The following is a 64,131-nucleotide window of genomic DNA, read 5'->3' as shown; positions in this document are numbered from 1 at the left end:
CATTCAATTTTGAACAAGGGGTGTTTTAGGCGTTCAAAACCAGTCACGAGCATTTATTTTTGAACAAACTACCGTCATGTCGATCAAATTTTAACTCAAGCACTCATTTTTGAACAACTTATACATTACCATTCAAAAATGAATCTTTATCCCATTCAATTTCAATTTTGAATAACCGCCTTGGGCTAATGAAGCGTTCAGATATGGTCGTTTGGCGTTCTAATAGGATTGTATTAGTATTAGTATTAAAACAAGAGCGTTATAGGTATTCAAATATGAACTTTTTGACTTTCAAACGAGTGCATTATGGGCGTTCAAACGAGAGCGATATTGGCGTTCACACGAGAACTAAATTGTTCAATCGCAAAAGGTGAGCAAAACAAAATTAATTCTGCCCTAAATTTACTTGATTCCGCTGCTGTAAATTTGTACTACAAACAAAGCTTTCATTAAAAATAAAATAACTTCTCATCAATTTACTATAATTTACTTATTTACCTTGAAATAAATATATATTTGCCTGTATAAACATCATTATACAATAATATCAAAGGAAATGTTACGGATTATTGCGTATTTCACCTTTCCCTTAGGCCTTCAAATATTTTGATAATTGCTACAACGTTATAATCGGAAAGAACTTGATAATGAACTCTTTCCTTAAGTGCAGACTTTCTTCATACAACTGAATTATTATTTAACACAACGATTATAGTTTATGTGTTTCAAATTCACCCGCCCTCAGAAGATGTACAAGCTTTAAACACATTAGATTTCTTTCTTATCAGTGTGTTTACTATATTTAATATAGTATGCCCTACCATAAGGCATTCAGCGATGAAATTTTAAATCAAATTTCTCTAGGCTATTCAAAATTCAACGTCAAATTTCAATGCTTCATCAAACGCTTTGTCCACCATGTATTGTTAAATGGTGAACTGCTTAATTTTGAACGTAAGCAATTGAATATGAACGCTTGATCAAACTCTCCGATGTTGCTCAATAATGAATGCATAAAGATACAATATTAAACGTTTAATTTTCCAATTTAATTTGAGCGGTTTCGTGCTTAAATTTACACGATATACTAACCTCTTACGCACCGTTCAAATATGAATGCGTGAGCGTTTAATTTTGAACAATAGTGTTCTGTTCAAATTTGAACGCAAAGAAGTTACTCAAATTTGAACGCAAAGAAGTGATTCAAATTTGAACGCAAATAATTTATTCAAATTTGAATGTTAAAGCGTACCACCACAGTGTCGGGGCTATGCACGCCTAAGCAATCAAAGATGAACCTCACTTTTTTACAGTGCAGTCAAGCTATATTCGAGTATACTTTTGTTAGGATCAGCATTTTATGATATTTTATAGTAATATTTGTTCATTTGAACCAGGAAATCATAATAACCCCCCTTCGGGGGGGAAGTACGAAACTGGTTAAAAAGCCCGTAACAACAAAGTTTTGCCGTAAAGCTCAGCTGATTTATACACCGCTTAACTCCCAAAGAAATAGTTACCCCAATGTTTAGCGCCCACGCGCATTAATTTCCCATATTCCGGGCTAGCACTATTTTTATCTTGTGATTTTGGGAGCGAAAATGGCTCGCGAGTCGCGTTTCACGTCTGTCGGCACGGCGCGCGGGCAGCAGCGGTGTACATTAAGCCTTGGCTAAGAAGTTGGCTTTGCGATGGTTTCTAGTTTTCAACAAAACATTTAAACGATAGTCATTATTGTTTTCTTGTGATATGTGTGAGAATTCCGTGGTTAAATTAAAACGGTATGGACAAATTGATTCCCAGTATCTTTAATATAAGAATTCCATCTTGTTTCTACGTCCACATGCTCGCCATTTTTCTTTTAACGACGGAGATCCCTGCCAAGTTTTGGAACGAAAACCAAGGAGTATAGATACTACTACAATCTACTGTAAAGTTGTATGTCCATCAACAGGCTAGTCCTTTATATGCGCAACGACAAAATCTTGTTGTTCGCGATTTTTACCATTAGCTCTATGGCAAGTTTCGTACTTCCTCCCCGAAGGGGGGTTATTATGAACTCCTGTTTGAACTAATTACCAGCTACCAAGTTGTGTAAAAACTGCCGTATTTCTTCTTTTTTGATACTAAAATGTACTATTGTTCTAACCCAGTAACTCAATAACCAATTCAAAACACGAGTACACCGAGAACATCATCGTAGTTTAGTTTTCAATAAACTACGTAAACCTTATCTCAATTAAAACTGGTTCTTTAATATAACATAAGCATACATGGAGAGACCTTAAAATCATACAACATTACGGGAAGGGTGAGTAGAAAGGGCCTACTGAACCTATATAAATCATGCCCTAAATGAACACAATATCCTAAAGATACACCAAATAATAACAATACAAAACATGAGTACCGTAGAACCGAGCCATAGCTTAATTTTCAATAAACTACGTAAACCTTATCTCAATTAAAACTGTTTCTTTAGTATAACATAAGCATCCATGAAGAGACCTCAAAATCATACAGAGAATAGCATTACAGGAAAGGGTGTGTGTAGAAAGGGTCTACTGAACCTATAGAATTACCAATAAATCATATCCTAAATGTGCACAATATCCTAAAGATACACCTAATAATAACAACACAACAGGGTCTACTGAACCTATAGAATTACCAATAAATCATCCCCTAAATGTACACAATATCCTAAAGATACACCAAAATAATAACACTATGGAACCTGAATGCCTTCAACACCAATAAATTACGTGACGTCATACCAATACACGAAAAAAACCCCTGTAAATTCAAATTTCCCTCCAACAACATCACGTGACGTCATCAATTCCACCCAACACCCACCCCCTCAGGCACGATCACCAGGGGGCATGACACTGGTTATGCACCCTCCCCTCCCCACCCGCTAAACGTAACCTCCACCCCTCAGGCACGGCACTACCTAGAGGAAAGAGATAGATAGAAAAGGGAGGGGCACCAAATGGGGCTACGTAAAGGCAGCCAGTATACCGAATTAATTCACTTTTGACCACGGAACCGAGAGGTTACTAAGATGTATCTCAGAGTTTCTATTTATGTAAATAAACTTTAGTTTTTATGTTATGTTATCTGAAGAGAACTTTTATTTTGTGCGCGACAGGCTTAAAACGTCCCTAAATTTAAAGGTCTAGTAATCCCGCGCTACAAAATTGGTGGAGGCGCGGGGCAAAGCTTTTTGATGATTCAGTAGGAAAGCTTGCCCATGAACCCAATTAATCATAGTTAAAAAAAATTATCGCCGCTTAACCGAATTCAAAACTACGAACGAGCCACCATCGAGACGAAAAACGGACAAAAACCATCCTTGGAAATCCAGCAATCCTGACGAATTAACCCCAAGAAGATCAGCCTTTTGTACCTAAAATCCTCGTGGACCGCATCCCGTAGACGAACCAGACAACTATCCGACGAACAATACACAAAGGACAAAAGAAGCCTTCAAGCCCTTCCTGAAGTTCATCCAGTGAAGTGAAGATGAACCTTTTCTCGTTAAAACGAACTTTTGAACTATTAATCCGGATAACTCAAGACTACTGGAATCTGAAGAAATTTACTTAAGTACCCAAATTTAAATTTTACTTAAATATTAAGTGCATTTGTTAAATATTCAGAGGTTAAGTTACATATGATGTGGCTAGACGTGTTTTAAATGGTTTAAACCCGCATTTAATTAAGAACATGCACGTACCGAACGAACCTACTCTATCGGACGTTCAGGCAGCCGCCCAAGAGGCGCAGTACCTCCAAGAACAATGTGAGGATTACGACAATAGTTTCAAACCTCAAAACAGTGTGACTTCTCAATGGCCCAGTACAAAGCCGAGGAACGAACGAATGCCTTTTCAAAAAGGAAATAATTCTAATCCGCGTCAAAATGATATTAATAACTCAAATAAGCCAAAACTTAAGCCTGAAATCCGTTGCGGTCATTGTAATAAGTCTAACCATACAACCGAACAATGCCGGAAACGGAAAGCTCGCGAAGCTAGACGTGAGGGTACTGATAAAAGGGATTCCAAGACTAACCCGAACATATCGGAAATTAGCAGCACCCCAACTAATCCAATAAGTGCTGACCCCCAAAATACTGAAAATGTTTCGGAGTTAAACACGTGGCGTGAACTCCCTACGTGCGAACCCGAAATCATCCCTCTGAGTGAGAAAAACTTAGCTACTCAAGGAAAACCGCCCATTAGTCGTTGTAAGGAGCAAAGCCACGCTCGACCGATAGTCCCCATTAAAGTAGGAACATGGCACGGATCCGCGTATATTGACACGTGTTCCGATGTAACCGTAATGGCCAAGGACGTATTCGAGAAAGTGAAGACGCTATATTTAGTTTTAGAACCGATAGAGGAATTAGAGCTAAAGGCAGGAAACCAATCTAAGTTCAAAGCACAAGGAAGGGCTACATTCTTAGTTAAAATCCAAGATATGCGTAGGTGTATTTTGTGGACGATCCCCTATGCCGTTATATAGATGTTGTTGCATTTGTCTTTGCAGCTCCATCATTTGCTTCATGCTCTCAGCCAGTGTTTTAACCTGACCTTCTAACGATTCCTCCTCATATTGGTCGGCCATCGTTAGGATTTAATAATTAATTTATACTAGGGTTTAAAGCTAGTCTTTCCTTTGGGTTTTAGGAGATATGGATTCTGGCCTACTCTATCACAATACTATAAAGTTTTACAGCAGAAATAGTATTTTAAAAATTATTTAGCGTTAACTTAACCTCTGAATATTTAACAAATGCACTTAATATTTAAGTAAAATTTAAATTTGGGTACTTCAGTAAATTTCTTCAGATTCCAGTAGTCTTGAGTTATCCGGATTAATAGTTCAAAAGTTCATTTTAACGAGAAAAGGTTGATCTTCACTTCACTGGATGAACTTCAGGAAGAGCTTGAAGGCTTCTTTTGTCTTTTGTGTATTGTTCGTCGGATAGTTGCCTGGTTCGTCTACGCGATGCGGTCCACGAGGATTTTAGGTACAAAACGCTGATCTTCTTGGGGTTAATTCGTCAGGATTGCTAGATTTCCAAGGATGGTTTTTGTCCGTTTTTCGTCTCGATGGTGGCTCGTTCGTAGTTTTGAATTCGGTTAAGCGGCGATAATTTTTTTAACTATGATTAATTGGGTTCATGGGCAAGCTTTCCTACTGAATCATCAAAAAGCTTTGCCCCGCGCCTCCACATATTTTGTAGCGCGGGATTACTAGGCCTTTAAATTTAGGGACGTTTTAAGCCTGTCGCGCACAAAATAAAAGTTCTCTTCAGATAACATAACATAAAAACTAAAGTTTATTTACATAAAGAGAAACTCTGAGATACTTCTTTGTAACCTCTCGGTTCCGTGGTCAAAAGTGATCTACCTTTCCTCGGCCCTCTCTTTTGGGGGCTCTACAGGGTGTTACAAAATGATTTGTCACAAATTCAGGGGCGCATTCTACGGGTCAAAACAAGACTAAGTCACCAAAGAACTATGGTCCAAAACTGAACACCCGCGGAGATACGGGCCATCAAAGTATCACGTAAAATGCGATGAATTTTCCCTTCAAGTGAAGCGACGAATATGGCTTGACCATATTTTTTTAAATTAATTGGTCATAATTGAAAAAGATTCGATATTTAAGAAACGGTCGATTCTGGGGGCAGAGCTAAAAGCATTTTAGACCAAAAAATTAAACATTAATTTGGCCTAAAGTTACAATGGCGTTTTCAGATCGCTGTAGTTGCTGAGTGGCTTGGTTTTTCATTCATTAAACGATGGCCCATTCAACTTCTTTGTCAAGCCAACGAGTAAAGCGCTTTTACGTGTAAGCAAGAGCGCCTAGTTATTGGAAATATGTCGTGACAACGGCATGAACCTAGTAAAACCGGCGTTTTTAACCAGACCATGGTATTATTACCCAATCTCGCATGTCTGTTATCGAACCCCTGTGGAAGTTACGTTTGCCATCGAACACTCGTCATCGGACATTCTTCTAAGACAGATTCACTATCGGCCACGTATGCAATAAATGACGCATTTGGCGACAAACGACCAATGCTATTTCTCACGTGATTGTAATACTGTATGACGCGTAATCCTTCGAAAAGTAGTCGCTTAAGTACATTGCTGTTAGTAATGATTGATAACTACACCTGCTAGATCAAATGTCAACTAGTACATTACAATGTTTTTTAAAGGGTGTGTAGAATAATTTTATGTTAAGTTATAATTTTAGTTGGACAAAAAAATGAATATGATTTTTTTGTATATGATATCGACATTAGTTTTTTATGCTTCCCTTTTAATGATATATAAAGAAACTGTAAATGCAATAAGTTAACCACACTCTAGTAACAACCTCGAATGTAACATTTGTTTGACGCGCTAATAAAGCAAACTCTTTTAATTTAAACCACGACTTTAAGATTATTATATGGTGCCGAAACCCGGGAGATAATTTGAGAGTATCGGAGACGAAGTTAAAAGTTTAAATACACGGTTTAGAGTTTAAATTACGCGAAAAGTAATCGGGATGGCGGACAAATTAGAAAAGTTACGGAGAAAACGCGGTAACGTGAAAGCGCAAGCGACGCAAGTCATGAAGGCAATAGAGTCGGAGTTGATGGCTACAGTTACTGACACCGAGCATTTGTCAGTACTTATCCGACAGCTGAGCAAAAAGGAAGAAATCCTGCTGAAGCTCAACGACGAAGTATTCAACGAAATTACTGATGTTAAAGAATTAGACAAGGAGGATCAATTAACGGGAGATTATCACGATGCACTAACCGAATGGGCAGAGAAGGCTACTTATCGTATATCTCAAATGGGAGCCGGAGGTCAGACAGCAGCAAGCAATACGCCAACGGGGTCAGTAAACTCTTTAAATCTGGGAGGAAATATAAATCAAGGTCAAGCAACAGTGAAATTACCCAAATACGTAATCAAGAATTTCAAGGGAGACATTACTCTTTGGAGGACATTTTGGAGCCAGTACAGCAATGCAGTACACGATAACCCTGACATGCCAAAGGTAGCCAAGTTTACCTACCTAAAATCATATCTGGAAGGTTTAGCAGCACAAGCGATCGCAGGATTGGCGGTCACGGACGAAAATTACGATGAAGCCATCGATATTTTGGTGAAAAGATTTGGGAATACGGAGGCAATCACACACACGCACATCAGGAAGTTGATGAGCATACCTGAAGTCAAACGGTCTACGGATACAACAGGTCTACGGGAACTCCACGATGCATGCGAAGTAGAAGTACGGAGCCTCAAGGCGTTGAACCTTGATACAGACGACTACAGCAAATTCCTCTGTCCAGTAATTCTTGGAAGACTGCCTCATGAATTATCATTGGAGTTCACACGCACAACTAAACAAGAAGATTGGAAGGTCTCAGAATTATTGCAGTTTCTTTGTCAAGAAGTCCGAAGTCGAGAACGTATGTCTGCCATAAATTCAGTGGAACCGTCTAGCGCAAGTGGAAGTCGGACATCGGAGGATCGAGAAATTACAAGGCAACATTACAACGGAGCAAAGAACTACGGTAATACGTCACGGAAAAGACCGGTATCAGCCTCAGCATTGGGGGTCGGAGCAGAACCAGTCACTTGCGTATTCTGCAAGACCGCAGATCACGAGTCAGAAGGTTGCCAATCTCTATCAGTCAAGGAAAAACGGGATGTCATCCACAGAGAAGGACGATGTTTCCTCTGCACAAAGCCTTACCATAACGCTCGAGTCTGTAGAAGTCGAAATAAACTTTCATGTAAACACTGCGGGAGGAAACACCATTCAGCCTTATGCGAATCAGAGTCGAAGACACTGGTACAAGGGAAGACTATGGAAGACAAGGAACATACCAAAAAGGATCAAGGAACTTCAGCAATATTAACAGCTACAGCCATCACGCCAAGTCCTAGTGGGAAGACTATATTACTACAAACGGCACAAGTACACGTTTCTAATGGCGGAAGTAGCACCAAACGAGTCCGTTGCATAATGGATAGCGGATCCCATCGAACGTTCATATGTGAAGATCTTTCGAGAGAACTTGAACTACATGAAATTGGATACGAAAATCTGGATATCTTCGCCTTCAATAATGCAAACCCGAAGAGAGTGAAGGTTATTTTGGAAAATCCCATGGTACTTGGTAAGAAGATAGAAATAGAAGCCCTAGAAACTAAGAGCATCTGTAGTGCCATGATATCGGTTCCTGGAGAGGAAGTTACTAAAACGTTACGCCAGAGAGGATTGCAAATAGCAGACGATCAACAAGACCCGGAAGCTGTAAAGGGGCCTCCAGGAATCCTTCTTGGTTCTGACTACTATTGGACGGTGGTGATTGGGAAAACCGTGAGATTGGGAGCTTCTCTCGTTGCACTAGAAACCAAATTCGGCTGGGCTCTACAAGGACCAACTAACGTATCTTCACTATCCATTGGAGTAAACATGATTGCCACAAACACAAATCCAGACATGGAGAAGGAAATAGCGGAGACGATAAAGGCATTCTGGAGTCTTGATTCTATGGGGATTACGGAGAACCAAGGAAGGTCGGCGACAGATCAAGAAACGCTTGAAGAATTCCGGAAGTCAATCACCTACAAGGATAACCGTTACGAAGTAGCGCTGCCATGGACAGAAGATAAACACGCACTCGGATCAAATTACAACTTGGCAAGATGTCGCACTGAAAACCTAAGAAAGAGGTTTTGCAAGGATCCTTTTTTGTTTGCCCAGTTCCGAGAGGTCATTCAAGAGCAAGAGAGACTTGGGATCATAGAAGAAGTTCCAGAGTTAGAAGAAGATTATGGAAACCCTAAGTACTACTTACCTTACCATGGAGTCTTCCGATCGCAAGCCACAACAACAAAACTCCGAATTGTCAACGATGCCTCAAGTCACGAAAATGGAGTACCGTCATTGAATGATTGTTTAAGACAAGGTCCGAACTTAAACCCTGAGGTCTTGGATGTCCTAATTCGCTTCCGGACACATACGATTGCCTTTACATCAGACATCGAGAAGGCGTTTCTACAGATATCACTAAAGCCTGCCGATCGAGACTGCGTACGCTTTCTTTGGTGCAACGATCCCAATCCGACTGAAAAACTGAAGACCTACAGAATCACAAGAGTACCCTTTGGGGTTAAGTCCAGTCCTTTCCTGCTATCGGCCACAATTGGATATCACCTTGATCAGCATAAGGAGGAGCATGAAGATATCTGCGCACGTCTACGAAGAGATATCTACGTTGATGATTTTGTGTCTGGAGGCGACGGAAGAGCTCAGGTGGAGACCATCTACCATGATTCAAATGCAATACTCAAGTCAGCCGGAATGAAGCTAAGAAAATGGAGGACTAACGACATGGAGCTCCAAACTCAATGGAATCACGAGCAAGACATTCATGACGATAGCAAACTAATCCAATGCAAAGACACCATTTCTCATGAAAAGGTTCTTGGCCTGATCTGGAACTCTGAAACTGACAGCTGGGTCTTCGACTTGACAAGCCTCTTGCCATACCTTGCGAACTGCACAACGACCAAACGGAGTGTACTTCAAGCTGTCGCACGGATATTCGATCCCATTGGATTTCTAACGCCTTTCATAATTACCGTAAAAATGCTCTTTCAACGAATATGGGAGCTTGGATTAAACTGGGATGATGCCTTACCCGAAGCCTTGGCCAATCAATTCGAACAATGGCGAGACGAGTTACCAAGCCTGAATCTGATTTCAATTTCACGTCATTATTTCGGAGGTCACCCAGAGACTGAATTGGATAAAGTAGATCTGCACATCTTCTGCGACGCTAGCGAGAAGGCCTATGCCACCGTAGCATATGTCCGTTATACCACCACAGAAGGGAAAATTGGAGTATCTCTGGTGGCTTCCAAATCAAAGGTCGCACCCCTAAAAAGACTAACACTTCCACGACTGGAATTGATGGGTGCAATCCTGGCGGCACGATTGGTCACTTACCTCAAACCGAATTTCCTAAAGAAACTCAATGACATCAGATTATGGACAGACTCTTCTATTGCCTTGCACTGGATCAAGGGTTCTGCCGTGCAGTGGAAACCATTCATCTCAAATAGAGTGACGGAAGTGCAATCGCTTACGGAACCAAGAATGTGGGGCCACGTTAGAGGAAGAGAAAATCCCGCTGACCTTCCAACACGAGGAGCGAATATTGATACCTTGGCAAGCAGCAGTATTTGGTGGCATGGACCGGATTGGCTCAGACAAGAAGAAAAATTATGGCCGAAGCCGACTGTTGAAACTCCTTGCAACATCACAATCAAGACAGAAAAACGAACGAAATACCAGGACGTAGCACAAGGATCCTGTATCGTATCGCCAAGAGAAACCCTACTAGATCTAAAAACGTGTAGCTCCTACCGAAGGATTTTAAGGATATCAGCATGGGTCTGGAGATTCGTTACAAACTGTCGAAAGGCGAAAACTGACAGAATTCAAGGAGCTCTCTCGGCCGAGGAACTCAACAAAGCGGAGATGACCTGGGTACAACAAGCCCAAAGCGAAGACTTCGGCAAGGAAATTCAGCTGCTGAAGAATGGACAATCACTACAAGAGAACTCTAAAATACGTGACCTCAATCCACTACTAGACGAAAATGGACTTATATGCGTAGGAGGAAGGTTGGACAAAGGGGCATTCACGTATCGAGAAAAACATCCCTGGGTGTTGTCAAAGGATAATCACTTAACGAAGTTATTAGTGATGCATTATCATGAACGGAACGGACACGCGGGACTCAGTTTAACTATCTCGGACATCAGAGAACGATTTTGGATACCTCGTGGACGCCAGGAAGTCAAATCAATAATTAAGAGATGTGTTTTTTGTAAACAATTCAACGTCCAGGCAGGCCAAATGCAAGCAGCACCACTTCCAGCCGACAGGATAACCGAGACTCCACCATTTGAAACCTCTGGCGTTGATTTCGCCGGACCTTTATACGTTCGAAACGGAAAGAAACTGGAGAAGACATACATCACCCTTTTCACATGTGCTGTTACGAGGGCCCTACATCTAGAGCTGGTCACCAACCTTTCCACGGAGAAGTTTCTACTTGCGTTCAGTAGATTCATAGCAAGACGCGGTATACCCAAAATTATGTACTCCGATAATGCACGTACTTTCAAGCGAGCTGACCGAGATGTCCAGGAATTATGGCAAAAACTAAGAAGCCCGGAAGTGAAGGAGTTCATTGGCAACAAGGGTATTACTTGGAAATACATAACAGAAAGAGCGGCATGGCACGGAGGCTTCTGGGAACGTTTAGTACGCACAACGAAAGGCTGCTTGAAAAGAATCCTGGGGCGAGCCACTTTGGGATACGAAGAGCTGGAGACAACACTCATGGAAGTAGAGGCGATCGTCAATTCCAGGCCTATTTCCTTCGTATATAACGAGCCTGGTGAACCATCTCCCTTGACCCCTGGACACTTTCTCATTGGACAGAGACTCATGGCCTTACCCTCCAGAACGTTCCCGATCTCAGAGCCGATTCCTACTACTAGACAACACTTGATGAAAAGACTGCGTTATCGCCAAAATCTCCTCGACCGCTATTGGGCAAGATGGAAATCGGAGTATTTGTTCGAACTTCGCTCAGCGCACCATGTGAACCAGCCAAAGAGGGAAACTATCCTAAAGATCGGAGACGTAGTCCTCGTACATGAGGACAAAACCCCAAGATTATCCTGGAAAATGGGAGTAATCGAAGAAACATTCAAGGGGAGAGACAACAACATTCGATCATGTATGGTTAGAGTAAATGGTGGTCAACGCCTGCGTCGCCCTCTTCAACTACTCTATCCCTTGGAGATAAATTAGTCATATGTAAATAACAAAAATAGTTAGAATATGGATGAGCTTCACTCATCGGCGGGCAGTGTAGAATAATTTTATGTTAAGTTATAATTTTAGTTGGCCAAAAAAATGAATATGATTTTTTTGTATATGATATCGACATTAGTTTTTTATGCTTCCCTTTTAATGATATATAAAGAAACTGTAAATGCAATAAGTTAACCACACTCTAGTAACAACCTCGAATGTAACATTTGTTTGACGCGCTAATAAAGCAAACTCTTTTAATTTAAACCACGACTTTAAGATTATTATAGGGTGCAATGAGCATCGAGATAGTATTTTATTAATTAAATTTAAAATTTGTTAAAAATGTGGTCCTTGATTTCTTACGCAAGCTTCGGCCCTCTTAACGGAAGACCCACGAACTCGTTCAAAGATTCCTGGTGTATTTCTGATGGTTTCGCATGCCTCAATGGTCCGTCGACGTAACTCTTCGATGTTTGGAACTTCCGTTTGGTAAACCATGTCCTTCCATTGACCCAAAAGAAAGAAATCCAAAGGGTTGAGGTCGGGCGAACGAGCTGGCCAAGCCAGGATAGGTGGCGTCCAAATGTGCCCGAACGTTGCGCCTGAAATGAGCGGGAGCGCCATCGTGCATAAACCACATGTCGCGCCACTGAGCCAAGGGCACATCTTCTAAGAGTTCCGGTAGCGTTTCAGTTAGAAATTGGAGATAATGTTGATCGTCAAGTTTTTGTGGGAGGAAGTGCGGTCCGATTAAAAGATTACCAACAATACCGCACCAAACTAAATTTGACTTGATGACTTGCTACCACGATGGCGTGCGGGTTCTCTTGGCTCCATTGATGCATGTTGTGAGAGTTGATGATTCCGTCCTGGGCAAATGTGGCCTCGTCGGTCACTAAGACCATGCCTGGAAATTGGGGGTTCGCAACACATTGGTGGATAAACCAGTTTGAAAACTGTAGCCTCCTTGGATAGTCATATGGATTTAAAGCCTGAACCTTCTGGTAGTGGTACGGGTGAAATCCGTGATTGTTTATGATTCTCCAAACCTTTAGATGATTTACATCAAGTTGATCTGCCACTTTGCGGGTACTGGTTCCGTGATCATTTTGTAAGATTTGCAGGACTTGGTTTTCTATTTTTTCGGGTACATTTTGCGGTCTTCCAGCTCCACCCCTTCGCCGTAGTTGCCCTGTCTCCCGCAAACGTCGATCTACCGCCTCGAAAGTTTGACGACACGGCAATCGTCGTTGAGGAAACATCTCTTGGTAAAGGCGCCTGGCTTCCAGAGCATTCCCGAATGCTCGTCCATACATAAGGTGCATATCGGCTAGCTCCTTGTTTGAATAATTTTCCATAACTCTTAGGACTGTAAGTTTTTTCTGAAGAGATTGAAACTAGCACAGTCCCTTCTTATGGCAAAACAAATGTTTTTTAATTGGTCTACTTTAAGACCCTTTAAAAACATTGTAATGTACTGGTTGACATTCGATTTAGCAGGTGTAGTTATCAATCATTACTAGCAGCAATGCACTTAAGCGACTACTTTTCGAAGGATTACGCGTCATACAGTATTACAATCACGTGAGAAATAGCATTGGTCGTTTGTCGCCGTATATGTCATTTATTGCATACGTGGCCGATAGTGAATCTGTCTTAGAAGAATGTCCGACGACTAGTGTTCGGTGGCAAACGTAACTTCCACAGGGGTTCGATAACAGACATGCGAGATTGGGTAATTATACCACAGTCTGGTTAAAAACGCCGGTTTTACTCGTAAAAGTGCTTTACTCGTTGGCTTGACAAAGAAGTTGAATGGGCCATCGTTTAATGAATGAAAAACCGAGCAACTCAGCAACTACAGCGATCTGAAAACGCCGTTGTAACTTTAGGCAAAATTAAAACACACTTTACCAAATTAAATGTTTAATTTTTTGGTCTAAAATGCTTTGAGCTCTGCCCCCAGAATTGATCGTTTCTTATATATCGAATCTTTTTCAATTATGACCAATTAATTGAAAACAATATGGTCAAGCCATATTCGTCGCTTCACTTGAAGGGAAAATTCATCGCATTTTACGTGATACTTTGATGGCCCGTATCTCCGCGGGTGGTCAGTTTTGGACCATAGTTCTTTGGTGACTTAGTCTTTTTTTGACCCGTAGAATACGCCCCTGAATTTGTGACACATCTTTTTGTAACACCCTGTAGAAAGGATTAACAAAGGCATGTTTACGTTGAAACGTGGAGCCAATCCCCTACTGGGGTTTATTTACAAAACCCAAAGAATACTCTTCGCTCTCCTTTTTGGGTTTATTTTATAAACCCAAAAACACTCAAATTCTGGGCGTTACAGCTGTCAGCTGTATAAGGGGATAAAAACTCCAGTGAAATTTCTTGAGAGTATGAAATGAGGATTTAAAATGGTCTAAAATATACTGTTATCATTCTTACTGATAAAAATTACATGCTAAACAATTTCGCAATTTTTGGACAGATGTATTTGGGAAAACTGATTTTGGGGGAAATGGGGGAAAGTCATATGCAAGGAAATAAGTGGGTAGTGTAGTCTTGTGCGTTGGCAGAGGAAACATTCAGGTTTGTAAACAATTTTTCGCCTAATTGATAATGTCTTGTTAGAACAAAGGCTCAGAAAGTATCGAAGTATTGAACCACTATGTGTGTACCTTGTACTTAAGGGACCATGATGTTAATTGCTTTTAAACAGGCCAATTGATTGTTACTAACTCTGTTAATTGAGTCGTTGGCTAAGAAAAAACACATTAACTTGAAAGTGTAAAAAAAATGTTATATTTATTAAACAAGTATATATTCAGCATTATTTTCAATATTCTCGAATCCTGTGACGGGTTACATAATAGTTTTAAAATAGATTTTGAGACTAAATAAGGTATCTGATCGAATATTTTAATTTTTATACCGTGGTTATAACACTGTAAGGTTAAAGTTACTTATTAGTTGTATACACCACTGATTTTACAATTCAAATCTGTAAAGCTTCAAAATTATCTGATTCCGAAGTGAAAGCCAGAAAGCCCTTTTCACTCAAGCTGAGCTAGTTTGTAGGTTACAGTGGAAATGATTAGAGTGTGACACAGTATAATTGACAAACCTTGATGCTTTGTGTTTGAAAGTTACTTTTAAAATTGTTTAGGAGAATTAAACAGTTTAGTATGGTCACAATGAATTGCTTTTCCATCACAAACCTCTAGAGAAACCAGTTGAACATACATTGCGAAACTTCTCAGTGTTTCGTATAACAATAATTTGTTTATTAATTTATTATAAAAGTACGGTTAAAAAAGAAGTGGTGTTTTATTTAACTGTAAATCGTTACTTTTGACCGTCAGTAGTCAAGTGCTTTAGTTTGCTCTGAAATATCAACAGACAGCCGTGTTTCGGATCAAAAAGAGTAAAAAAACTATTATGACGTGCGTTAAGTGAGCACTGCCGAAGCATTTTTAGTTAACGTCACCTAATTTTAACCGTTATCACTGGTTAGAAATGGAGTGATTCCCCGAATACTAATACACGAGTATAACTTGACAATCCTTTGGGTTCTAGATCGAGACTTATTGGTTTAATTTATATACTTATGCTGTTGTTTTCAAGCGTTTCTGTCAAGTTACGTCATTTTTCATCCATTTCTTCTGGAAAATTGTTCCGCCGCAACTTCCCCGATAAATACCAATAAAGCCATTATCTGCATGATTACTAGCAGCATAAAAGCACCCGATAGGTTGTTTAATGTCAATGGAACAGCGTCGTTGTGGTCGGGTTTAAGGAAACACTTCCACAAATTACGGCTCAGTTCGTCCCACCATTTCGCTATCAAGTGACTTTCAACCATCCAACGAATCCTATAGAGAACAATAAAAACATTTGTGAAAACCAACTTATATAAGGTTCCAATGTCTTCCATTATTCTATCATTCTCAAGCGACACAAAAAATGTATTTGACCGAGTAATGAAAGGCTGTCCTGGAAGATATTAGTTAGAAGAATATTTTATAAGCCTACTGTTTTATTGCGAATCATTAAAATTTGATTTTTTGAATTTTGAAGTTGTTAAGGCCCGTTTTCAATCAAGCTTTTTAAGAAGGTTTTGCTTCAAATAATTAGGAGTATTAGGTAACAGCAAAGGACGTCTTTGTTCGGTGACCGCCATTTTTAACTGGCCTAAATTTTGAACAGAAGACAACCGATATAAACACGGGTGCTGACGAGCGTGGAGAAGTGAATTTGAAAACGGATAAAGACTTTCACTTTTACTATACCATTTGAATCGCGTTTTTTATCGGGAAAATCGCGATTTAGTGTTGAAGCGATTTAATGAAGCGAATCTCCAATAAAAGCAACTAGAAAAGCTTGATTGAAAACGGGCCCTTATCGCAGCAAACAATAATAATCAAAGCTTTGTCTACATCACGCCTAAGGCTTATTTACAAGTGGAATCCTTTACACTCTATTGCGAGGCGGTGACTAGCTCCTAAGCCACAGTTAATCGACAGCGCTCGATTCTAACCATAAAATTAGCCTAAGTAAGTTTGAATGTAAAGGAGAAATCGGATAGCATGGCGGTGGAAAATCTTCTAACTAGTGGCGGAAGAACTGGCAAACTCAACTTCCGTTTCGCAATTTGCGCTTTGTGGACCTTTTACTACGTCTTGTTAACATATACTGGATTATTTTTCAATTTCTTATTTGATAATAGTGTTGAGTTAGAGCTGATATTAAGAATATTCACCATCTTACCGCTTATACATCATCTGATATAATTGATCATCAAATTCTGGGGCTGTTAGCATACCGACAAGGAAAGTTCCACAGAGTCCATCAAAGTAATAGATGGTACGAGATCCAGTCAATCTTTGACATACGTTAGCAAAGTTCAAAGTAATAACAGTCGAGCCAGATATGACTACTGTGCCACCATCTTTGATTCTTTGAAAGAGGTCAGGTTTGCCTAGTTCTGGAATATTGAAAACCGACTTATGTACACCTTTCTTCAAGATTGTCTTCCATATCTTTTTTTCCGAATTCAAAGAGGAATTCTGAAAAATCGAGAGAATAGAGAGTATTTTACTTTTTCTTAAATAGCTTTCCTCTAACCTTAAAGCATTCGTGAAAGGAATAGTAGTCTGGATACAACAGAAGTAAGTCTGGTGTTTTCGCCAGGTCATCGCTGTTAGCGAGCTTCTCTCCCTCAGTCTTGATCATTAGTAGAGCTTTGAATTGTCCAGAAAAAGAATTGAGCAGGACGATCACGGCCAATAACCAAAAACCGAACAACAAGCGGTTTCTAAATGACTTGGGTTCCCGCGGTGTTCCTGTTAAAACCAGAGAGGAGTAGAAAAGGAACAGTATTGTGGGGTGAACTCTTGTTCTGCACCGCGAGCCTAACTAATAAGTAGGAGGTTAATCTGGCTCCTTCTAGTCGCGTTGGTTACTGATTCTGAAATGAGTTACTATTTTGCGTCTTGTTAAAACACCTCCCTGTTAAACTTTTTCATTTCCTTCACGTTTCTTTGTTTTAGGTCAAATTTATGCCGAACAAGTTGGGAAACCAAAATAACCCTCTCCGAGTCGAGACGCAATTAAGAGGTGTCTCTTAAATAATTTATTAATATTAATTATTGTAATCGTTATTAATTTACCTTAATTCTAGTTTATAGTCGTTTTAAGAAACTTTATTTCTAAAATAATTTTTAGCATAAATATTTTTGACGTTTGAATTCAAGCGTATGCTTCTTGAACAACTTTTGGAAATTTCGGGTATATAAGGCGATTGATTCAAGAATAAATGGTCAGAAAACCCGCAATTACGTAAACCTTTGGTGGAAACCCTGCCATTGGGAGACTAGACGTTTCTCGTAACCCTAGCCGGTCGCCGCGTACTTCCTAATCCTAACGATGAGAGTAGAAGCAAACAAGTTGGGAAACCAAAATAAACCTCTCCGAGTCGAGACTTGGGCTATCTACCTTGATGCCAGTCGGAACAGACAGGTGTCTGTGTTGAATGTCTGTGTTGAACAGACAAAGCCCACAAGTTGGTGCTGTTAGATAGACAGTGGAATAATGGCTAGAATAAGTGGAATACAATTTTTCCAAATTTCCGGGAACTGTGAATGCGGTCCGGAAGTTGAGAATACGATTTGCTCAGATTTGCGAAAGCGGTCCCCTGGGGTGTAACAACAGACAGACAGGTCGACAGTAGAACCTTTCCGTGAAATACGTCCTTGGGAGAGGTAAAAAGTACAAATAGACAAATCCCTCGGTCATTTTTTATAATCGGTGAAAATAGTACACTCATTTTAGCCCAAAAATAGAGGGAACCCGGAACAAATTGAAACAAAGCTGAAAATTTCAGACCTTATAGAATTTAGGGCGCTCTTTAACGTGGTTTGCTCTCCCACACTCTGCCATTGGTGGAATTTCCGCCTTATTGGAAAATGGCAGACAAAATCGAGAAAACGTTTAATAACTCTGGTTCTACTTACCCTATTAACACGTATTTGTAGAGTACCTTCAAACACATAATTTATCTCTTAAGATATTTTGCCCTACAACTAACCAGAAGTTCACAATCTGACCCTGAAGATTAGCCTCATATAAAAAATGGGGATTTAAAGCATTTTATGGTTTCTATTTTTTAATACATTTCCAAAATAAAGCATATAGTTCCCATTACTGGCAAATTTGGTTTCTTTTATGACCGGACCTGTAATGTATGGTACGGGAGAGGGTAAAATAGCCTTTGTACCATTTGACCATAAATTCAAATTTTGAATGAGCTTCTCTTCCATTAACAAGTGCGGCAGAAAAGTAGCATTCATATAGAGTTTATCAAAAAGTTAAAAAGTGACTTGGAAGCAGCCTAAATGCTAGAGAATGGGGTTGGAGGCAACTAGGATCTGAACTCAAACCAATCGTTACCACTCTACAACCTGCTCCAGATGAGCTTCTACAGATACTTTCTTATAAATGCATGGAAGTCTTTGACTTGAAATATGAGTCGCATAAAACTGGTTCATTCTGTTACTATACTTGTAAAACTGAGCTATAGATGGCGGACTTGGATGTCTTGGAAAAAAGCGCTGTTTACAAAAGCATAACCTACGTCCAGTACTTATAGGGAGCTGTAATACGATCCACTTAGGCATGTAATTATTATTACGTAATCTCCTTTCTCTTTCGGGTGTTCGATCCATGACCTGTCGCACGACAGTCCGATACTCTTCCACTGCGCCACTGTGAGACAAATGCTCCTGTCGCTAAATTAACTTTTGACGATGTATTATATAGCACTATAAGTAATAATAATATTCCCAATAAAAAAAAAATCCCAATAGGCAGAAACCGCGCAAACGGCGGGATTTGAAATCATTTGGGAATTTGGTCGAATGGTATTCGATCGAATGGATGGACTCCTGCTGGACCATCAAAAACCCCCAATTGGAAAGTTAGCGAAAAACTGATATTTTCTTTATTATTACGGAACGGTGTCGGTTGTTATCTAATAGGCCCTAGATTGATTTACTCAGTGTTGCAATTCTACAGGGCCGGTGATAGTTGGCAGGCACTATTTTCTAATCACATAAAGAATTAGCATTATTTAATATATTTACCTTCTAGGAAAAATGAGGCGACGTAAGCCCAAAAATGTGTTGAAAAACTTTCTTGCAGGGATGACTTGTTTATCATTACGTCGCTTAGCGTCGAAACTATCATCAACGTTAACATGGTTATTCCGATCCAATACCATATCTGTTTGCCATAAGTGACATTTTTAAATACCGAAAAAGTCGTACTTTTAACATGCGGGTAGTTCTCGCAATCTTGTGACCCACATATTTTAGAGATTATATTTTCCAACAAATTCTTATCTTAATGGAAAAAAGTCAGGTAACGTTACATTAAACCTTAAAAGAACGGCCTTATTCTAAATATAAAAGGAATTAAATTTTTAAAAAATAAATTATCTCTTATCACAAAATAATTACCATAAAATTAGTCTTAAAAATGAGGACTACTGCGCCGACGTTGCTTTTTTAGTAGTGTCTGCTAAATCGAACCACTAAACCCTACGGGAGTAATGGGATTGGTTGATTTCTCACAGGCAAGTATAGGTAAGAGGTTCGATTTAGCAGACGCCACCAATGGCGAAAGGCGCTGTAGTCCTCGTTTTTAAGAATAATTAAATGCCAATTATTCTAAGAGTGCGGTAAATATTATTCTTTGTACATTTAGAAAAAAACCTGTTCTTTTAAAATAGAATGTTATGTTTCTTGAACTATTCCTTTAAAGCGTAAAAGATAAAACCAGTTATTAAATTTAACAAACGATATAAATTTAAGACATACTTAAGAAATAATTTATATTATTGAAAATTTTACACGCGAATCGAAAGCTTTATCTTTTTGTGAAACTGTAGAGAATAAGCGTTTGCTGTGTTAGGTGACAGTAAACGCGCATCTTTATACAAATGCATAAATCGTAAAATTTTATTTAAAAATCCCATTTTCTGTTATAAATAGTTCCTACTCATTAATGTATAAAGTGCATTTTCATCTGAACATGTAAACCATAACTCTTGAAGAGACCCGGAGGAGGTTTTCAAATTCCGAGAACTTTATGGGGGAAAACAAATGGACTAGGCCTAGCTCTGCCTCTGATAAAAATTGCAGAACTGTGTCATTCTTAAACTTTATCTACAAATCGAAAAGCATCTGAATACTCTCTTCTCAAACAGGGGCCACAGTATCGACTGCTTATATGAGACGGAATATCTCTCGGTATAATCATAAGTTTATAAGATATGTTCCATAAGTATGACACTACCTATACTTTGTAATGCTAGAGAGGCACTGAGAACGACAAGCGAGAATTGACTACACTTGGTTTGCAGTCCATCTTCATATTTAGTCTGTACTAAGCCTTTGGCAGCGCATCACCAGGCGTCGCTTTACGAAAATCTATGACTTTCCCGCAAGGCCACTTCATGACAAGCTCTCAAAACCAGTGACAAAACTTATGAAACATTTCTTATGAAATTATGGTATCATATAGGTCACTTGACCTCAGTTTTATTCATTAAAAGTAGTTTAAGCAAAGGCTTAAGTAAGAATAACTGATTTTTTCAAATCCTTCAGAATATGGTTCTTAATTTTGATGTTAATAAGATAGTCTCGGATTCTAAACATCTTTCTTATTGAGTGCCTAATATCAAGAAGGGATTTACTATAAGAAGCCTAAAATAGCGTCCGGTGCTCGCGTGATAGTCGACAATCCCCCTTCATGGTGGGGGGAGGGTGAAAAAGGAGGCCTGACTAAGGCTGACTTAATATTTTATCTTACTCTTCGTTTTCTACCATCTATCTCTTTTACCTTTTCGTTAAGCCTTGGTTTGGTTTTTGGAACTCAGGAAATGATATGTAATTGATTCGATTTAGAAAGAATTATAGAACGAACGATTTTCACGTAGAGACAAATATTCAAAATCCATCAAGTTAGGTTCAAAACCTTTAACTAACTTGTTAACAGCAATTAAAAACCATTTGCGAACCGTTTCATGCACCGCTGGCAGCCTCCATTTTCTGTTTACTTTGCTCGAGGTTTTTTCTCTAGTCGGAATACGTCATTCGCGTCTGTATGACCTATCCCCATGGGATCCAATGGGAAAGCGCAGAGCACTGACGGATATGAAAGGGGTGGGGCTTACATGTCCACTTACACCGGCGTAAGAATAGAAGCGCAAAATCTCGTAACTTCTGCCTTCTTATAGTAAATTCCTTCTTGCTACTATAGAAGTACCGCACCTTCAAAGATGGACCATTTGTTTTCACCTGGTATGAGAGTTTACATGAATGTTTTACTTCAACACTGAAGGTCATCAAAAATGCGAAGAAGTTGTTTGGCTTTTCATTGCTTGTAGAAGCAAGAGTATAGTAGTGGCCATGATGATATATAGGCAATATACGAAAATCATCCAAATGTGATTCAGTTATAATAACAGGACCTGCTGCACCATTGAGTTTCTAGTGGAAAAAAGTTCTAGTAAACGTGCTGATAAAATTACAACATTCGAATTGGCGTTAGGTCAGATTTTTTTCAAATTTTGCCTACTATTAAATCGCGAGGTTTGAAAATATATTGTGCAAAAATGGTAATGTGATAGCTGAGAATTTGTCGCCTTTTTGGGATTAGTGTCATTACTCATTAGTCACTTTCAGTTGGTCTAACGAAACCATTGACTTATAACACAAGTTCATAAGACATGCTCCATAAGTTTGTCACTAGTTACTAAGAGCTTATCATGAAATGACGTATTGACGTTTCAAGCAACGCCTTTTGTGGCGCTGTCAAACGCTTAGCACAGACTAAATGGGAAGAAGTACTGCAAAATCGCTTGTAGTCAATTCTGGCGTCGTTCTCGAACTAGCTTTCAGTAAGTCTCTAGCATTTCGAAGTATAGGAAATGTCCGACTTATGGAAAATAAGTTTTAAACTATGCTTCCAAACATGAAATAGCTAATGTTTAGAAATATCTTTAAACCAAATTTAATCATGCAAAACAGTTGATTTAACTAAAAATTAAATGGATTTTTTGGACTTTTGGTAATTAAATGAATGCTAAATATAACCGAGCTGAACTGACTTTACGAAACACGAAATAGTTTTAATTTAGGGTCTCGAGTTTGAGAAACAGGGTACCTAACGTTAGACCATAGACGACGAGGGGTCGGACGTTCGACATTTTAGTGTACGGGATTTTGAGATTTCGAGATTTTGACCAAGATTTTGAGATTTTCCCCAGATTTTGAGATTCTGACTGAGATTTTAGATATCTTGAAATCTACTCCAAGATTTTAAGATTTCGGGATTTTCAATGAGATTTTCAGATTTTGAAGGGGATTTTCAGATTTTGAGGAGATTTTTCGGATTTTTGATGAAATTTTGGGTATTTGCAGGGGATATCAAGATTTACTATAGACCAATACGAATATTACATGAAGAGAAAAAAACTTCCAGGGGCACGCCTCTATAGTGGATAATTTCAATCATGTCAGGAGACACCGCTAGAGGCATGACCGAGTTGGCTAGCCTCTCAGATGCAGTGAGCTTGGGCTGCCTCTAGTGTTGTTTTGTGGCAACAGGGAAATTATCCAGTATGTAGGCGTGCCCCTGGAAGTTTGTTTCACTGTAGGTAATCGTATTGGTCTATTAACTTCCGGTGTTCATGGGATATTTCGAGATTTAGAAATATAGGTTTAGGTTTTAGACTATAAATTTGTTTTAATTTACCGTAATGAATACCGGAGAAAAATCGACAAAAATAGTCTAATTTGTAATACAGTACTCTTATATAGCGCAAGCGCCAAAAATCGAGACGGAAGGTAGAGTTTTACCCTCGTGTCTTCCCCTCTTAAATAGATGCAAAAAGTGTATTGTAAGCTTGGGGATTTTCAGATTTTGATATTTTAGGGTGAGATTTCGGGATTTTACGTTAAGATTTCGGGATTTCTAGATTTTAATGTGGGACTTCGGGATTTTAGGTGAAGATTTCGGGATTTTCAGATTTTAAGGTAGGGATTTCGGGATTTTCAGATTTTGAGGTAGGGATTTTGGGATTTTCAGATTTTCATATGAGATTTTGGGGTTTTTCCGATTTTGACGTGAGATTTCGGGATTTTCAGATTTTAAGGGTAAGATTTCGGGATTTCAAGATTTTCGAGAGAGATTTTAATAGATTTCAAATGAACTGTACGGGATTTTGAGAAACGTCCGACCCCTCGATAGACGAAGACCTGGTCTTTTATGTGTTCGCACACTACATTTTGAAATTTAATTTATTTCTGAACTAAATTTAATGAAAATGTTGCAAAAATTCGCCCATCTGAAGGTATTCGACTTTATTGATGAAACCCTTAATTTTTATCCGTGTACATTGAAAATAATATAAGACAAAGATTGTCTGAACTTTATTTGGTTATTTTATCGTAGGAATTTTACTGTTTTAGCAGTTCAGGCAAACATGCGGCAAAAATTGGCGCGATCCTACGCCTTGTAGTTTAGACGCAATTAATTCTATATTAATCGCAATTATGAAAAGTTTAATTTTTTTGGTTATTGATTTCGATATCTTCTAAACCAGGCGTTTCGTTTCAGGACTAATGTTAGGTACCCTGAACTTTTCCTTAGAGCAAAGCGGAAAAATCCAATATTTAAAAACCAATGATTAACTAAACTAAGTACTGACATTATTCTTAAGTTCTAGCATTGTGCCATTCCATTCACCATCTTTCCCGGGCAGACTGGTCAAATCAAAACTTGGTATCATATGAAAACTGAAAGTTAAGGATAAAAATGATGCATGCAATATCACACATTAATCTATAAATCAATTTTCATTGTATTTGTACACAGGCTTACCTAATATTTAGATCTTGGCTAAGTACGGAGATAATTCTTGATACAATTCCCCCAAATTCCATTGATCCTTGCCTTACCGCACTATATGGGTAGATCTGACAAAAAAAGAAAGTTTAATGTTATATGAGATGCTAATTTAGAATATAACTGGCTCATCCCGAGTGCTTCTTCAATTTTGGTTGGTCTATAAAAGTGACAGTAGATAATATTTCGCGATTACTAGACCTAAACATTGTGCAGAATTATATTGAGATGAAAAGATTGAAAACGGCCGTTCAATTTTGGACAAGCTTCTACTGACGAATTCAGATTTAGCCAAAAACGTTCGAATTTGAACGAGGAGTGTCATTTCGATCAAAACTTAACGCTAGCATTCATTTGTGAACAGCTTATATATTACCATTCAAAAATGGATTTTTATCCCATTCAATTTTGAATAACTAACTGCCTTGCGTAAATCATGAACGAAATAGTGATAATTGTTCACTATTTCGTTCATGCGTAAATGAAGCGTTCAGACATGGTTATTTTTGGCGTTCAAACGAGACTGTTTTTGTTCAAATGAGAGCGCTATTGTGCGTTCAAGGAAGAGTTTCTTGTCGCATACACAGTAGTTTTTTGGGTATAAATCCAGGATTACCTGCTAATTAATCCAGGTTCGTTCCAAAGGGACTAGGTTTTGGGGGGGGGATCCCACTTACTTTTGCCTACTAGAAACCAAAATTTGCCAAGTGACACGCAGTAATGTATAGTATCGTGTTACTCAGGGTTCGTAAAAAAGTTTTGGAATGAAATTCCCTGACTTTTCCAAGACTAAATTAAACAAATTTCCCTGACAATTTGCAATAACTTACACGGCGAGGATAAATTTTGAAACTAGTCATTATATAAAGTTTTCGAAATTATAGGATAATACGCATGACTGATAATAATAAACTAGTAAGTGAAAAAGTGACTAATAATTTTAAAAATAGTGAACCGAAAGTAACTAAAAATGAAAAAATGAAGATATTTAAAAGATCTCTCGGTCGGGTAAAATCTTATTATGTTACTAACACTCTTTCAAAGCAAATCACATCACTAATTTCCATAATTCGGACTTCTGTTTCTAATTAAAGACGCTATAAAAGTGTCTCTCGTAATGAAACACATTCTATGGTTTGAGATAATTGAGGTTAAATGCTCCCTCGTACAATAAATATGGCTTAATTCAGTCCAATCATTTTGACAAAAGTTTTTATTGTTATAAGTATAAGCAAACTATTTTGTTTTAATTTAATAAGATGCAAGTTACATCCGGAGCGAGCGAAGCAAACAAGTAATAAAGAGCTAAAATATTTAACAGAGTGTACAGTTCCGATATGAGCCGTGAGATTCAGGGGTGCGACGTTGTCTCTCTCTCTGAAATATGTACCGTTCTACGCAAGCGCAATTCACTCCTGGTTTAAGATAAACCCTAAGGTCTCCCCGTTACTCTCCTCTAGAGATGCCTTTCTAGGGATTCCATTAGTTTCCTCACCGTTTATTACTACCGCCAACGGTCACCGCCTCACCCCAGATTTGTTTGGTTGCCTCGCGAGCATTCGTGTACGCGTTCTGGGGGACCTTTTGGACGACCGAGGACGGTGGCGCCCACAAGGTGCTTTGCTCTTTGGTCGCCCCCTTCTCGAACGCTCATTGCTTGTGTCCACCAGGTAATCAGTTCGTGCATCCACTCCTTCCCTGCCGTTTTTACAGCTAGGGGCCTCAATCCCACTGCTCAGTTCACCCCTGATGGTGGATTGAGCCTCTATTCCGCGTATCGTTTCGGTTATTCTGAGCGAAAGCTTATGATTTCTAATTCCTTACTAACCTCTGCGCTGTGTACATTAGTGGTTTCGAACCGTTTCTCTCCCATAACACCAGTAACTCCCCCTAATACCGCCCTCATTCCGTCTCTTCAGTGGTGGAATGGTCGTCAGCTCTCCCCATTAAACAGTAGAGCGGAACTCTGTGTCCGTTGGAGAGCCCTTCATGGTTCTCTCCCTCACCCCACGCGTCTCTCTTACATTGTCCTTTCCATGGACAACCGATTTTGCCCGTTCTGTCCCGCGCCAGGTTCGTTTCTCCATATGAACTATTTTTGCCCTTACGTCACATCCGTTTTGACCCTTCTTAATGACTGCCTTTTCCGATGGAAAGGCCACCCGCCACCCACCAGAACACTTTTGGTCTTTGGTCGCTTCCCCAGGGAGGGATCATACCATTTGTAATTTCACCTTTGTCATGACGATGGTTGTTCTCGCTGAGATTTATGCGGACCTTTCCAATATCGCGTTATCCGCCCATACATTCACTAACTACGTTAACCGAGTCAAATCCCTAATTATTAACCGGATTGCTGCCCGTTTTAAGGCGGAAAGATCCCGTGTCCTGACTAATACTGATCTAGTCCATTTTAAATTACGTTGGGGCTTTGAACAGGAACCGCATTGGTTCTGATCCCTCAGTGCACCAGTTTTTTGATATCTGATACCTTCGACGGTTATTTATTTTTTTGTGTGTGTATTTATAAGTATCGCATTTTTTTAATGACTTTTTGACCAATATGCCTTAATATTCTTGTTTTTCTGTATAATGTACTTTAATAATTCTGTTTGTGTATTTTTAAGTATCGCGTTTATTTAATAAGTTTTTGACCAATATGCCTTAATATTCTTGTTTTTCTGTTTAATGTACTATAATCACTATAATTGCTAAATAAACTAACCAGTTTGAAAAACAAAAAACAATAAAAACTCTCTGAAATATGTAAAAAAACCGATTCCCCGCAGTTTAGCGAAGTAGACATTTTTCCATGAGGAAAACTGCCAAACTGCGCCTACACCCGCACGGTCATGAACTAGGAAACTTTGTACTCGACTTAAAAAAGCCAGAGAGAATTCAGCAAAATGAAAATTTAGAAATCTTAGTAAAACAGTTTCTTTACAAATTACAACTGTAACAGCCCAACAAACCAGAAAATCCTAATCTGGGTGCACCCGCCAAGTTGTCGTGCACTACCAGCAATCCTTTACCCAAAACATTTCAGCCTCATTTTCACCCCCTCGTAACTCGGTACTGGGGAATAGTACACCACTCATATTTGCACCTCAAGGGCACAGTGTTAATCCTAGGAAGTCCTCCAACTTCCAGCTTTCTAACTCATTTGGTTTCTGTGATAATCCTATGTGAATATGGCACATTATGAGACTGACTGACTGACACATCATCAAAACCTCTAGGGCATTTCCGGTGGTGCTAGAATGATGAAATTTGGCATACTTGTACCACTAAGCATACAAGCAAAGGGAAAAGTCCCAAGAGCGGGAGTTTTCCCCTTTTAGCCCCTGAAATGAGGGTTTAGAATTAGAGTCATCATCTAAACCTCTAGGGCACTTCCGGTGTTGCGGGAATAATAAAATTTGGCATACAAGTAGGACTTGGCATACAAAGAAAGGAAAAAGTCCCAAAAGCGGGAATTTTCCCCTTTAGCCCCTGAAATGGGGGTTTTATAATTTAGAACCCCTCGTAGTAGGACATTATAATTTAATTTTTTCGTCTTTTAATATTAATATTTTTTTACAAAAATATGATTCTTTCGTATTGTAAAATTTATGTTTTTTACTTAATGTTTTAGTAAATAAATGTTTTACTCATTTCCTTTTCATTTCGTCTGAAATGGTTCTAAGCATGTTTTGATTCATTTAGTTTTTTTTAAATCTATTCTGTTGATTAAAAGTGTTACTTGCCACAATATAGTGTTCTTCGAATAGAAATACGGTTAACAACTGTGATTATAGTGTTCTTCGAATAGAAATACGGTTAACAATTGTGATAAATGTGGTAATGTGGTAAAAGTCGATTAAAAAATATTTTAAATCTTTTAATAATATAACGTACAAAAAGAAGAGAAATCCCAACAAAAACATCTCTGTAAAAATATGCCAAGTTGTTTGGCCGTAAAAAGAAGTGAGATCTAAAATACGGCCAAGTTATTATCTCCAGGTGAACCAACATTTCATTCGACTTCTCAAGAATTTTTTTCTGACTTGGCCATTAGCATTCCAAACTTGCATCCTTCTTCTTTGCGCCCGTGAAGGTGAAGAACGGAAGTTACAACTTTAACCACAAAGGCTATTCAAGAATATTTAACCAATTTGATTTTATATTTTAATTTCGATCCATAGGGTATCTGAAATTAAACGAATCTTTGAAATGCTAATGGCCAAGTCAGAGAAACATTCTTGAGAAGTTTTAAGTCGAATAAAATGTTGGTTCACCTGGAGATAATAACTTGGCCGTATTTTAGATCTCACTTCTTTTTACGGCCAAACAACTTGGCATATTTTTACAGAGATGTTTTTGTTGGGATCTTCATTTTGCCAAGTGAGACTGTGAGAGTCAATTTGCCAACTCAACAAAAACATTTTCGGGGGGGGGGGGTATTAACTAAACCTACAGACAGTGCTTCTAATTGGTTTCGCACAACTTAACCCAACAAAGATTTCAATAATCGATAAATTTCGTAAAACATTGAATCATCACTAGTACCAGTGGTATAGTTTCTATAGCATTTGAATTAGCCTTTCTCATGTTCTATAGTTTTAAGATACTCTTTGCTGTATACCATTTCTTACAAGCCCACATTTAATCTCTTCGAAATACTTGACTTATTTCAGAACCCAATTGTTATTAATTCATGCTTTTTTTAATTATTTTTTAAACCTCTTTTTCAACTAAAATTATTTTAGGAATAACGTTTTTTAAAACGACTTAACTAGAATTAAAGTAAATTACTTTCGATTAAAATAATATCAAATATATTATTTAAGAAAAAACTCCTGAGTGGGTATATAACCCTCGTCTCGACTCGGAGAGATTTATTTTGTTTCCCAACTTGTAAATGGTACAATCATGTTTGAAATATCTCAATTTTAACCAATTTTAACTGATTCCCGTATATAAAATAATTTATAAAATCAGGTAAAAAGTTATGTGAAAAACAGCACTACTTACGGGCAAATAAAGAAATTTCAAAACTCTTTTGTTAGAGCTGATATTGGCCATAACCAAACTGAAGTACGTCAAGAAAGGAAAGGTTTTCACTTTTATGTGTCCCAAGCCGCTTGGACTCGATTTGACCGTAATGGCACTCAATCTTACATTGTCAGAAAGTTTCTAAGATAATGTACATCTTGACATTTGTAATATCATAAGAAAATAATATATAACTCGCTATAAGTATGAAACTCTCCATTTATGCCATTTAAACAGCATTTTCTTCCATTGAAATTTGTAAAAAGTTTCTAATGCCACCTATTAAGAGTTTTGGCGTTAAAAAGATGAAATATCTGTTTAGAAAATTATCAAATTTTATGTTGTAATTAAATGGTTAAAGGTCTGGACGTTATTATTATGATAATTATAACTGATTAAGTACATGTCAAAATTATCATAATAAATTAATAGATGGCGCGAGATTTTGACGAACGAGGCTAGCGCCTACACTGGTACGAGGCATGGAGTATCTTGTTTCTCTACGGGCGCGGTGATATTTCCCCGGCCCATCGTGCCTTTCGCGGACACCTTAGGTGGCGGCGGAGGTTTCGCCCCCTTTTAATCGTAGTACTGAAACTTCTCCTAAGGGGCGTACAAGCGTAAGCGCGCCAAATTTGGGAGCAAATGCTGTAGTATGAAAATGTACTACGTTTCATACTTATAGGGAGCTATATATTATTTTCTTATGGTAATATTTAAACTGACGGAAGAAATCTGAAAACTTTTATTTTGTTCCTTTAATAACTAGCTTTCCAGAGGTTGAATCAATACGTATACGATTAACGGAAGTTTATAATATGAATGAATGAAATGGTTATTGCCTATATTAAATAATACAAATTGTCCACGAGAAAAATAATTTATAATTTCTTAAAAAAAAGCCTTTGTCAACAGTTACATTGGCATTATATCCGAACATTATTTCCTTAAGGGGATCGACAGTGTATTTTTTAATAACGGTAATCTTATTTGACTTATTGCTTCAGAAAGAATAAATCATAGATCATTGATTAATATCAAATGAAATTTACAATTTATTTCTAAAAATGTCACTTTATAAAATACTACCAGTGAGCACAAATATTAAGGAGAGTTAAAGATAGAAGGGGAAAGGTAACCATAACGGCTCCTACTAGTTTGCACACCTGGCACCTACAACTGATTACGCAAACCTTGCACACCTTTCAGGAACACCCCACACTACTTTGCGCAACTTTATATGTAAACCAATTAAGCAAACCTTGCACACCTTCATCATCCCCCCTACTACATTGCACACCATAGTTTGGGCATACCCATTAAAAATTAGCTGCAAAGAGTAAGAAACAGTTTAGTTCTATTTTTTTAAACTACTTTAATTAAATGCGCTTTCAATTCATGCACATTTACTGCAAGCGTTTTAATATTACAGCTTTTTAGTCTTGAACACCTTTTTTCTGAAAGCTCTGTTCAAATTGCGACATAAAGAATAAAAAGCTCCCCTTATATTTTTAAAAATAATTTATACTCATGTTTGCATAGCTTTCAGGTCTTGCACACCCTTACTGTTTTCTGCAAAAGCTGCTCAAAATAGCACATATAGAATAAAAACCCCGTCCTATTTTTAAAACTACTATCTAACCATATTTCTAAATTGTTTAAAGGTTTGCGCAGCTTTATCCTCTTGCCTACCTTTATTATTTTCATTAAACTTTTTCAAAATACTACATATAAAATAAATAGTCCGTTGAAGCTTTTTCGTTTAGCACACCCCTTGTTTTCTGCAAACACTGTCAAAACACCACATATGGAATACTATGTTATATTGAAAGGTCCGTTTGTAAAGATCGCTTAACATTTGAGATACAGCGAAAAAACTATCGAAAATTGCACAAAATGGGTCATTTTTGATCAATGATTACTCTTAAACGCGCAAGTGAATTGGGACGCGATTTTCTTTAATATGTAGTGTAAATGCCACACTACAGAAATACCCGGAAAGATATTTGCGGTTTTGGCTGGTCTTTTAACAGTTGGCGTTCCAAAGTCTAAAAAAACAGGGAACGAAATATGCAAAACGATTAACGACGCTCTTAAAAAACATACAGCCCCTTAATTCAAACAATAGGGCAACCCTAACTTGAGTAATATCAGAAGTAGGATGAGACTAGAAGTAACGAGCTCTAGCATAATTGGTAATAGATCCTGGCACTAGTGAACAAATTTGAGGATTTTATGCCGCTTCCATCGCGCCTACTTTAGAGAGAAAAACAAGACGACCTCAAGGGCTCGTAATAGTAGCACATCGTACGAGTGAATAGCCCCTCTATCTCCTACCCTAATGAGTGGATAACCCCTGTATACCTTACCCTAATGAGTGAATAGCGCTATGTTTTACAATGCTTAAATGATTTACCGTGCATAAAATCAGAGTGAATAGCGCTATGTTTTACAATGCTTCAATGATTTACCGTGCATAAAATCAAAGTGAATAGTCCCTCGATGCTCTACCCTAAATAGTGATAAAATTATTATCCGTATAAATTTACTTATGCTGTAATAGTAATATTCCGGCGAATCGAAGAACAGATAGTTTTAGTGATTATCCCCTCGATGAGTTTACAACATAGACTTATGCCGTTGCACACTTATCGCATCTTATAAATTTATAACATGAACTTATGCCCAGAAGCGTTTGAAAGAGAAAGAATTCGGTAAAAAACCCAACTTGAGTTCTTTCTTTGTGTAAACCCCGAAATTTTTATTGCATATAAAGTTCGGATTCTTAGAAAAGTCATGGCTAATTAGGTAAGTCAATATGATAAATTTGTGTGTTCATAAAAGACTACAGATATTACTGTTTGTTCATTAATATTTTCACAGTGCATCCGCATTGTACTGTTAGAGATAAATCATGAGCCTTCCCCCTTTAAAATCACCAATTAATGTAAAATATCACCTTAACACAATTTATACCTTTTCACTCTAGGTGCGTTCATTAACATGTGCGTTGTACATTCGCTTTGCAATGTTATAGACAAATCATAATCCCCACCCTTTGAAAATCAAAAATCACTTTTTTTAGTCTCCCTTTAAAAAGACGAACGATACATCTTCTTCTTCTTCTTCAGACCAAGCCAAACTAATACCCCCATCGTTAGATGTACATCAAACGATGTGGCTAAAAATTGTTCACCAATTAATGTAAAATATCACCTTAACACAATTTATACCTTTTCACTCTAGGTGCGTTCATTAACATGTGCGTTGTACATTCGCTTTGCAATGTTATAGACAAATCATAATCCCCACCCTTTGAAAATAAAAAATCACTTTTTTTAGTCTCCATTTAAAAAGACGAACGATACATCTTCTTCTTCTTCTTCTTCTTCTTCAGACCAAGCCAAACTAATACCCCCATCGTTAGATGTACATCAAACGATGTGGCTAAAAATTGTTCGAGTTCCAAAAATTTTCTACCCCCTTCCCTTCAACCGAGGAACACGGACGCGGGTGCTTGAATCTAGTTCGGTCGTCTACCACCGCAAGCGCCTCATGTTTTGGAGGGAAAACTCAGAAACCGCTACCAGAGGGCCAACCATTGGTGTGTGATCAAGAATATTCACTTTAGATAAGTGAAGAATTTGGTTACCTCATTACTTCTAGTCCCTTATTCTACTTCTGGTAATATTGAAAGAATTTAAAAAATAAATTACGATGAGAGCACTTTGTACCTCTACCTCTCCGGGTTATGAAAGTAGGTCATGTGATTACTATCTCCAGTGCAGTATGTCTGCTGAATTGTTGACTTCTGCTACAGAAGAAGAAGCTCGCCCCATTCAAGAAGGAATTTACTATAAGAAGACCTAAAAAGGCGTCCGATGCGAGCGAGATAGTCGACAATCCCCCCTCATGGGTGTGGGAAGGCTGGGAACCAAGGTGGGACGTAATATTTTATCTTACTCTATGTTTTCCACCATCTATCTGTTTTACCTTCTCGTTAAGCCTTGGTTTGGTTGTTGGAACTCACGAAATCATAAGTACAGTACACTTGATTCGATTTAGAAACAATTAGAGAACGGACGATTTTCACGTAGAGACACATATTCAAAATCCATCAAGTTTTGTTAAAAACCTTTAACTAACTTGTTAATGGCAATTAAAGAACATTTGCGTACCGTTTCAGCACCGCTGGCAGCCTCCATTTTTTGTTTACTTTGCTTTGCTCAAGGTTTTTTTAGCCACATCGTATATATACGATGAGGCTATTAGTTTGTCCCGCGAGCCTGTGGTGGTGCTAGTGGTGGTGGTGGTGGTCATGGTAGTAGTTTTTCGCGATTTGGAATGTGGTCAGAGTTACCCAAAGAAATGGTTATGTCAGAGCTAACGGAAGAAATGGTTATTTTATGCCTTTGGCAGTATAAAGTTTTTCGTTCGTCATTGAAGGGAGGGAGAGTGAACGTGAGAGAATTGTGGTGAGGTGATATTTTTCGATCGTGTATTTTAAAAGGATGGGGATTATAATAGTAATTTTAAGCATTGTATTTAATTGTACAGGTAAGGTTAAGCTTTGTGAATTGTGGTTTACGTTTCCTCGATATATTTAAAGCTAGAGAGAGAGGATTTTAATATTGCCTTAATTTAAATGGAAGGTTTAATACTCCCTTCAAAATTTCGGTCACCCGTGGATAATAAGGGTTTCACGCCATCAATCATCCCACTCACCGATTTCAAAATTCAAAGAAATCGATGGGGATTTTTAAGAAGCAAAAGCAAGTAAATACCCACGTTATATATAAAATGGTGTTTATTATTAGAATTTACGTGTATTTCTTCTCAAATCGAGAAGAATTTTAAAAGAAAGTACGAGCGGGCAAGGTATCGATGGGACTAATAGTTTTGCCTGAGTAGTAGTGGTAGTAGTAGTAGTATTAGTAATTTAGTAACGGGCGTTGGCGATATTTGATTCTCTTTACCAAGCAGTCATTGAAAAATTATTCCCTCTGACCGGTATACTAGGGGATATTTCACTAGAAGTATATTTATTGTAGTAGGGATAGCGAGAGTACGTAAGCGATGTGGCTTAATATGGGCTAGACCATCTTGTTTATCTAGTTTTAATACGTCATTCGCGTCGGTATGACCTATTCCCACGGGATCCAATTGGAATGCGCAGAGCAATGACGGACATGAAAGGGTTGAAGCAAACATTTTATTTGGTTAAATAATAGTTCTTACAAAACCAATTGTTCTTAGAACTGTTGTGTATTGGCCTTACTCGATTAAGTTACACCAACTACTGTACAATAAGAAGTTTAATGATATATATACAATGACTAGTTACATAACTCGTAGGTCCGATTACATGGATAACAACTGCCTTATCGACTCTGTACTAAGGGTATTTATACTATTTGTTATCAGCATAGATTAGAGCGTAGTAGGTGTATAATAGGCGAATTGGTTTTTTTTACAAACATAACATCTACTTTCCTTTTTTTTATAAGCCTAATCTATTGACTGTTTTACGTTGTCTATTTGAACGGCGAAGTTGATGTCCATCGTTGGTGTCGTTTTTGTGGGTTATTGATCGACCGGGCGTCGGGTGTTGTTCTTGAGTTACGGGTGTCTGGTGGTCGTTGGTGCTGGTGACTGTTAAGTTTCTTTCGTCAGGCTCCGTTGTTTCGTGTGTAGGCGTTGGAATCCAAATTTGTTCAATAGATGTCGGATTTCGATGATTGGATGGGCTTGAGTTGTTTCCAGGCTCCGTCTGTCGTTTCCGTAACTGGTTTTGGTGCTTCCGTAAGGTTCGGCGTCCGCATGTTACTTCGTACATCATGTTGCCGATGCTTTTATTTACTTGTCCAGAAATCCATTTAGGTCCACGGGAGTAGTTCCATATGTATACGAAATCTGAATTGAGGAACGTGGTGGCTTTAGATCTTTCGTCATTAGGATCTTCTACATGATTCCTTGGATGGCATAGGTCTAGGCGCGTGGTTATGTTCCTTCCCAGCATTAGCTCGGCTGGAGATTTTCCACAAGCCAGTGGCGTACGTCGATGATGCATGAGAATTCGAACTAGTCTTTCTTCTAGCGTGCCTACAGCAGTGCTCTTTAAACCGTCACCGACGATGTCCTTTGCAGTCTTGCTTCCTCCTGATAGTTTGTCGAGGGCTCCTTTAACTGTGCGTACGTTCCTCTCTGCAAGTCCGTTTGACTGTGGGTGGTAAGGGGCTGACGTTAAGTGTTTGATACCATTACTTGTGGTGAATGTCTTGAATTGGTCGCTCGTGAAACACGTTGCGTTGTCGGTGACAAGTGTTTGATTTATCCCAAAACGAGCCATTTTAGAACGCAGCGCGCGGATGACTGACTCGGTAGACGTTGAAGGGGCTTGGTTTCCGGGTCTGGTTGTGTCCATCCATGGATTACGCTGGACAGTACTCTCGCTAGCGTTGAATCTTGTTCAGTTGCTCGCTGAATGTCCGCGGTCGTTGTTGGCCTGTTATCTAGTTTTTCGATGAGTAGCACGTATTCAGTAGGTAGAGGAGGTTCAAGTGTCTGGGCTGGGAGTGGCAGACGACTCAAGGCGTCAGCGTTTGAATGTAGGTTTCCTTTCTTGAACTCTATTTGGTATTGATAGGCGGATAACGCTAAGGCCCATCTCTGTAGTCTTGCGGCTGCCATCTGTGGTGTTGGCTTGTTCTCGGACAACAGGCTGACTAACGGTTGGTGATCTGTTATCAACTTGAATGGTCGTCCTAACAGATAGTCTCTGAACTTCGTGACACCATATATGAGTGACAGTGCATCTTTTTCAATTTGTGGATAGTTCTTCTCGGCTTGAGATATCGTTCGATTGGCGAACGCTATCGGACGTTCTTCTCCATTGATTTGATGAGAAATTACGGCAACAATACCAACAGGTGATGCGTCGCAGGCAAGTCTTATCTCTTGACTAGGGTCGAAATGCACAAGGAAATTTGACTTGACAAGGAACTGCTTGGCTTTATTGAAAGTTTCCTTCTCAACGTCTCCCCATTTCCATTCCGATGTCTTTTTCAGCAGTTCATACAACGGAGCTAGCTGTGTAGCGTAGTTCGGCACGAATTTCGCATAGTAATTGAGAAGTCCCAGGAAGGATCTTAGTGGAAACCAAATGATTTGAATACAAAGGACTTCTTAGTTAAAGTTCGTCAAATAAGAGAGACGGTAGGAATGGCCGATGCCTTATTCATCCAAACGTGGATTCCACAAATGTTCATAGGGCCCGCTTTAGGTGGTGGCAGTCAATAATAGTTAAACCTCTCACCTTTGACGAATTCCAAAATAGGGTAAAGATGGAATTTGATTTTCAGGTCAATGATTCAGTATTGCATGAACAATTGCTTAATAGAAAGCAAAGAAATGGGGAAGGGGTGCGTGATTATAGCAATAGCATGCGCGAAATTTTCCTTCACTTAGAAATCCCATTATCGAATCATCAGCAAATAGAATACATTTTTAGGAATTTGAATAAAACCATGAAGCCCCTTTTGTCACTATTTTCGTACACCACAGTAGGGGAACTTCTAGCTCAAGCCACCCGCCTTGAAATGGCACAAGGTAGGGGACAGGTTGTGAAAACGAGAAAATTGCCCAACCTGATAGTAGTAATTCTAGGCATAAAAGACACAATCCTGAAAGTAAATCAAAACATAGTAGTACGCCTGGTTTTCACTGGCCCAAAACGCAGGAAAAAACCTTGTTCCAGGCCGTTTTTTCAGAGGTAACTTTCCGCAAAATTTCGCGTTTTCTGGGCGGCAAGCACGGAATTGGTTTTCTATTTTTCCGCAAAATTTTACGGAAAGGAAAGCGGTGGCCAATAGGAATCGACGAATGCGTGACATCATAGGATTGTTTTTGGTCAGCTCGCAAGATTTTTATCGACGCCATTTTTATTTTGTAACAGAAAGCCCAGCTCTCGGTCGTCTGCAAGGGGTCGGAGGGCGAAACCGTTGCAATTTAATTGAAGGCGTTTGTGTTGTACAATCAAATTTTTAAAAATGTATAGTTAACGATTTGTTAAAGAAGTTTGGCTTAATCGTTATTTATATGATAAAAATGAACGTTTCTACAAAGATAATAAATTCTAAGAAAATAGATAACTTGCTATTGGTGTGTTTTCAACATAAATGGTAAGCCTTGGTCTCCACGAACTCGCACTCTTTCATATTACAAGTACTGAAAACGTTTTGCCGCTGTAGTTTTAAAGAATTTTCCGCAAAATTTTGCGGTTTTTTATTTACTGTTCCGTGAAATTTTAGGCAGTGAAAACCAGGCTGTAGTCGGGAACGTGTCCTCTTGTGTTTTACATGCGGGAAAGAGGGACATAAAACACCCGCATGTCCCACTATAGTCTGTACCATTTGTAATCAAAATGGGCACATTAAACGCTACTGTCCATCAAAGTCCAATCAGGGAAACGGGAATCGAGGAGGACAGAAGGAGGGGGTCCTGCCCCAAAGTAAAAACCCTACTGAATAGCCCTTTCACAACCGTTTGTTTTCATGTCACAAACGATAGCACTAAAAATAAATGTTTAATTGAGATTAGCATAGCGGGTATACCTACCCTCGCCTTAGTAGACTCAGGTAGTTCCGTTACGCTAATCAATCGACACCTTAGTAATAATTTAGAAAAGCTTAGTTTTAAAATTTCTCCCATTAATATAAAATTAAAAGTAGTTAATAAGAAAAGTGTTATGGCTGATCAAAGTATGACAGTTCCCCTGGAATTTCCAGGTAAAGCGTTTGAACATCAAATCGTCGTGTTAGATGACTTAGCGTACCCTTGCATCATAGGCTTAGATTGTTTGAACCGCTCGGGTATGACTATTAGTCATGGGAAATTAAGTTGGTCCTGGGCCACCAATCCGTCCGTATGGTATGATTTCTTTAATAGCGGAACCAATTATAACTTAGAAGAATGTAACTTGTTTGAGGAGGATGAGTTCGATGTAGAAGCAATTGAAAAGGCCATAAGAGAGGCTCCTATAGATGACAATAAGCGAGATCAATTACGAGAATTAGTTTTAAAATTTAAACGCGTATTTTCCAAGGTAGCCGTCCTAACCCAGTCGGCGGAGCACTATGTTGACACGGGCGATTCTCAGCCTAAAGCGTGTCCCCCCTACCGATTCTCTCCCCATAAAAAGGAGATAATCGAGGGTATAGTTAAAGAAATGTTAGAATTAAACATAATAGAGCCATGTAATAGTCCATGGAGTGCTCCGACGTTAGTAGTGGGAAAGCCTGCTGGAACGCACCGTTTGGTCATAGACTATAGCAGGGGTAAATAACGAAAGGAGTTAGAGACGCTAGCTTCCGTAGTGTAGAATACAGTGGGACTTTCAAACGTAGACACAGAAAAGAGAAAACGCCTTGGTCACGCCGTCTATAATTCAAAATAAGTATGATATTTTCCAACCAATAGCGTGGCTGCAAAGTTTCGAAAGTCATGCTGGGATATCGATTTTCTCCTGTCTGCTAGTGTTCGTCTGCTAATGTTCGTCTGCTAGTGTTCGTCTGCTTACGACTGAGTGACAATTAGGCTTAGAGTAAAGTTTATTAATTAAGGTGCACTTGAATTAGAAACGTGCAACTTTAAAGTTGGTAAATTCCATATTCGATAATGAAATGGAATTAAATGTCGTTTTTGCATCCTTCAATACAGTTTTAGTTGTTTTAATTTCTTTAGTCACAGATACAGTCGATGATCCTGATCCCACAGTTCCCACTGGCACTGACTCGGAAAAATCACTAAGCCTTGGCTCACTGGGCCGACTCTGTAACCGCGCACTTACGGCAAAACAGGTTTGAACACATTGTGAGGATTTCCCCGGCTTCAAATTGCAAATTGTTGACTTATTTTTCTTCTTTAAATCGCTGTTTTCTTGCGATTGAATATAATAATTATATTGGGTTGATTTATGAGACGACTTCACAACATCGACACCCGCCATTTTACTTTACCCAGAATACCTTGCGGCGCGATATTTTAAGGCAAAACTTTTATAAGGTTCTGGTCTTATTTACAATACAGTTCCAAAGATGGCACTACGTTAGTTACAAATTCTATGACGTTTCAAGGTCCCATTGTATTCTACACTACGGAAGCTAGTGTCTCTAACTCCTTTCGTTATTTACCCCTGACTATAGAAAGCTTAATCACGTCACTAGGAAGGATTCGTATCCGTTACCTCGAATAGAAGACATATTAGAGTCTTATATAGCGGGATATATAGACCAAAAGTCATGATGTTCGGATTGACTAACGCCCCCGCGACCTTTCAAAGGCTCGTAAACAACTTATTTGGGCACTTAGCTAAAACAGGTGTTTTTGACTATTTCGACATTGTCTCCGACACATTTGAGGAACATATAGCGAGTTTAGAGACAGTTTTGACTATTCTCAAAAACGATGGATTAACGGTCAAATCCGCAAAAACGCAATTTTGCCGCCAGAAAGCCCACATATTTGGACAGCTAGTTTCAAAACAGGGAATTGAAGTTGACCCTGAAAAAAGTTAGCGCGATTAGAAATTACCCCATACCGCGCACGGTTCGACAACTGAGAAGATTTTTAGGGATGGCTAGTTTCTATAGGAGATTTATTCCTAAATTTGCCCACACAGATACTCCCTTACATCATCTAACCCATGACAATGTTGATTGGCATTGGAGTAAAGATCAACAGGACGCGTTCGAGTAGCTCAAACATAGTTTGACCACCGCGCCCATAATAGCGTCCCCGCATTTTAAATTGCCCTTTACTTTATACACTGACGCGTCTGGCTGTGGATTAAGTGCCGTACTCACTCAGACGATAGAGGGAAAGAGTAGAGTCGTGCAATACGCCAGTCGTACCCTTAATTCTTGCGAAAGGAAATTGTCAGTCACTGAAAGAGAGTGCTTGGCTATAGTTTGGGCCATCACGGAAAAATTTAGGGTATACTTAGAGAGAATCACTTCTCAAGTAATTACTGACCACAAATCCTTAGAATGGCTGAAAAACGCCAAGGTTCCCACTGGGAAGCTGAAACCATTTGATTTTAAGGTTGTTTACGTCCCCGGCAAAAACAACGTAGTAGCCGATGCTCTCTCGCGCATTCCCGAATCATTCAAAACTGAGGAAACTATATTAGTAGAACCAAAATCAGTTGAAACCGAGGAAAATTTAGTCGTAGAACCACAATCAGTTGAAACTGAAGAAACTATATTAGTAGAACCCAAATCTGTTGAAACTGAGGAAAATTTAGTAGTTGGATTCATAGACAAGGAATCTGGTGAAACCCAAGAGATCACCTTAGATAGAGAGATAATAATAGAAAAAAGGGTTTAGACTCAAAAATTAGTCGCCTTTTGTCCTTCATAGAAAAAGGCACAATTGGAAACAAAGATGGTATTGGACGATGGGTAGAAAAGGTGGCGCCCTTTTGCAAAATAGTGAACGGTATTGTCTATAGAGACGTAATGGATAACGCGTTTGCATTCGAGGCAAAATATTGCAGGTTCGAGTCTTGGAAACCGCGTTGTCTATTTTTGATGAAGAATCTTAGTATATAAAAGGGAAAATTCTTAAATTACAAACTTTCAATGAAATAGGCGCGTGCTGGCGCGTGGTTTAGAAATAACGTTTTTTTTTAAACCTATACAAAAAGGTCAACTAAACTTAATTGAGTCACCAACCGCCTTTTTGTGTGAAATAAGTTACCACCCGCCTATCTATGGTGAATTAATTTACCACCCTTCTACCAATTGTGAATTAATTTACCACCCTTCTACCAATTGTGAATTAATTTACCACCCTTCTACCAATTGTGAATTAATTTACCACCCTTCTACCAATTGTGAATTAATTTACCACCCTTCTACCAATTGTGAATTAATTTACCACCCTTCTACCAATTGTGAATTAATTTACCACTTCCCTGCCAAATGATTTAAAATTTTAATCTTTCCCATAAAATAATGAGAGGCACTTGGAGTGAGCCAACTGGAACATCGAATTAATGACGTTTGACAAGCATATTATTATTTTTATAATATATTAATACAAATTAAGGCTGAAGGAACAGATATTATATAAAAAAGACTTGGTTTGCCCAAGCCTTAAAAACAAAAGGATAAGAGTTTTTCCAGTTGTCTGAAGCGCGGATATTTTTTCTATTGAATTTTAAAGACAATCCGTATTTTACTACTCTTTAGAATTTAATTCAATCACCTGATTTTACTGCTAATGGACTAGTTTCCTAAAAATTAATTGAAATAAAATAATTACTTATCTCAGATTTTTCAACAACAATTCAATTTTCCTGAAACATTTAATCATGCATTTGTTATTTTGAGGGATATCGTGTAAACTCAACCAACACTTCTAAAATCTTCCCCACAAGTACTGATATACACAGTTCAATAATTGTGACTGTGCTTAAAGAAGAAACGAACCTCTTTATCAAATATAAGAAAGGTGATAACAGCCCCCTTTTGTATTCGAAAAGACCGCATATAATACATAATTAATGAGAATATTATTTGAAAATTAAAGTACGTTCTCCATTGAAAGGAAAAGAAAATTCATGATAAAATGTTTCAGGAAAACGGAATTGTTGTTGAAAAATCTGAGATAAGTAATTTTTTTATTTCAATTAATTTTTAGGAAACTAGTCCATTAGCAGTAAAATCAGGTGATTGAATTAAATTCTAAAGAGTAGTAAAATACGGATTGTCTTTAAAATTCAATAGAAAAAATATCCGCGCTTCAGACAACTGGAAAAACTCTTATCCTTTTGTTTTTAAGGCTTGGGCAAACCAAGTCTTTTTTATATATATGGAAATGCTCTTTTGGCCTATTGACCAATGATCATTGGTCTTCGAACCCTTTTTATTATTTGAACTTCTCGGGAGAGAATTTTCTAACAAATTCTCATCTCTCTTTTTTTTCACTTGCGCTCCTCCTCTCTGCAGAAAAACACCTCCGTTTTTTTAGCCATGTCGCCATAATACAAAACCTAACTTTGTAACTCAAAAACCTTTTACTAACTTAAATTTAATCAAGTTTTTTTATTGTTTATTTTTATGTCTTCAACGTTTAATTTGTTTAATAAATTCGGTTGTATTAATAGAACTCTCGTTTTTTCAAACTTTTACCACTTTCGGACTTTTTCAGTCGGGTTTGAAAGTTACTTTGCTCTCCCTAATCGAGTTTACTAACTTTTCGCGCAACATTTTGGTGCCGAAACCCGGGAGATATACGCCGGTATAACAAATTAAAAGATGGCAACTCATCAAGAATCTGAATCTTCAGAACGAGAGCTTGCAAAAGCTATTAGAAAACGTACACCTTTACGAGCCTCAACTACAAAGGCTATAACAGCGCTTAAAAAGGAACTTGATAGTCAACATCCCTGTATTGACTACCTACACAATGGAATTCTTATGCTTAATGATAAGGAGAAAAAACTTAAGGAACTTAACGATGCTGTGGAACGCCTTATTGATGACCCTGACGAAGAAGAGAAAGAGTTCGAAACCTGCGTCAACTATAATGACGATATCATCGAAATTCGTGGAGCTGCCCAGCGCCTTATAGATTGCCTCAAAATACTAGGAGCATCTGCTCAAGCTAGGCAAGAGAGTCCAGCTGAATCTACATCAACGACGTCAGGAACTACGCTACAAAATCTAGACCTTCCACCTGTGGATAGACTTACGCTTCAACAAACTCTACCAGAAGACAACCCTTCACAAACCGGAAGCAAGGCAAATACCCATAACGCGCGAGAACTGTGTGTGAGACTTCCAAAATGGGAAATGGTTCGGTTCAATGGTTACTTTGAAAACTGGTAAAACTTTTGGACCCAATTCTGCAACGGAATACACGATCGCAACGATCTCAGGAAGTCAGATAAGTTCAATTACTTAAAATCTTATTTAGAGGGTCCGGCCCTTCTGGCTATTAAGGGGTTAGCTGCGACAGACGCTAATTATGACTACGCTATTGACATTATAAAAGATAGATTTGGAGATACTGAAGCAATAGCAGATACTCACATGAGTATTCTAACTAATTTAACACCTGTAAGAAAAGCCAGTGATATTGAGTCTTTAAAACAATTATATAGCACTTGCGAGATACAAATTAGAAGTTTACAGTCGTTAGGGGTTGTTTCTGATTCGTATGGAGTACTTTTATGTCATGTATTAACTAAAATGCTACCTGTTGAGTTAACTATTGAATTTAACAGAAGATATGATACTAAGTCTCGGAAAATTGATGATTTGTTAACTTTCTTAAGGAAAGAAATTGCATGCCGCGAAAGAGCCTATTCTTTTATTCATAATGAACCAGATCGCAAGCCTAACGAAAATAGGTTCCTAAACCATAGCTCACGAAAAAACTATGATGGTAGAAACCATAAGTCCTCAGTACCTACCGCCTCTTCACTGACCATTTCTACTAGTGGTGGCTTTGTTAGAACGTGCTTCTATTGTGAACAACCTTCACATAGAACCTCTGAGTGCACAAATTTATCTCTAGCTGAAAGACAACACTTAGTAACTTCCAAAAAACGATGTTACATATGCCTTAGAAAACACTTTGCCAAGAAGTGTGATTCAAAAAACAAAAATGCAAAAATTGCCAAAAACATCACCATGTAACACTCTGTACTAATTCGGAAGGGGAAAGAGAAACCCTCAAAGATGACTCTGCTCAAAATAACGAGGGGTTGGCCAATTTACACGTGGGAATGAAAGGAAGCAAAGAAAAGGAAACTGTTCTTTTACAAATGGCACAAGCCTTGGTTGTCAATTCTAATAACGGAAGCTCCTCCAAAGTTCGTTGTCTCCTTGATAACGGAAGCCAGGTGACCGTTATAAAAGAAAGCTTATCTAGAAAACTTAACCTTGAAGTGGTTAGAGAAGAAGGCCTAAACATTTTCCCGTTTGAAGGTGAAAAACCCATTAAAACTATCAGAAGAAGAGTTAGACTTGAACTAAGGAACATACTAGATCCCTCTAAGAGCGTTATTATAGAAACCCTCGAATCCAAAGAGATAAGCGGAGCTATTTTTTCCGTACCTGGTACTGAAGTATTTAATGAGATGAGGTCAAGAGGGCTAATACTTGCTGACATCCCAACTAATAACGGAAGTCAGGACTCGACTATTGACCTACTAATAGGTTCTGACGAATATTGCACTCTTAAAAATGTTGGGTTGTTTCTGACCCAAAGTGGGTTATTTTTCAACTCTTTGCTGGGTCAGTATTTAACCGACCCATTTTTTGGGTTGTTGTTCCTTGACCGTAGAATTGGTTGTTTATTTAACACAATGTTGAGTCAACGTAAACGATAACTAAGATTTGGGCTAAACAGTAACCACATTACTGGCTAAATTGTAAAATCATATTTGGGTAAAAAAACAACCCTAGCAAGGTTTAATTGTAATTTTGACGCAACTTTGGGATAAAAGGTAGCCACAAATTGGGTTAAACTCTTGCATAATTTTGGGTTGAACGAAACCCTAATTTGTGTTGTTTAAAACCTCTCAAAATAGAACCCAAATTGCTGTTTATTACAAAGCTAAGCTTTTTTTCCCACCTCACGTTCCATATTTCAGCTTCCACCATATGTTAAGATCGCTGATTAGTTTTACCTGACGGATGTCACGGAGAGGTTCTAATTTCGTCTGTTTTTACATCCCAGGGCACCGCATTCGCAGTTAGAAAATCAGAGCAAATGTGCTCTCAATTTCCGGACCGCATTTACAGGTCTCGGATATGTGGAAAATTGCATTCCACTTATACTGGCTATTATTCCATTGTCTGCCTAACTCCACCATCCTCTACTTAAAGGTCCATCCCACATGGACACCAGTCTGTACATACTGGCTCCTAATAACCACCATCGTCTGGTCTTTTTGTCCATCCTACATGGACACCAGTTTGTACATACTGGCTTCTACATCATCATCATCATCGTTAAAGTTAAGATGTACGCGGCGATCGGCTAGGGTTACGAGAAACGTTTAACCTCCCAATGGTGGGGCTTCCACCAAAGGTTCACGCAAATGCGCTGTTCTGATCCATTACTAAGATTCGAAGCCTTATGTACCGATTTGAGTAAGACGAAACAACAGGCGTATACTTCATTTAAAACGTCAATATTAGTCTGTATCTCAATAATATTCAATAGTTATTTTTTAAAAACGATGCAACCCGCAATAAAGTAAATAACTATCGAAGAAAATGTGTAATATTAATTGTATTTATTTTAATATTTAAGATAGTCATGTTTATCAACTCAAAGTTAATAGAGAAAGAGTAACAAAGTCGCCTCAACATCCATCTAGTGTACAATATCGTGTATTTGTATGCTAGGTTTGCCTAAAATTGCAAATGACCCAATTTGGGTTACTGCAATAACCAAATTTCTGGGCTTTGAAACAACCCCATACCAAACTACCAGGGAATGTTTATTCAACTGCTACTGGGTTATTTTTTAACCAAATTTTAGTTAAAATTCAAATAGCCCAACTCATTCAACCCATGAGTTTTAAGAGAGTGGAGCATCGTTTTTGGTGGCTTCCAAAGACTTGGACCCAAACTAGTCGCTTTGGAAACTATTCTCGGTTGGACTGTACATGGCCCTAGCACCATGACATCTTCGTCAATCGGAATAAACACTGTAGCTATACTAAACGCACCTGTCCTTTTTTCTGAAGAGGACTTAGTTTCTAATCAACTACGCGCCTTCTGGGGGTTAGACTCTATCGGCATTCATGACTCCCACTCTACTTCAACCAGTCACAGTGAAGTACTGAAAACCTTTGAAAATTCTCTATCGTTTGACGAGGGACGTTACGAAACGGCTCTCACCTGGAAATCAAACAAAGAGAGTCTGGTGGACAACCTAGCCATCGCAACCAAAAGAACCCAAAAACTACTTCAAAAACTAAGCGAAGACAACTCTTTATTTAGAAGTTACAATGACGTAATGAAAGAGCAACTAGATTCAGGAATTATAGAAGAAGTTCCAGTGCAAGACATAAAAACTGAAAACACGCTCTACTACTTGCCTCACCGAGGCGTCTACAACGACTCAAGAAAAACTACCAAGCTACGAATAGTTTTTGATGGTTCGTCTCACGCTATTGGAAAACCATCACTAAACGACTGCTTGGACCCTGGTCCTAATCTAAATTCAGATATATTTGACATAGCAATTCGTTTCCGAGAAGGAGAAGTAGCCTATACAGGAGATGTACAGAAGGCATTCTTACAAATCTCTATCGCAAAGAATGACCGAGATGTGGTAAGGTTTTTATGGACTGACATAAAAAACCCAACTACAAACTCACAAATGAAGGTCTACCGAATCACACGCGTACCTTTCGGAATTACCTGTAGTCCCTTGTTGCTGTCAGCAGTAATAAATCACCACTTTGAAAAAAACAGAGCTACAGAACCGGAAGTGTGCAACGCTATGGACAAGGGACGATACGTGGACGACTAGTTCATAGTAGCCATGACGTAAAGAAAGCTTATGAGATCTCAACTAAAGCCGCTAGTATACTACTGGAAGCGGGAATGAAGCTTCACAAGTTTAAAACCAATTCTACTGAACTTCGGAAACTCTGGATTTCGAATAACTTCTCTGAAGAAACCCAAGATGACTCCCCAGAAATCAAGGTCTTAGGGATTCCCTGGAATACAAAGACAGATTGCATATTTTTCCAAGTTGAGAACTTACTGGATTTCATAATAGACCGCCAAAACACAAAAAGATGGGTGCTTAAAGCTATAGCACGCATATATGATCCTCTAGGAATGCTAGCGCCTTTTACCGTTAGAGCAAAATTCCTTTTTCAACTACTGTGGCAGATGGGTCTACCTTGGGATGATAAGTTACCCGAAGACATAACCATTCAGTTCGAAAATTGGTCTTCAGAATTGCAAGAACTTAAAAACATCCTTATACCAAGATATTATTACTGGAAAACAAGTTTACGACAACTTCAAAACAAATGAGCTACACGTATTTGTCGATGCAAGTGAAAGGGCTTACGCTACTTGCGCCTATCTTAGATTTGAAACCAAAGATGGAATAATAGGAACCGTACTAGTCGCTGCCAAGACAAGAGTTGCTCCTCTTAAAAAATTAACATACCCCGCTTGGAGTTAATGGGAGCTATCTTACACGCTCGCTAATTAATTCCCTAACACGGTTATATGAGTTCGTGGATAAGAGTTTTTTGGTTTCTGGTTCTAAGCCTCGGCGCACTAAGCGCACCTGTTCCTTATCGGACGGGGCTTCAGACAATTTTCTAATTAGGGCCAAAATTACTTCACCATAAACTGCTGGATTTTCGCCAGATCTTTGATAACGTCTATCAATTTGGTCATAAATATGGTCATCGTCAGATTCTTGCTGAAATTCAGCTATAACAGCGTTAGAAAAATCGGTGAAATTACCAAACGCACCCTGACCTTCAAACCATTCAAACGCAGACCCCGTGAGCATATTAGGAATCCACCTTTTAATAAAAATATCCTCGGGGCAATCCCTACAAACGAAAATTTGGCGGGCTTTTGTTAGGAAATCTTTAACACCTAACCCTGTAGTGGACCCTGAAAAATTTGGTAACTGGACTGCGGGAACCCAAGAATTTGGAAGCCCCGTTTGATTATGTGATTGGGTTGTACTACCCAATGAAGGAATCGGTGGTATTAAATGGGCTGCACTAACAATGGAGCCAGGGGGAGTTGGGTTTAAATTCAGTTGCGGATTAAAAACGAAATTTTGATTTCCTGCCATAACACTACTTGCACCACTTGGTAACAAAGGAATAATTGGATTTGCAACATTAGGACTAATTGGCGCTATTACTGGTTGCGAAAGCGGGTTACTATTAGCCAAGAGAGCCGTACTAAACGTAGAGACTACGGGAGTTGCTATTCCTTGAGTGGGCGGTAAGATAGCGCTTGCAGATGTACTTGAGACAGGTGTGTTTGAGGTCATAACAGGTGGTGTGGGCAAATTATTTTGAGATTGTAATATTAACTGATTAGATTGATGCATCGCAACCACTTGATTATTAATAAAGCTACATGTTGCATTAAAGCTTGCATTTGGGCTTGAATTGCTAGAATTGGGTCATTAACCGAAGTTGTGTTCTAGGAATTCGCCATAGGTGGCGTGACCTGATTACTTGACAAGGGGTTATTGATCATAGATACCATAGTAGTGGGAGTGGTTAAGGTCGCACTCGTATTTATCAAACTACTTTGGCTTGAACTAAAGGGCATGCTACTAGTATAGTCCAGGTCCATATTGAAGTAACGCCGCCGATACGGCGGTCGCTCATTTTCGGCGGCGAAACTTAGCGCCATTTTCGGAGGTGCAATGCTGCCAGACACATTTCCCTAGTATTTTTGGACTGATTGTCGTCGGCTGCTATTCATTCCGTATTTGGACACAGAACATCCCTAAAGGTTAATTTTTGTTCACGGAAACTTTAATTGGCTTAATTTCAATACTATTTAATTAAATTGGAAACCTCAATTTCTAAATGTGGAACAAAATATAGTAAAAAATTAAAGAATAAGGCTAGGACGCTGCCATTTTATAATTGTGCCCTGCAGTTCTCTCAATTATGAAGCAGACGATAATCAGTTACCAAAACCACGGCCCACCCGCTCACGGACGTGATCGAGTTAGCTATGCGAATAAAAATCCCTCTCTCCGTAAATGGCGGCCGATCACGTGATTTTATTTTTCCCGCGGAAAACGCCGCGAGATTCTTGAGAACTATGCGGCGCTCAAATGGACCAATACTATTCACTACTGAAGAAATGGGCAAAGGGGTGTTTAATCCCAAATTTAACAAAGAGGTACTGCATGCAGTACCACCTGAAGTGGGGGGAGTTTGCGAACCTGCTTGAAGGCTAGCACTGGTAGAGCTAGGTAAGACAGGGTTAGCTTGGGACAAGGGGTTGATAACACTATTCGAAGGGGTTAAATTATTTAACGCCATTGTAAGGCGTGAAGTTTTGGGGATTTTAGATTTCAGCTTAAAGCTTCTCTTAACAACAGGGACAAGATAATTTTTCCCGTGACGACGCTTTACTCTTTCTTCCCTCTCAAAATTTTTCCACGATCTATAACACGTGTTACAACTCGTTTCCCTACTATACTGGGGTTGGCAAATATCGTGTTCTGGACGAAAAGGCATAGGCCTTAAAAAGGGGATTAAAAATAAATTTCGCAGAATGGAATTTCCCTCAAAAACAAAATTTGTCACGCAAATAAAAGATTTTTAAAGAAATAAAACAAAATTTTTACGTGAAAAATAAGTGACAAACAAAAAGCTAAACTTTGACCCTCAAAATTTATACTCTTGAAACCAGGACCTCTGGGCATGAAAAAAAAAAGAACTCATCGATTAAGCTAGAAAAAATAACAGCCGTACCTTACCCAAGGAAATACGTAACCACATAAATTCAAGGTGTTACAGTAGCTAATTAAGAGAGTATCGCGGTTTGCGCGCGAGGGTTTCAACCAGCCACAGGAGAAAGGGGAAAACCAGCCAATGGAATATTGGTGTAAACTAATTGTTTTTTACAACACCAAGTTATCCGCCCACACTTATAAATTGCGATCAAGGGATAGTAATAGTAAACAGTTAAAGGGAACATTTCACCTTAGGGAACTTAAGCTCTTCCATGAGCGCGCTCACAAAGAGGGGAATGTAATAGTGGAAACAAGTTGGGTTAACCAAAATATTACCTCTCCGAGCCGAGACGAATTTACTTTCTAATCTAAACACAGGTCCACCAGCCAGTGAGAAAAACCGGAAATACGTAGTTCAAATTGGCGGGATATTGCGAAGGTCATTTTTAAAGGTTTAATCGTTTAACATTTCCCTGCGTATCCTCTTAATTCTAACGAGGACCTAATATCTATCACTTAAGTATGTATTTAACTTTTGGCTCACTCTGAACCGTTAACACCTCTTGAAGGAGGACACGAAACAAGGTCAATTCTGGTTTAAATCTGGGGTATCTTATTTCATAGACCCAATCGCTTCAACTCTCATAAAGAGCCGAAGTATTAAATCCATATTACGTAGAGAAGTTAAAAGTTGTGTTTACAATATATATAAATGTAGTGAAGCTGAATTAAAAAGTAAACACCAAATTTGAAATGTTAATATAAAAGATGTTCTTGGAATATTGAGATGAAACAGAGCTTTATAGCTACACAACTGCTAAAAGAATCGTAATGCCGAAAAATATTTAAAATATTTCCATTTAATATTCTGCAGAAAGGAAATGTTATCGTTTTATAGAGATCTTATCATCCTACTCGCTTATTATTAACTTTGATATGCGAGTAGTGTTTCGATTCGGATGCAATCTTCATTACTCGTTCTATATAAACTCTCACTTGTGTCATTACATAGAAATAAGTTTATCTTAAATAATTAATTAAATATAACTGATATTAATTATTTTAATCGTCAGTATTTTACGTTAATTATGGTTAAGTCAGTTTAAGAAACTTAATTCCTAAAATAATTTTAAACATAGCTATCTTTAACGTTATACCTCTAAGGAACACCTATATCAGAACTTTCGTAAATTTAGGGTATATAAGGCGATTGATTCACATTAAGTGGTAAGAATATGCGCAATTGCGTGAACCTTTGGTGGCGATCCCACCTTAGGGAGGCTAGACCTTTCTCGTAACCCTAGCCGCTCGCCGCGTACATCTTAAGCCCAACGACGATGATGGAGTAGAAGGTAATGTTACAGATTGGTGTCTATGTGGTATAGACGAAAGACCAGTAGATGGTGGTGTTAGAAGCCAATGTTGCAGATTGGTGTCTATGTGGTATAGACAGAAGACTAGGAGATGGTGGTTGTTAGAAGCCAATAAGGATAGATTGGTGTGTATGTGGGATACATGAAAGACTAGTGCATGGTGTTGTTGATAGAAGCCAATAAATACTGAGGGTGTTGAGTGAAAGAATTGGCGGTTAGTCAGCAGATGAAAGCGTAACGACTAGTCAATGATTGGCGTTAAATAAGATAGATAAAGCTTTTCGGAATTTCTGTGTACTGCGAACGCGGTCCGGAAATTGCGAACACGTTTGCTCCGACTTGCCAACTGCGAACGAGGTGACAGTCACACACACAGACACACCCAGACAGATACGCCGAAATTAGAACCTCTCCGTGACATACGTCACTCGGAGAGGTAGCAAAACCCAGACGGAAGCCTATTGTTGTCCGCGCACCAATGGACAACAGCTTTCGTATGGTCTTGCGCAAGCAGCCTTAGGTTGTAATATTTAAAAACACGCGGGAAAAGAAATTAATTTTTCGTACGAAAGGCTTCAAGTAGGGTTAGGTACCTCCCTATTTGTTATCTAAATCGTCGCTCCGTGAAATACCAACAAACAACTTGTACATTTGTAAATTAAGTTTCTTCGTTTTTGTTTATCCCTATATTAGGATTTTTATTTTTGTTTCTAATTTTCTTTTTTGTATATAATTTTTTTTTGTGTGCTACTGGTGTACTATCATTGCCTTTGAGGTCGTGCGGCTCTAAAGCGCGGGGAGTGTAGCAAACATTTTATTTGGTTAAATAATGGTTCTTACAAAACCAATTGTTTTTAGAACCCTTCCTTTTTAATACGAAATATAGTAGGCCTGAAGTTAATAGGTAGTATAGCTTGGGAAATACAAAACGTCTAAGGTTATTCCACTCGTTCTCAAATCTCTTTGCTAAATAGCTTTCATAGAAAGGTCAAAGGATTAACCCCAATTCGTTATAGCCCATCGTTCACCTCTCATAGTGTAAAGGGTTGCCAGAGTTCAGCACACCCCTTTGTCCATTTTACATTTTACCTTTTACTTTATTTATCAATACCAAAGGAGCCATACCTATAGCCTAGAATTAAATAGATCTCAATAGATCTCTATCTTTACTGGGGAAATATTTTTAGGAGTGTATTTGCATGCTTTTATAAACCATCGTCGATGCCAGTGTCAGGCCGATGCCATTATTAGATAGATATAGTAAACCGCGAGGATATAATTATATCGTCAACCTTGAAAGTGCGCGAGTAAACCAAGTTTTAACCGAGTATCACCCTCCGGTCAGTGACTGGGAAATATCGTTTGGTCCCATCACGTGACCCCTACCTAATATCTCCGAGAGAGAAAGTGGTCCTCCTTAATAGAAGAAGGACCCATAAGACAGAACAGATCGAGAAGTCTTCCAGGAGAGTTCGACAAGGTTCTCTAGTCTCACCATGAGACCCCACTCTCTAAAATAGCTAAGTCAAGTTACGGAATAGATCCAGGAACTTAGAAACCTTAACATCATATCCAAAAAGTCAAGATGATGTTTAAGGAACCTTTTTAAGTCAAAGCGCTGGTCGCCGAATTACAAGTTCCCGAAGTCACCTTAGTAGATGGAGAATACCGATATGGGCCCACTGGCGTCAGACAGTGCCAGATCTGGCACATGGCACATGTAAATATGGCGTCAATGGACGCCCACATCATTTTTCTTCTTATGGCGCCAGTGAATCAAACATTTTTCTCACAATCCTGTTGTGACGTCAGTGAAACGTACATGATGTGTATGGCGTCAGTGAATCAATCATGGCGTCAATGTTAGGCTTAAGCGTCATACTCGGCAATGTGGTAAATAACCTTTGTCACACACGTGGTTTAAACGCCATGTTCACTATAAGAACATGATTGGTCTAAAAAGTGCGCCATGTTTACATGGTCAGAAAGTCACGTGACATTAAAGTATAAAAGACGAGGACGGTTTAAAGATAAGGCATTCTACATCCTTCCTTGAAGTACCGATCCAGCTCCGAAAAATGTAAGTATAAATTTCTTTAAATATAAGTTTACGGTAGTTAATTCTTCCCGCATTTATCGATATGGATTTAAGTATGCAACACCCCTTTACCGGACTAGTGGCTGGAGTCACCGGCTGTGGGAAAAGTGTTTTCGTAGGAGAATTAATTAAGCATAAGGATATATGTATTTCACCCACCCCCGAAAGAATAATTTGGTGTTACACGGAGTATCAGTCGAAACTATACGGTGCTATACTATCCCATACTCCGAGTGTAGAATTTCACGAGGGCTTATTAGATGTTAGCACCCTAGATGCTAGTGTGAGGAACTTCGTTATATTAGACGACTTACTATGTGAAATAGTGAATAATAAGGACGTGACGAATCTTTTCATTAGGGGTTCGCACCATAGGAATACCTCAGTTTTAATTTTAATGCAGAATCTTTATTATCCCGGGAAGGAAATTCGTACCTTAAACTTAAATGCCCATTACTTGGTTATATTTAAAACACCACGTGATCAGTCGGCCATTATCCATCTTGCGAAACAAATTTCGCCGGGAAATAGTAAATACGTGGTAGACTCTTTTAGACAGGCGACTTTGGAACCTTACGGATATCTATTTGTAGACCTTAAGGCTAACACCCTAGATATCCACCGTCTAAGAACAGGTATACTTCCAGGTCAACAAGCAGCACTGTTCATACCGAAATGACGGCCATCCTTGAAGCGAATTTTTTCCGGATTAAGGGACGATGGGTAATCAAGGAGCTGACGATGTACGTGAAGGAGACCGACGTCCACGAAGTCTGGATCTTCCAATCCCCATGCAAGTTCTCAGAGTTATCCGTCAAGGATAAAAGGCAATGCAGGTGGCTCTCAAGGAACACTTGCGATCTAGCATTCGAGGAGGGAGACTACCCATACGAGACGACGCAGGAGGCCGCCGACTATATTCGAGCTAGAGCATCGTCATACGTGACGAAAGGAGCGGAGAAGGCCGAAACCCTATCAAGATTCTTAGGGTGCGAAGTTATCAACGCCGAAGACTACGGTTGCCCGAGATTATCAAGTATCGAGTGCGATACCCCCAGGGCTTGCACTTTTCATAGGGACAGCAACAACTGTACCTTGGTGAAGGCGTCCAAACTAGCGGAATGGCTCCGTCAAAACGAGTCAACGATAATTTAAATTTTTTAAAATATATTGCAAATTGTAACTCATGTCAAAGAAATGCCGCAATTAAATTTGCCAATAAAGAAGCGATTAAATCTATTGTCGAGTGTTGTATAAATATCCTACGGGGCAATGTCCCTCTTTTCTAATTTTTTTTTTTGGTTGGCCTATCTTAAATCTTATAACACCCATAAAATATTAATTTTATTAATTTTTACTATTAAAAACAAAAAAAAATTCTCTTATCATATTATATTATTATTTGAACTGATAAGGGAAATAAACTCTATGTCCAAAACTTTGTCTCACATTGCCAACAGTAAAGTGAACTTTCGATCTGATAAGAGAACCAATAATGATTTGAAATGATAAAAGCATATGCCTCGATTTATCCATTCTTTCACATACATGTCGAGGAAATGAACAAATATTTGATCTTCCTAAAAGTATGGATTAACAGTAAATAGAAAAGATGGCAATTGTATCTCCTAAACACAAACAAAATCGAATTCAAACCATAGTAAACAATGATAAAAGGGTAAAACTCATTTCAAAATCATCGGTAAATTTCCTCCGAGCTTGAGCAAGCAAAGGTTAAATTGATAAGTGCAGAAGTGAACTAATTTCAGAAATATGGCGGGTAGACTTTCGAACTACCCACGCTTTAGTCCATGCGTTTAATTCATTTCTAAAGTCAACATGATTAGAGAAAACTTTCATATTAGTGTTCAAACCTTCCCTATTATTGTTCATACTTTCCCTATTAATGTTCCCATCCCGATATGAACACCAGATACTAGTGTTGCCGTCCTTAAAACAATGTTTAGATATTAATAAACCTACTTTCTATTGATTAAAGACATTTATTCCGATAGCACCGTATCATAAATATCTTTATCATGTTTATACAATGAGCAAATATCGGATATCATAATAAAGCGGAATAAAATTAAATCAAATACCCCCTATTTTATTTGGTGAATCTATAGAAAAAATATTTGTAGGATAAAGCAAGATACAGATCTTAGATTCTATCCCTAAGCACTTTGTCAAAAGTGTATCGAAATGGGAGAATATGCGATTTAAAGTGTTGTGAACCTACCAAACTACAATAAAAAGTGGTGGAAAATAATTGAAAAGATAAACAAAATACTATTTAAAGTGATGGAGAATGATAGAAAAGATGACGAGAATAATACTGAAAGCTACACTATTTCTGTTCGGTGTTTCACTATTTCTGTTCGGTGTTTCACTATTTCTGTTCGGTGTTTCACTATTTCTGTTCGGTGTTTCACTATTTCTGTTCGGCGTTTCACTATTTCTGTTCGGCGTTTCACTATTTCTGTTCGGCGTTTCACTATTTCTGTTCAGTGTTTCACTATTTCTGTTCAGTGTTTCACTATTTCTGTTCGGTGTTTCACTATTTCTGTTCGGTGTTTCACTATTTCTGTTCGGTGTTTCACTATTTCTGTTCGGTGTTTCACTATTTCTGTTCGGTGTTTCACTATTTCTGTTCGGCGTTTCAGTATTTCTGTTCGGCGTTTCACTATTTCTGTTCGGCGTTTCACTATTTCTGTTCGGCGTTTCACTATTTCTGTTCAGTGTTTCACTATTTCTGTTCGGTGTTTCACTATTTCTGTTCAGAGTTTCACTATTTCTGTTCGGAGTTTCACTATTTCTGTTCAATGTTTCACTATTTCTGTTCGGTGTTTCACTATTTCTGTTCAGAGTTTCACTATTTCTGTTCGGAGTTTCACTATTTCTGTTCAATGTTTCACTATTTATGTTCAGAGTTTCACTATTTCTGTTCAGTGTTTCACTATTTCTGTTCAGTGTTTCACTATTTCTGTTCGGTGTTTCACTATTTCTGTTCGGTGTTTCACTATTTCTGTTCGGTGTTTCACTATTTCTGTTCGGTGTTTCACTATTTCTGTTCGGCGTTTCAGTATTTCTGTTCGGCGTTTCACTATTTCTGTTCGGCGTTTCACTATTTCTGTTCGGAGTTTCACTATTTCTGTTCAATGTTTCACTATTTATGTTCAGAGTTTCACTATTTCTGTTCGGCGTTTCAGTATTTCTGTTCGGCGTTTCACTATTTCTGTTCGGCGTTTCACTATTTCTGTTCGGAGTTTCACTATTTCTGTTCAATGTTTCACTATTTATGTTCAGAGTTTCACTATTTCTGTTCAGTGTTTCACTCTTTCTGTTCAAAGTTTCACTCTTTCTGTTCTATGTTTCACTCTTTCTGTTCTATGTTTCACTCTTTCTGTTCTATGTTTCACTCTTTCTGTTCTAGGTTTCACTCTTTCTGTTCCAGGTTTCACTCTTTCTGTTCTAGGTTTCTCTCTTTCTGTTCTATGTTTCACTCTTTCTGTCCTATGTTTCACTCTTTCTGTCCTATGTTTCACTCTTTCTGTTTTATGTTTCACTCTTTCTGTTCTATGTTTCACTCTTTCTGTTCTATGTTTCACTCTTTCTGTTCTATGTTTCACTCTTTCTGTTCTATGTTTCACTCTTTCTTTTCTATGTTTCACTCTTTCTGTTCTATGTTTTACTCTTTCTGTTCTATGTTTCACTTTCTATGTTCTAGGTTTCACTCTTTCTGTTCTAGGTTTCACTCTTTCTGTTCTATGTTTCACTCTTTCTGTTCTAGGTTTCACTCTTTCTGTTCTAGGTTTCACTCTTTCTGTCCTATGTTTCACTCTTTCTGTTCTATGTTTCACTCTTTCTGTTCTATGTTTCACTCGTTCTGTTCTATGTTTCACTCTTTCTGTTCTATTTTTCACTCTTTCTCTTCAAAGTTTCACTCTTCTTGTTCAAAGTTTCACTCTTCCTGTTCTATGTTTCACTCTTTCTGTTCAAAGTTTCACTCTTTCTGTTCAAAGTTTCACTATTTCTGTTCAAAGTTTCGCTATTTATGTTAAAATTTTCACTCTTTCTGTTCAAAGTTTCACTCTTTATGTTCAAAGTTTCACTCTTTATGTTCAAAGTTTCACTCTTTATGCTCAAAGTTGCACTCTTTCTGTTCAAATCTTCACCATTTATGTTCAAAGTTTCACTATTTATGTTCAATTTTTCCCTGTTTCTGTTTAGACATTTCTTATTTCTGCTGAAACGTTTTTTTTATTACTGTTCAAACTTTTCCTATTTGTGCTGATACGTTTTTTATTACTTTTCAAACTTTTGTTGTTCCTGCTGAAACGTTTCAAACTTCTTATTTTGTTGCAAGTTTATTTATCCTTTTTCCTCAAGCTTTTCATGTTTCTGTTCTATTTTTTATTATTTCGGCGATTTAATTCCTTTTTCCGAAATTCTACATCGCTTTACTAATTTCTATGGTTTTGAAATCGAATTTCAATGTTCCATAACCAAAATTCCCATGTGATATAAATGTGATGAACACCTTATTACCTAATAATGTATGAATTCCTAGAATATAAACGTCTTACTCTTAATCGGAATACATTAATTTATGATTTAGATAAATTCCTAATCCAACTGCAAAAGTTTATATGGAAAACGAATTTTCAAGGTGAAAGATACGTAGTGTAAAACGGATGATTTCAAAGTTCAGACTAAATAACAGAAAATCAATGAAACACCATCTCCTCATTAACATTAATTTATGTTTTGATATTATTGCAGTTTGGTTTCTAATATGTTTATAGGTATTAACGTTACAGAAAACGTTTTCAAATGACGGAATTCCGATTAAGTTTTCTTCACAAGGAACTAAAAAAGTGGTTGAAAGTGACATGAAGTGTGTATAATTCATTTTAAAGTATCGGCAAAACACTAAAAATTGGTTAAAGTTTCGATAAATGTTTAGTAAACGTTTCGTTATTCGACTTAAATATATCCGATATTGTTAATATATGACTATTATCAAACAGATAATGAAGTTGAATGACGAAAAAGTGCTCGCAAGTGTTGTTAATCTACTAAAATTCGGATGAAACTGACGTGAAATGAAAGCATTCGATTGAAAGCGAAAATACGACTAAGAAAGTGGATCAAAGTTTTGTTAAACTACTAAAATGTAGTTCAAATCACATTCAAAGGAACTAAAAAGCAGTTGAACGTTCATGAAATGACAAAAGTACAATTGTAAGTAATGTGCTTAATATTTTTATAAATTTTGCAAGGATATAAATACTTCTCGCGGATCTCAACAGTGTGTGAAATTTGATAACACGAATGTTACCAGTAATTGATCCATTAACGTAACAAATGTGGATGATTACCAAGAAATAAACCCATTTGATATCAATCGTGATTTGATACTATCATAACCGAAACTTCGGTTTATCACGACGTTTCGAGGAGACCTTTAGACACTTAATACTAGTCGAAACCCATTGGTGAGAAATTAACAATTGCTAAATTTGTTTGCTATATAAACCAAGGCTTTGAACGCAGAATTTATCCCAGTTTGTTTATTTTATCAGTATAGATCTTCTCAAGACACACTTTCTTATCAGTTTGATAAATGGAAATTTAATTGGTGATAAATTATAAAGTGCAACGCCTAATAGATCCGCATCTCTTTTATCAGTATCATCGTCTTTTCGATCTAATAGAACACGCGCCGGGGAAAGCAAAAATACGCGCGTGTGGCGGCCCTCCCCCTCCAGGTCTTGAGATTGGCAGCCTTGACATTTCCATCCAACGTCTGTGGTACATCATTCTCTGCTGAAAATACGCGTGTCCATCTGTTTTTGCATTGGAGTTTTTCTGTTCCAAAGTGGTTAAATGATATTTGAAATTTCAACGTAAGATCGAAAAGACGATGATACTGATAAAAGAGATGCGGATCTATTAGGCGTTGCACTTTATAATTTATCACCAATTAAATTTCCATTTATCAAACTGATAAGAAAGTGTCTTGAGAAGATCTATACTGATAAAATAAACAAACTGGGATAAATTCTGCGTTCAAAGCCTTGGTTTATATAGCAAACAAATTTAGCAATTGTTAATTTCTCACCAATGGGTTTCGACTAGTATTAAGTGTCTAAAGGTCTCCTCGAAACGTCGTGATAAACCGAAGTTTCGGTTATGATAGTATCAAATCACGATTGATATCAAATGGGTTTATTTCTTGGTAATCATCCACATTTGTTACGTTAATGGACCAATTACTGGTAACATTCGTGTTATCAAATTTCACACACTGTTGAGATCCGCGAGAAGTATTTATATCCTTGCAAAATTTATAAAAATATTAAGCACATTACTTACAATTGTACTTTTGTCATTTCATGAACGTTCAACTGCTTTTTAGTTCCTTTGAATGTGATTTGAACTACATTTTAGTAGTTTAACAAAACTTTGATCCACTTTCTTAGTCGTATTTTCGCTTTCAATCGAATGCTTTCATTTCACGTCAGTTTCATCCGAATTTTAGTAGATTAACAACACTTGCGAGCACTTTTTCGTCATTCAACTTCATTATCTGTTTGATAATAGTCATATATTAACAATATCGGATATATTTAAGTCGAATAACGAAACGTTTACTAAACATTTATCGAAACTTTAACCAATTTTTAGTGTTTTGCCGATACTTTAAAATGAATTATACACACTTCATGTCACTTTCAACCACTTTTTTAGTTCCTTGTGAAGAAAACTTAATCGGAATTCCGTCATTTGAAAACGTTTTCTGTAACGTTAATACCTATAAACATATTAGAAACCAAACTGCAATAATATCAAAACATAAATTAATGTTAATGAGGAGATGGTGTTTCATTGATTTTCTGTTATTTAGTCTGAACTTTGAAATCATCCGTTTTACACTACGTATCTTTCACCTTGAAAATTCGTTTTCCATATAAACTTTTGCAGTTGGATTAGGAATTTATCTAAATCATAAATTAATGTATTCCGATTAAGAGTAAGACGTTTATATTCTAGGAATTCATACATTATTAGGTAATAAGGTGTTCATCACATTTATATCACATGGGAATTTTGGTTATGGAACATTGAAATTCGATTTCAAAACCATAGAAATTAGTAAAGCGATGTAGAATTTCGGAAAAAGGAATTAAATCGCCGAAATAATAAAAAATAGAACAGAAACATGAAAAGCTTGAGGAAAAAGGATAAATAAACTTGCAACAAAATAAGAAGTTTGAAACGTTTCAGCAGGAACAACAAAAGTTTGAAAAGTAATAAAAAACGTATCAGCACAAATAGGAAAAGTTTGAACAGTAATAAAAAAAACGTTTCAGCAGAAATAAGAAATGTCTAAACAGAAACAGGGAAAAATTGAACATAAATAGTGAAACTTTGAACATAAATGGTGAAGATTTGAACAGAAAGAGTGCAACTTTGAGCATAAAGAGTGAAACTTTGAACATAAAGAGTGAAACTTTGAACATAAAGAGTGAAACTTTGAACAGAAAGAGTGAAAATTTTAACATAAATAGCGAAACTTTGAACAGAAATAGTGAAACTTTGAACAGAAAGAGTGAAACTTTGAACAGAAAGAGTGAAACATAGAACAGGAAGAGTGAAACTTTGAACAAGAAGAGTGAAACTTTGAAGAGAAAGAGTGAAAAATAGAACAGAAAGAGTGAAACATAGAACAGAACGAGTGAAACATAGAACAGAAAGAGTGAAACATAGAACAGAAAGAGTGAAACATAGGACAGAAAGAGTGAAACCTAGAACAGAAAGAGTGAAACCTAGAACAGAAAGAGTGAAACATAGAACAGAAAGAGTGAAACCTAGAACAGAAAGAGTGAAACCTAGAACATAGAAAGTGAAACATAGAACAGAAAGAGTAAAACATAGAACAGAAAGAGTGAAACATAGAAAAGAAAGAGTGAAACATAGAACAGAAAGAGTGAAACATAGAACAGAAAGAGTGAAACATAGAACAGAAAGAGTGAAACATAGAACAGAAAGAGTGAAACATAAAACAGAAAGAGTGAAACATAGGACAGAAAGAGTGAAACATAGGACAGAAAGAGTGAAACATAGAACAGAAAGAGAGAAACCTAGAACAGAAAGAGTGAAACCTGGAACAGAAAGAGTGAAACCTAGAACAGAAAGAGTGAAACATAGAACAGAAAGAGTGAAACATAGAACAGAAAGAGTGAAACATAGAACAGAAAGAGTGAAACTTTGAACAGAAAGAGTGAAACACTGAACAGAAATAGTGAAACTCTGAACATAAATAGTGAAACATTGAACAGAAATAGTGAAACTCCGAACAGAAATAGTGAAACGCCGAACAGAAATAGTGAAACGCCGAACAGAAATACTGAAACGCCGAACAGAAATAGTGAAACTCTGAACATAAATAGTGAAACATTGAACAGAAATAGTGAAACTCCGAACAGAAATAGTGAAACGCCGAACAGAAATAGTGAAACGCCGAACAGAAATACTGAAACGCCGAACAGAAATAGTGAAACACCGAACAGAAATAGTGAAACACCGAACAGAAATAGTGAAACACCGAACAGAAATAGTGAAACACCGAACAGAAATAGTGAAACACTGAACAGAAATAGTGAAACACTGAACAGAAATAGTGAAACTCTGAACATAAATAGTGAAACATTGAACAGAAATAGTGAAACTCCGAACAGAAATAGTGAAACTCTGAACAGAAATAGTGAAACACCGAACAGAAATAGTGAAACATTGAACAGAAATAGTGAAACTCCGAACAGAAATAGTGAAACTCTGAACAGAAATAGTGAAACACCGAACAGAAATAGTGAAACACTGAACAGAAATAGTGAAACGCCGAACAGAAATAGTGAAACGCCGAACAGAAATAGTGAAACGCCGAACAGAAATACTGAAACGCCGAACAGAAATAGTGAAACACCGAACAGAAATAGTGAAACACCGAACAGAAATAGTGAAACACCGAACAGAAATAGTGAAACACCGAACAGAAATAGTGAAACACCGAACAGAAATAGTGAAACACTGAACAGAAATAGTGAAACACTGAACAGAAATAGTGAAACGCCGAACAGAAATAGTGAAACGCCGAACAGAAATAGTGAAACGCCGAACAGAAATAGTGAAACACCGAACAGAAATAGTGAAACACCGAACAGAAATAGTGAAACACCGAACAGAAATAGTGAAACACCGAACAGAAATAGTGTAGCTTTCAGTATTATTCTCGTCATCTTTTCTATCATTCTCCATCACTTTAAATAGTATTTTGTTTATCTTTTCAATTATTTTCCACCACTTTTTATTGTAGTTTGGTAGGTTCACAACACTTTAAATCGCATATTCTCCCATTTCGATACACTTTTGACAAAGTGCTTAGGGATAGAATCTAAGATCTGTATCTTGCTTTATCCTACAAATATTTTTTCTATAGATTCACCAAATAAAATAGGGGGTATTTGATTTAATTTTATTCCGCTTTATTATGATATCCGATATTTGCTCATTGTATAAACATGATAAAGATATTTATGATACGGTGCTATCGGAATAAATGTCTTTAATCAATAGAAAGTAGGTTTATTAATATCTAAACATTGTTTTAAGGACGGCAACACTAGTATCTGGTGTTCATATCGGGATGGGAACATTAATAGGGAAAGTATGAACAATAATAGGGAAGGTTTGAACACTAATTTGAAAGTTTTCTCTAATCATGTTGACTTTAGAAATGAATTAAACGCATGGACTAAAGCGTGGGTAGTTCGAAAGTCTACCCGCCATATTTCTGAAATTAGTTCACTTCTGCACTTATCAATTTAACCTTTGCTTGCTCAAGCTCGGAGGAAATTTACCGATGATTTTGAAATGAGTTTTACCCTTTTATCATTGTTTACTATGGTTTGAATTCGATTTTGTTTGTGTTTAGGAGATACAATTGCCATCTTTTCTATTTACTGTTAATCCATACTTTTAGGAAGATCAAATATTTGTTCATTTCCTCGACATGTATGTGAAAGAATGGATAAATCGAGGCATATGCTTTTATCATTTCAAATCATTATTGGTTCTCTTATCAGATCGAAAGTTCACTTTACTGTTGGCAATGTGAGACAAAGTTTTGGACATAGAGTTTATTTCCCTTATCAGTTCAAATAATAATATAATATGATAAGAGAATTTTTTTTTGTTTTTAATAGTAAAAATTAATAAAATTAATATTTTATGGGTGTTATAAGATTTAAGATAGGCCAACCAAAAAAAAAAAAATTAGAAAAGAGGGACATTGCCCCGTAGGATATTTATACAACACTCGACAATAGATTTAATCGCTTCTTTATTGGCAAATTTAATTGCGGCATTTCTTTGACATGAGTTACAATTTGCAATATATTTTAAAAAATTTAAATTATCGTTGACTCGTTTTGACGGAGCCATTCCGCTAGTTTGGACGCCTTCACCAAGGTACAGTTGTTGCTGTCCCTATGAAAAGTGCAAGCCCTGGGGGTATCGCACTCGATACTTGATAATCTCGGGCAACCGTAGTCTTCGGCGTTGATAACTTCGCACCCTAAGAATCTTGATAGGGTTTCGGCCTTCTCCGCTCCTTTCGTCACGTATGACGATGCTCTAGCTCGAATATAGTCG

The 64,131-nt window shown here is 37.9% G+C and overlaps 4 protein-coding genes across 4 annotated transcripts; 2 read left to right on the top strand and 2 right to left on the bottom strand.

The window, feature by feature from the left end:
* The first annotated feature begins 6,576 nt into the window (after positions 1-6,576).
* On the top strand, positions 6,577-11,928 carry LOC149584722 (uncharacterized). Its single transcript, XM_089863499.1, has one exon. The coding sequence runs from the start codon at positions 6,577-6,579 to the stop codon at positions 11,926-11,928; it is 5,352 nt and encodes a 1,783-aa protein (XP_089719625.1).
* A 2,685-nt stretch (positions 11,929-14,613) lies between these two features.
* LOC149584721 (glutamate receptor U1-like) lies at positions 14,614-33,650 on the bottom strand. The gene is made up of 15 exons (XM_089863498.1): positions 33,592-33,650; positions 32,304-32,372; positions 32,174-32,245; positions 31,899-31,957; positions 31,368-31,493; positions 30,856-30,911; positions 30,716-30,775; positions 29,425-29,586; positions 24,388-24,482; positions 24,215-24,302; positions 21,689-21,992; positions 19,584-19,679; positions 17,068-17,285; positions 16,711-17,009; positions 14,614-15,815 (listed from the first exon to the last, which is right to left on the bottom strand). Exons 1-15 carry the CDS (start codon positions 33,648-33,650, stop codon positions 15,593-15,595), a joined length of 1,986 nt encoding a protein of 661 aa, XP_089719624.1. The 3' UTR covers positions 14,614-15,592.
* Positions 33,651-34,945: 1,295 nt separating this feature from the next.
* Positions 34,946-37,383, bottom strand: LOC149584720 (uncharacterized). Its single transcript, XM_089863497.1, has 3 exons — positions 37,325-37,383; positions 35,788-36,592; positions 34,946-35,722 (listed from the first exon to the last, which is right to left on the bottom strand). The coding sequence occupies exons 1-3, from the start codon at positions 37,381-37,383 to the stop codon at positions 34,946-34,948; spliced, it is 1,641 nt and encodes a 546-aa protein (XP_089719623.1).
* Positions 37,384-46,146: 8,763 nt separating this feature from the next.
* LOC149584719 (uncharacterized) lies at positions 46,147-47,673 on the top strand. Its single transcript, XM_089863495.1, has 3 exons — positions 46,147-46,803; positions 46,947-47,336; positions 47,440-47,673. Exons 1-3 carry the CDS (start codon positions 46,147-46,149, stop codon positions 47,671-47,673), a joined length of 1,281 nt encoding a protein of 426 aa, XP_089719621.1.
* Positions 47,674-64,131: the final 16,458 nt, after the last annotated feature.

This window comes from Phalangium opilio, unplaced genomic scaffold (genome assembly GCF_054372755.1).
Source record: "Phalangium opilio isolate 3A_F unplaced genomic scaffold, DU_Popi_V2 ptg001170l_1, whole genome shotgun sequence".
NCBI lineage: Eukaryota > Metazoa > Arthropoda > Arachnida > Opiliones > Phalangiidae > Phalangium > Phalangium opilio.
This window is presented reverse-complemented; position numbering and strand designations above follow the sequence as displayed.

Coding starts and splice junctions, on each gene's coding strand:
- LOC149584719 (XM_089863495.1), top strand. CDS start 46,147: ATGACATCTTCGTCAATCGGAATAAACACTGTAGCTATACTAAACGCA. Junction 46,804..46,946: donor CAAAGAATGACCGAGATGTG/GTAAGGTTTTTA, acceptor TGAAAAAAACAG/AGCTACAGAACCGGAAGTGT. Junction 47,337..47,439: donor GAATGCTAGCGCCTTTTACC/GTTAGAGCAAAA, acceptor ATTGGTCTTCAG/AATTGCAAGAACTTAAAAAC.
- LOC149584720 (XM_089863497.1), bottom strand. CDS start 37,383: ATGGCGTCGATAAAAATCTTGCGAGCTGACCAAAAACAATCCTATGAT. Junction 36,593..37,324: donor TCCTATGATGTCACGCATTC/GTCGATTCCTAT, acceptor GTTTCCACTAAG/ATCCTTCCTGGGACTTCTCA. Junction 35,723..35,787: donor GCTGCGTTCTAAAATGGCTC/GTTTTGGGATAA, acceptor GACCAATTCAAG/ACATTCACCACAAGTAATGG.
- LOC149584722 (XM_089863499.1), top strand. CDS start 6,577: ATGGCGGACAAATTAGAAAAGTTACGGAGAAAACGCGGTAACGTGAAA.
- LOC149584721 (XM_089863498.1), bottom strand. CDS start 33,650: ATGGAGGCTGCCAGCGGTGCTGAAACGGTACGCAAATGTTCTTTAATT. Junction 30,912..31,367: donor ATTCACTTGCGCGTTTAAGA/GTAATCATTGAT, acceptor CAATTTGAACAG/AGCTTTCAGAAAAAAGGTGT. Junction 21,993..24,214: donor TGCTAGAACTTAAGAATAAT/GTCAGTACTTAG, acceptor TTTTTCCACTAG/AAACTCAATGGTGCAGCAGG.